The sequence below is a fragment of the Chiloscyllium punctatum genome, chromosome 17 (genome assembly GCF_047496795.1).
Source record: "Chiloscyllium punctatum isolate Juve2018m chromosome 17, sChiPun1.3, whole genome shotgun sequence".
NCBI lineage: Eukaryota > Metazoa > Chordata > Chondrichthyes > Orectolobiformes > Hemiscylliidae > Chiloscyllium > Chiloscyllium punctatum.
Genome location: NC_092755.1, coordinates 38,822,814 through 38,894,902, shown reverse-complemented (window position 1 = coordinate 38,894,902; position 72,089 = coordinate 38,822,814).

Genomic DNA, 72,089 nt, shown 5'->3' with positions numbered 1-72,089 from the left:
GAGTTGGAATTTAAAACATCCTTACATCTGTAGGTCAGCATCAATAAAGCCAGCACCGGAGGTGCCTATTCAGATGGACATCACTCTAGGGGAGAGACTCAATCATAAAGAATCCATCTAAAACAGTGAATGGCCACCTACCTGAATGGAAATGAACTGCTGGAATATGGGATACAGTCAGAGGAAAGGAGCTATCTTTCCTTTTGATCTACCCTTGCGGGATCTGTGCAGACCTGGTCAGGCCAGCATCTTATAGAGGTAAAAACAATGACTGCAGATGCTGGAAACCAGATTCTGGATTATATGTGCTGGAAGAGCACAGCAGTTCAGGCAGCATCCAAGTAGCTTTGAAATCTACGTTTCGGGCAAAAGCCCTTCATCTTATGCCGACCTTGAACTGAGTGGCTAGTTCCACAGGACAGAAAAGAATAAAATACAGTGCTGTGGGTTTACAGTCAGACAGAAACCTTAACAGGGAAGGATGACCAACTGCTTTCTCTAATGGGCATGAGGCAAGCCGATAACAACAGATTATTATTCTGTGGCTCTGGATTATGAACCAGTGATGTGACCAGCATACACTGTCATCCCATCTTTCAGTTTCTGTGCATAGAACAAGTTAAATATCTCAAGTGGAATTGTTTTGCAATGGACACGTGGTAGAAGGGATGTGAAACAGCTGTATCCGGAATTAACAAAGGCACAAACGAAGGTTTATTCAGGAATTGCATGAGGCTGAGGAGGACATTGGATTTCACAATGGCGGTACTGGAACGGATTGGTGAGAGGGGAAGATATGGAGATGTAAAGTGGGCAGGAGAAAATGAATCAAGGAGGTTGAGAACAGTCGGTTTCATCCTCGCATATTGGTGAGCAACTTGTATTGAGTAATTTGCTCGTTATAATTTCTAAGGAATGGAATCTTTGATTGAAAATGAAAACGTTGACTTGCACCTTTCCAAAATGTATATATAATGAGCATCAATTCAGTTCAGACCGTTTCACTAGACAGCTCGAGTGACTTACCAGGAGCACCAACTATCGCAAGGATAGGATAGTAACCAGCTTGAATAACCATCAGTACATCTTCAATCGGCGATACTAATGATATCCAAGGCTGGAAAAGTCAGTAAAGACTATAGGATAAACTCCTGTCCATTGTTGGAATATTCCAGTCTACTGCTATCAGTTTCTGATCTCTCCTCACCATCTCTCTGAAGCTGCGGATCCCTGTTACTGGTGTAAGTGATGCTCCTGACCATACGATGGGATAAAACACTGAAAGCATTACCTTATTGATAGAAGAGAGAACTTCTCGGGATGCATAGGATCCATGGAGACTGACATAATCACAATCGCTGAATAAACAGCTCAGTTAATCCCTTTCAATTCAATACTATTACATTAACATTCAAAATAAATTTGAACATTCATGCATTCTGGGTGTGATATGTGAGTGTGACTGAAGGAAGGAATGTTGAAGATGGAAGATTGATTGTGTGTAATCATTCAGTCTGCCTTGGATATGGAAATAATGCCAGAGGTTTAACACACCATAAACATGCTTCTCTGCTCATACATGGAGAAACAAATCCTGTAACTACAGATCAGTCATTGCCATATCAGTAAAACATTGAGAGAACATCTTTCATCCATGATCTGATGGCCAAATGTGCCTGAGACAATGTGGTTTTATAACAAACAAACGGCATGGATATGTTAACAGGGAATTGTACGTGACAAACACAATTCAGATTGTTATTCCAGAATCAGAGAGGGCAGGTGTGGGTCATGTTGTTGATGTTACCGATGCTAAAGAACTGTGATGAAGTATCATTTACTGGACTTCATTTACATTGTGATTATGACATTGGGGAAAAGAGAGAAGATGGCGAGGACTCGGGGACATGACTGTTCAGACTGGGCGGAAATACAGTTATGTTCCCCAATCACTAGCATTGGAACGTTACTCTTTATAACTCATATGAAGAACAGATTCAAGGGTACATCTACAATGAGGAATTAGCAGAGACAATATTAATGAAATGCATTTATGCAATAGAAAATACAGGGAAAATTGATTTTCTATACAGATGGAAATATGCAAACTACAAAGAGATACGGTTGTTAAAATGCACTCCTGATAAGGAGCTATATAAATTGAAATGCGGATTACAAAACTATGGAAGTGGTGTGTGATATTTATCAATTATGATTTGATCCACAGCTGAGATCCTGATTTCCCCTCTGTCAGTGTAATAGAAAAGAAACAAACTTAATATTTTCTGTGAAACCTGAAAGAGAATGCTATGCTAATTCTAAAACTTTTCTGAACGTTGCAAACACTTTGCTGAATTCTGCAGTCGAAGAGACAGCTTGACTTTGCTGAACTTTGCAAACATTCAACCTGGCCTGGCGAGCAGGCGAATTCAGCAGAAAAGCAAAAGAAAACATAAAGACAATTATGTCCACGGCAAAGGAGTGAGAAAGTAAGAACTTGAATGTTTCCCAGCCCATGTCCTTGAGCATGTGATAAGAAGGGCATAAAAGGAATACGTTAATTATGTTCAGGGCCCTTACACAAGATGTGTTTGCCAAGTTTATTGGTTCCCTGCAGTGGTTAAAAATAAAGCTTTTCCTTTGCTCTTGCTCACATCTGAGTCCAGTCAGATTAATTTCCACGACAGTCAGCGATCCACATGACTGAGATTCTCTGGACCAGTCTCTCACACAGTGGGGGTTTTTATCATTCCCTGCTGTTCCTGGCATAGTCTATTTTTTTTTAAACCCACCTTCTCCATGGTACTGATCTATTGGCCGAATGGATTTTGTTAGCTGTCAGTAACCTAGCTCTATGACATTATTGGGAATAAGTGATCTGGGCTGACAGCCAGTATCAGCACGATGCTCACAGTGTATGACACCCGGACAAGGGGTTTGCAGTCCAGAGGAATTTCTAAATAAAACTTCTTACTTCTGTTTGTCAATATCTATCCATCTCATTACAGCCTTGGTTCAAACAGAGAAAAAGGAGCTGAATTCCAGCCCTTGACATCATGCTACATTGTTTCAAATGTGACATCATGGAACCCGACCAAAAACGGTATTGCGGGCAAATACTCCATTATTAGAGTCATACCTGACAGATAGGAAGATGGTCATTGTTGTTGGAGGTCAGTCATCTCAGCTCCAGAACATTTCTGCAGTTGTCCCTCAGGATAATGTGCATGTGATTTTTCGATGAGCTGGAAGGTTCATTATCAGAGGTTTAATCACCATACTTCTTCAACATCTTCAGGGACTCTTCATCAATGACCTTCCCTCCATCATAAGTCAGACGTGGGGATATTTGACAATGACTGCACAATGTTCAGCACCATGCGTAAATGCTCAGATATGGCAGTAGTCCATGCCCAAATGCAACAAGATATGGACCCTCACCAGGCTTGGGCTGATAAGTGGCAAGTAACATTCACACCACACAGACGCCAGACAATGAACATCACCAATAAGAAACAATATAACAACTTGGTATTCAGCAGCATTATCATTACTAAATTCCCCACTTCCAATATCCTGGGAGTTGTCATTGACCATACTCTCAACTGAACTCGCCACATAAATATAAGAGCAAATCAGAGTCTCGGAATACTGTGCGAGTAACTCACCTCCTAACTAACCAAAGCCTGTAAATCATCTACTAGGCACAAGTCAGGAATGAGTTGGAATTCTCCCACTTGCCTGAATGAGTGCCGCCCCAACAACATCAAGAAGCTTCACACCATCCTGGACAAAACAGTCCATTTGATTGGCATCACATCCACAAGCATTCACTCCCTCCACCACCGTCTCTCAGTAGTGGAAGTGTGTACTATCTACTAGACACACTGCAGAAATTCCCCAAAGATCGTCAGACAGCACCTTCCAATGCCACGAACACTTACGTCTAGAATGACAAGGGCTGCAAACTTATGGGAATACCACCAGATACAAATTCTCTTCCAAACCAGTCAACATCCTGATGTAAAAATATATCGCCATTCCTTCACTGTTACTGGGAAAAGAAAACGCTGGAATTCCCTCCTTAATAGCAATGCGGGTCAACACACAGCAGGCGGACTGTAGCGGTTCAAGAAGGCAGCTCAGTACCATTTTCACAAGGGGACAACGAGGGACGGACAAGAAATGGTGGGCCCATCCAGCAATGCCCGCATCCAAAAACAGATTTTTAAAAACAATTTCCAAGTTGAACATCTTAATGGAATAGGTTATCTGATTTGAACATGAATAGGAAAGCAGTGTTTCTTATATAGAACATTGTACACTTTTCGTTATTAGAAGGGTTTTCAGTGTTCGATGACTTATTGTTGCTGTGTGCTGTGATAAATTGCATCTGTTTTGTTTAATTCAACAACACTGGCGTAACAGGATCAATCCTTCGAAAATACCAGACTGAAAATGACAATCATCGGAGAGACAATGTACTCCCGCCAGATGAGACTCACAGATCGCTGTTTATATTCAACGTTTAATGGACTACTGTCTGACACTAAATCCTCCCACCCTCCATATCACAGGGGTTACTATTGAACAGAACGTGAAGTAAAATCAACATACAAATACAAGGGTTATAAGAGCAGGTCAGAGACTTACAATTCTGCACTGACTAATAGATCCTACTACCTAAAGAGCATGAGATATAGCAATAGATTTAGGCCATTCAGCCCATTCCTTCACTCTGAAAATGCCATTTTTTCATTGTCTGCTTGACTAGTGGAACTATCTTCTGCACACTGACTGTGTCAATATTTACAGTGATCAATCAGTTTCTATTGGATATCTCACCTCCCATTCTTCTAAATTCCATCGAGTACACACACTGCCGTACATATGAAAAATCACCTTACCCAGGATGGATCACCTCCAACACCAGCAGATCTTTCCCCAGAGATCGTGCCTAAAACTACTCCCAATATTCCAAATGCCGTCTGAACATTGCCCATTACATTCTCAGCAGTATGTCTCCTCTCTGGTATTCTAGATCCCTTGAAATGAATGCTAACATTGCATTTGCTTTTCTAACTGTCAACTGAACCTGCACATTAACCATAAGAGAGGATGAGTGTTTCAAAATCCTTTTGTGCTTCAGATTCAATGGATCCTATTCCAACATAGTGTCTGCCTCTACTCCACTAATCAAAGTGCATAATCTCACACGATTCCATATTGTGTTCCATCAGCCACGTGTTTGCCCACAGCCCTAAACTGTCCAAGCTTTAATGCAGCTTCCCCACTTCATGAATATCACCTGCCCATCCAACCATCACTGTATCATCTCCAAACTTAGCAAAACTGCCCTCAGGTCCTTTGTTCAGGTGGTTCATGTAAATGGCACTTCCTGACTCCCTAAGAACTGTCCACTATTGAAAAGACAAAGCACTCAAGGTATTTGACTCCATTCAGGTTAAAGCAGTGAGTTGACTGGAATTATACCTGTAAAATCTTCACTCCCTGCACCACTGACACCCAGTAGGAGCACACCCTGCCCCCGCTTGGTTGTGAAATTACTCCGTTATGGTTACACAGGACTTGATGGCGCACAATCCCAATCTAATGATGTCACTCTGTCTCAACATTAACTGTGTGTTGCTCATAGCAACCAATGTCACTGTGTTGATGATGATGGAGAGAGCTGGGGGAGGGAATGTCTATGATGAATGACTGTGTGACTGCCAGCGTGAAACCTGCCCTGACAGCATCGGATGTACCTGTGCCCGCTATCACCACGGCAGACATGGTCAGTCTTCCTGCAGGTCAAATCAAGGAAAGTGACAGGCCTGCAGAGTATTCCTGGCTGAGCACTCAGATCCTGTGAGGACCAACTGGCAGAGGTATTTAAAAACAACTTCAACTTCTCCCTCCTGAAGCCGAAATCCCAACCCACTTCAAGAAGAACACCATCATCCTTGTAAGTGATAAATCACATGCAACGTTCCTTGATGACTACCGCCCAGTGGCTCTAACTTCAATAAACATGAAGTACCTTGAGACGCTGGTTATGGCCCACACCACCTTCAGTCTCCCAGCCTGACCTGCTGTCCTATAATGTGCCGATTGATGTAACGGGTCCACAACAGATGCCATATACCTGCCCTGCCCTCATCCATGGAACATCTGGACAACAAGGATGCATACACCAGATTCCTGGTCATTGACTACAGCTCCACCTTCAACATCATTATCCCCTCCAGACTTATCTCAATACTCTGTGACCTTGATCACGGCTCCACCCGCTGCAACTGGATACCCTGGTTTCTGACACACAGACCACAATCTGTGAAGATAGGTATCTGCACATTCTCCACAATAAAACTCAACACTGGAACCCCTGGAGGATGTGTTCTCAGTCCCCTATTGTACTCTCCGTGCACCTACAGCAGTGTCCTCAGCCCCCTACTGTACTCCCTGTACACCCACGGCTGTGCCCTCAGCCTCTACTGTACTCCCTATACTCCCATGGTTGTGCCCTCAGCCCCCTACTGTAGTCCCCCCACTCCCATGGCTGTGTCCTCATCCCCATACTCTACTCCCTCTACTCCCAAGGTTGTGTCCTCAGCGCCATACCCTACTCCCTGTCCTTCCATATAGCTGTCTTCACCCCTTACTGTATGCCCTGTACACACACGGCTGTGTTGTCAATTTCCAAACAACGCCAGATACAAGTTCGCTGATGACATCACCAAATCAGGAGGGATATCAAACAATGATGAGTCAGAATACGGAAAGGAGATTGAGGGCTTCGTGGCATGGTGGAATGATAATAACCTCTCTCTCCAATTTGGCAATAGTCAGGAACTGATCATTGAGTTCAGAAAGAAACGAGAGGAACACGCCATCATCGATATCAATGGTTGAGGCAGAGCAGAGCATCGACTCCCTCAGAGTGACGCTAACTGACAACCTACCCTGGTCTTCTTGCATAGGTGTGACAGTCAAGAAGGTTCAATAACGCCTCTTCTTCCTCAGGAGGATCAGGAAATTCAGCATGTACTGCTTCGACAGATACACCATTGAGAGCATACTGTCTGGGTGTGTCACGGCTTCATACAGCAACGCTCTGCCCAGGACCCGCAAGAAACTACAGAAGGTTGGGTGCACAGCCAATCTCCCAACCATTGACTCTATTTACACGGCTCGTTGCCACAGAAAGGCTGCCAAAATCTAGAACAAAGAACATAGAACATAGAACAGTACAGCACAGAACAGGCCCTTCAGCCCAAGATGCTGTGCCGACCATTGATCCTCATGTATGGACCCTCAAATATCTGTGACCATATGCATGTCCAGCAGTCTCTTAAATGTCCCCAATGACCTTGCTTCCACAACTGCTGCTGGCAACGCATTCCATGCTCTCAAAACTCTCGGTGTAAAGAACTCGCCTCTGACATCCCCTCTATAGTTTCCTCCTACCAGCTTAAAACTATGACCTCTCGGGGTAGCCATCTCTGCCTTGGGAAATAGTCTCTGGCTATCCACTCTATCTATGCATCTCATTATCTTGTATAATCAGTCAGGTCCCATCTCCTCCTCCTTTTCTCCAATGAAAAAAGTCCGAGCTCAGTCAACCTCTCTTCATATGATAAGCCCTCCAGTCCAGGCAGGATCCTGGTAAACCTCCTCTGAACCCTCTCCAAAACACCAACATTTTTCCTATAATGGGGCGACCAGAACTGCACGCAGTATTCCAAGTGCGGTCTAACCAAATTTTTATAGAGCTGTAACAAGATCTCAGGAGTCTTAAACTCAATCCCCCTATTAATGAAAGCCAAAACACCATATGCTTTCAAAACAACCCTGTCCACTTCGGTGGCCATGATAAGGGATCTCTGTACCTGCACACCACCTCTGTTTCTCCACACGGCCAAGAATCCTATCCTTAATCCTGTACTCAGTTTTCAAATTCGACCTTCCAAAATGCATCACCTCACATTTTTCCAGGTTGACCTCCATCTGCCACCTCTCAGCCCGTCTCTGCATCCTGTCAATGTCCAGCTGCAGCCTAGAACAGCCCTCTATGCTGTCAACGACACCTCCAACCTTTGTGTAATCGGCAAACTTGCTGACCCATCCTTCAATCACCTCACCCAAGTCATTAATAAAAATTACAAACAGTAGAGGCCCAAGGTCAGAGCCCTGTGGAACACCACTCACCACAGACTTCCAGGCAGAATATTTTCTTTCTACTACCACTCACTGTCTTCTGTTGGCCAGCCAATTCTGTATCCAGACAGCTAAGTTCCCCTGTATCCCATTCCACCGGACCTTCTGAATGAGCCTACCATGGGGAACCTTATCAAATGCTTTGCTGAAGTCGATATACACCACATCCACAGCTCGACCGTCATCAACGTTTCTAGTCACACCCTCAATGAACTCCATAAGTTTTGTGAGGCATGACCTGCCCCTTACAAAGCCATGTTGACTGCATTTAATCAAGCCATGCTCTTCCAGATGGTCATAAATCCTATCCCTCAGAATCCTTTCTAACACCTTGCAGACGACAGACGTGAGACTTACTGGTCTGTAATTGCCGGGGATTTCCCTATTTCCTTTCTTGAAGAGAGGAATTACATTTGCCTCCCTCCAGTCGTCAGGTACGACTCCAGTAGAGAGTGAGGATGCAAAGATCTTCGCAAGTGGTGAAGCAATTGCATTTCTCATTTCCCAAAGCAGCCGAGGACAAATCCGGACCTGGCGACCTTTCAATCTTAATGTTTGACAACATTTTCAGCACATCAGCTTCCTCTATCTCTATCCATTCCAGCATGCACACCTGCTCTTAAACGTTTTCATTTACTACAAAGATAGTTTCTTTCGTAAAGACAGAGGCAAAAAACACATTTAGGGCTTCCCCTACCTCCTCAGACTCCACACAGAAGTTCACTATGCTATCCCTGATCGGCGCCACTCTTTCTTTGACCATCTCTTATTCCTCACGTAAATGTAAAATGCCTTTGTGTTCTCCCTAATCCGTTCTGCCTAGCCTTTCTCGTGACCCCTCCTGGCTCTCCTAAGACCATTTTTGAGATCCTTCCTCGCCTACCTGTAATCCTCTAGAGCTGAGCTTGACCATCGCTTCCTCCAACTTATGTAAGCTACCTTCTTCCTTTTGGCGAGAAGCTCCACTGCTATCGCAGATTACTGAGGAAAGGGAGACAGGAAATAACTGGGGCATTAATAGATATCTGTGTAGCATCCTTGAACACAACTGATGTCCCGGAGGACTGGAAAGTTGTTGTTTAAGAAGGGTAGCACGAATAATCCAGTTAATTATAGACCAGTGAGCCTGTCATCAGGGGTAGGGGAGCTGCTAGAGAAGATAATGAGGGATAGGGTTTTTTTCTCATTTGGATGAAGATGGTCTTATCAGTGATAGGCAAGATGGTTATTTGCAGGGAATTTCATGTCTTACCAACTTAATAGAATTCTTTAAGGAAGTGACAAAGTTGCTTGAATGAGGGAGGGACTGTAGATGTCATGTACATGGACTTCAGGAAGGCGTTTTGTAAGTTTTTCCATTGTCGGGTTATGGACAAAGTGAAGTGACATGGTGTCAGGGGTGTTCTAGCTACATGGATAAAGAACTGGCTGGGCAACAGGGTACAGAGCATAGTAGAGAAAGACAGTTTCTCAAAATGGAGAACTGTGACCAGTGGTGCTCCTTTTAAGATGTTTCCAGAAAGATGCATGAATGGGCAGGGAGCAAAGGGATACAGACCCTTAGAAAATTGGCGATGATTTAGATAGAGGATCTGGATCAGCGCAGGATTTGACTGATGAATAGCCTGTTTCCTTAGTTCTAACATGACCAAAGACCCATCATATACCTGTGAAGATCTCCCACAACCTTTTCCATCAGCCTAAAAGATACAGAAGCTTGAAAACACAGATCAACTGGTTCAGTAACGGCTTCTTCCTGGCTGTTATTAGACTGATAAATAGACTCTCTAATCTCAGATACTGCTGATCTTGTTCATGTTGATCTCACCTAGCGCATGCTCTGTGCACCGTAGCTTATATGCCTCTCAGACAAGTTTTAGAGCCATAGTTCTGTCCATTCTTGATTACTATGATCTGCCTGGACATCTTGGTACAGGTCAAAATAAATCCTCACCTCTTCCCCCCCCCTCCCCACAGCTCCCTCCAGTGCTCACTCCCAGCTCTCTCCGGTCCTCACCCCCAGCTTCTCCCATACCCACCAGCTCCCTGTGACCCCATCCCCAGCTCCCCGTGTCGTTTGTCTCTTCCTGTGTCTCTCTCCCTGTCTGTTTCCCTGTGTTTTCCTTTTCCCTGCCTTCTGTTTCTTTCCATGAACTTATTATCTTCCCCGCTCCTTGTCCATGTGACTGTTTGTTTCCTTGTTTTGTTTTCTTTCTCTCTTCGACTGACTCTCCATCTGTTTCCCTCGCTGTGTTCTCTCTCTCCTTCCCTTCGTGTCTGTGTGTTTCTCCTTCATTGTGATGGTGATGGCTTCTCTATTCGTTTGAAGCCGGTGATGGCTCATTGGTTCGATGCTGGCAATACAACTAACTCAACTGAGTTTTGATATCGAAGACATAATTTTAAATTATCGGTTAAATTTCAAATGTTGTCAAAACAGCACCAGAACATGGGTATCCATTTCATAGCCAATTATTACATCTAAATATTTTAGAACAACCCGTCTTCCAATGTTCCGTATACTGGCAATTGAAGACATTCTAGGCACGTGCATAATGGTCTGACATGGTAACTGCTCTGCCCAGGACCATAAGAAACTACAGACGGTTGTGTGCACAGCCCAGCTCATCACGGAAGACCACCTTCCATCATTTATAATTGTCATTGTCGCAGAAAGGCTGGCAACATCAAAGATCTCTCCCAAACCGGTAATGATCTCCTACAACCTCTTCCAAGTGGGAGGAGACACAGAGGCTTGAAAACATGGACCAGCATACTCATTAACACTTCCTTCCTTAGTTTCATTAGACTGACGAATTGACATCTCTAACTTTTCAAATCATAGTAATCTTGCTAATATCGATTTTGTTTTGCTCACCTTTTATGAATCTGTAACCATGTATGCCTCACTGTGTGTAAGTACCCCACGATCTCTCTTTTCTTGTTTACTATCATGTGCCTCCACTACTCGCAAAACAAATCGTTCCATTGTACATTTGACTAAAATAAATCAAATCAAATCAGATCAATCACATGGACTGCATTGGCTCAAGGTCTTCTCAAGGGCAACTGTGAAAGTGAACTAATGCTGGCCCAGTGAGAGATACCCACATCCCGTTAACAAATGTAAGAAGATGACCACGCTCAGAGAATACTGACAGGGGGAATCAAATCGCTTAATACATGATCTTAGACAAACACAAGTTTCCCTTGCTATCTGACCGAAACCATCCACCAGCTGATATGGTGTAAATTGCAGTAGCACTAATTTATATGGGAAAAGCTTCGCCTTTCTTCGTAAAAGTGAAAATCCTCTTCGCATTTCTTTTGGTTAGCGAAACAAGGCGCTAATGTAGGTCATTCGGGAAGAGAAGTGGCGAAAAGCGAACTTTTGAAAAGCGGGGAATACCTGTATGTACATGGGCATGATATTCAGGAAGATGGGAATGGCGAAAAATAAATGAGGTGAATCTCACATTTTATTTCCAGCCCAGCTAATCATCATTCTCTTTGTTTCCTCTTTTTCTTCTATATCCCTCTTTCTCTATTGATTCCTCCTTCTCTTCAAAGCAGACTTCCTGGTCAACGGTATTAATCACACTCTTTTCTAGCTGCTTTCAGTTCAGGAAAGTTCCCCAGCACTTTCTGTTCGTTTCCTTGCATTGCCTTGATTAATTTCAGATTATCAGCATCTTCCTTTATTTGATTTCACCTTCAATTTTGTTATTTCGTGGGATGTTGGCATATCGGCCAAGGCCAGCATTTGGTGACCATCACTAATTGCCCTGACTCTGAGGCCATTCCACAAGCCAATATAAAGTAAAGCGCATTGTCATGGGGCAGAAGTCACACTTAACCCAGACTGGGTAATAACATTAGTTTTCTTTACCGAAGGTGATCAGTGAAACAGGAAGGTTTTCAGACAAAACATTGCTTTTATGGTTGACTTTGTGAAATTCACTTTTATTCAAATTCTTATCAGTTTTATTGAAGTTCTGTCATCAGCTGTGGTGGAATTGAAACAAATTACTTGAAACAAAGTTTTTCGTTTAATAAGTGTTGCTTTTGAATTACATTCAGCGACATTCCTATATTCATCTATTGTCCTAATCATGAAGTAACGTCCGAAACAAGAACATTTTTATGATTGAAATATTTGTAATCGGAAAAGTGGTCAGATGAGAGCTTGAAACATTAAGTCTGAATTTTACCAACATGTAGGCAATGGATTGTTCAGCAATAGCACTGACGCAGAGATGAAAATTGGGGGTATTAGGAGCTGGGAGTGGACAGGTTTGGTGACAGAGAGAACAGAAGACATAAATCAGTTCAGGGCAAACAGAGATCTCGAGGTTGTGCACAGTTTTGTTCTCAGATGTTTGTGAGGGAGTGGTCTGCAATTCATGGCTAATGAATGGAGACTGCAATTGAAACTGAGAACAATACTTTCTTTCTCTGACAAATATAGATAACAGAAGTTGCAATGAAATTCAAACTTGTTTATGGGATTAATGAATGGACAGAGGTAGAGAACACCAACAATAGCGAGAATAGGTGAGTAGCGCACTGTCCACCCCGCCCAGAATAATCATCAGCACTGCTGATATCCGATATGGTAGGAATTCCCAGCAGGGGGAAATCTTGAAATGACTCAAGGGAAACCTCCTCTCCATTGTTGTAATGTTCCAGTCCGCTATTCTCAGATTCAGATCTGTCCTCTCTCTGTCTTCGCAGCTGTTGATCTCTGTTACTGTTGGAATTGATGCATCTGCTCCTACGCTGGGATAGCGCACTGAATGAAGCCTTTCACCAATAGGAGAGGGAAACCCTCCAGTGACACAGTTGCATTGCATGGACACTGACATTAATCATAGTCACTGAGCAACCAGTCCCAGCTTTCAATACAGTACATTCAGTTCACAATATAACTGGACTGGTCTACATGTTGACATTGCTGGCGATTGGTCAAATCTCCCATTTCCAAGTGCTCCAGTGAAGTCAGTATTCAGAGAGAATGATTGATGTTAACTTTTCGTAGGCGAGATGATTCTGCTCTGTTTTCCTTTTACTATGCTGTAACCTTCTCTCCCCAAATCCCTCCACCCCCCCAAAAAAAACACAACCAGGATATTCTTACTGTGCTGATCTCCACGGGAACAAACGCCAGCCAACACACTATCACTGGGCACAGTTGCCCTGAACATATACAGGAAGTGTGTACTTCTCTGAATGTTCCTCTCACTGCTGTAATAAGGCAACTTTGGATCTTCCATAGAGAATATGTTTCAGTAATTTATTTATACAAGTTGACAAACTTCTAAATGCAGTTTTATGTGCAGTAAAACCTTATTTTTTACGCATTTTGGCCTCAGTTCAAAACTAATAATGATTAGTACAATGAACTTATTCATTAAGACTTATGAATCAATGAGTCAGGTTCGAATGAACGTGACATTGGCTGGGAGATGGGACAGAATGAGGATAGTGGATGTGGAGACTGCATGGGGAGTACAATGATATTCCCCAGTCATCATCACTCTTTCTGACAGACAGAATTAAATCTAATGCACAACAAGGAAGCAGCCAACATTTGGGAGATGCAATGCTGAATGACAATGAGAACTAAACAGGATAATTTTAAATATGATAAAGTGAACGATATTTTACTTAGAGACCATTTAATCATTGGGAAGACAGATTGAGTAGAATCACTGGACCAGAACATTAACTTTGATTTCTCTTCACAGATACTGCCAGACCTGCTGAGCTTGCCCTCTAATTTCTGTTTTTTTATTGTTTGAGTTTGATCATATTGTTCATATCTGGCAGGATACTTAAAATTAAAAGCAGACACTAATAACAAAATGTGAGGCTATGGGGACAGTACAGCAGACTAAAGTAGAGATACAGTCGTTCCAAGCTGGAAGAGAAAATGGGCTGAGTTGCCCACACTTTTGCTGTAAATAATTCTGTGACATGTAAACAAAGCCTTTGGAGAGGGGGTAGACAAGTTAGTTCAACGAAGGAGACAGAGTACACCACCATCAATAATTTACTCATGTTATCTCATGAAATTTCAGCTGCCCCTGAAATGTCTTTTCAAACAAAGTGGAGTTCCTGAGATTTACAGGATATTTTTTCCTTTGAATCTTAAAGAAGAAACAAATTTCGGCCGTAACACAGGTGTCACAGACACACCTACTATAATAGAAACAGGAAAGGACTCCATTGTTCGTATACAATCAAATTCAGCATGGAACCCTATCAAGAAACATGAAATATAGTGATACAGAAGCATGGAACACAAATAAAAATGACGGAGAAGCTCAACAGATGAGGAAGTAACTGCAGAGAGAAACAGAGTTAACATATCGAATATGATGCGAAACTGTTCTGAAAAAGTCATATTTGAATCAAAGGTTAATTCTGTGTATCTCTGCTCAGAGAGTGCCAGACCTGCTGAGTTTCCCTCTATCGATTTTTATCATTCTGAACTGTGAAAAATTGACTGATCTGAGCGATATAAGCAAAGCTGCTATCTCAGTTGAATCTCGAGTAATTTGTAAGCAAAAGAGAAAGTGCTGGAAAATCTCAGCAGGTCTGACAGCATCTGTAAGGAGAGAAAACAGCCGACGTTTTCAGTCTAACTGCCTCTGTGCAGAGAAATCAGAATTAAAGTTTCTAGTTCAGCGGCCCTTCCTCAGAATGTAAAGTAGCCCTGAAAATGTTGATTTATATACAGAAGACGCTGAATAGCTGTTAATGGACACTGTAAGGAGCTAACAATAGGGGGTGAGTAATGGAAAGCTAAGTGAGTACTAGGCCTGGTTGCATGGGTAGGAGGCATTGAGGAGTTCAGTCCCTAAAAGTATTGACAATTATTTTGAGTCTGAAGGGCGACAGGGTCCGCCCGCGGAAAATGAGGTGTTGTTCTTCCAGCTTGCGTTGAAATGTCCTGGAACACTGCAGCAAGTCTGACGCAGAGATATTGGTCATGGAACAGGATGGGGTATTAAACTGGCAGGTAACTGGAAATCGGAGTCTTTGGCATAGGTACAGCTTGGATATACTGTGAAGTGTTCACCCAGTCTACCTTTAGTTTCCCCAATGTAGAGCAGACCACAATATGAGCAGCGAAAGTCGTAGACCGGATTGTGGGAAATGTTGATAGAATGCTGCTTCACCTGGGAGGTATGTTTGGTCCTTGGATAGTGAGGAGAGGCGAGGTAAATGGGAAAGTGTAATACCTCCAACAGGAGAAAGTGTATTAGACCCGTGGAGGGGGGTAGGGGATGTGGGGGGTGGGGGGGGGAGGTGTGGGCAGTGAATAACGAGCGTACCAGGGTGTCCTGGAGGAAATGGTCACTTCAGAAAGCGGTAAAAGGGAGAGGAGGCAAATATGTGTCTGGTGGTGACATCTCGCTGGAGGTGGGGAAATGCAGACTGATGACCTTATGCATGTGAATGCTGGTGGGATGGTAGGTAACGACAGGGAGAACTCTAACGCTGTTGCAGGAGGGAGGAGAGAGGGTGAGGGTAGAATTGCAGGAGTTGGCTCAGAAATGGTTAAGAGCCCTGTCAACACACGTGCTGTGGAATTCTCGGTTGAGGAAGAAGGTGGACATTTCAGAGGAAACATTTTTGAAGTTGACATCATCAGAAGCAATGCGGTTGAGACGGAGGAACTGGGAGAATGGAATGGAGTCTTTGCAGGAAACAGGGTGTGAGGGTGTATACTCCAGGTAACTGTGGCAGTCGGTGGCTTAATAGTGAATATCAGTGACCCGCCTACCCCCAGAAATAGAAGCTGAGATGTCAAGGAAACAAAAGGAGGACTCGGAGATAAAAAAGGTGAAAGTGAGGGAGGAGTGCAAATTGGAAACGATGAACTTTTCCAATTCTGGACAAGAGACAGGAGGAGCAGCTCTGGTATCATCTATGTATCGGATAAACAGTTGTGGATGGGGGCTGGAATAGAACTGGAACAATGAATGGTATACGTACCCCTTGAAGGAACAGGCAAAACGTGGACCCACGTGTGTATCCATTCACCCCCTCTGTATGGCAGGAGCAAGCCCAGGCAGTTCTGTTTGTGGATTTTCAGGAGGAGATAAAAGCGAGTTCTGCTTTCAGTGGGCCATCAGCTTCGGGACTGTTATGTGGGGGCGAGTGGGATGGAATCTCCAGATGAAATGTTGTCAGATTTAGTTAATACAATGGCCTGATGTGCCATGGCAGGGTTATGGAGGAGCAGGAGATATGTGGAGGTATCTGAGGGCTGGCACTCAGCCTCTGAAATGGAGAGGTGAGTCCACCAGATTACAGCAGCACGACCCTTATCAGTACAGGCTGAATAACACAGTCTGGGTTGGATCAAAGCATACAGCTACAGTCTGTTTAGAGAGTGATAGGTGGGATAGGGTGACGGGGATGCAGAGAAATTAAAACAACCAGTGTCACATTGAAAATTCTCAAAGAACAGATTGAGTCCAAGTAAACGCCAGAGGAATGGATCTATGTGGAGGGAGAGTGTTGGAGCTGGGGGAAGGGTCTTTGGGATTGGGAATTGACTCTTGCCCAAAGAAATGGACACTGAGGAGAAGATGGTGGAAGACGAGTTCAACATAATGTCATTCCTGAAATTCAATAAAGTGGGGGCACAGATGGATAAAGCTGAGATCTTTGCTGAGTACAGAACATTCAGCATTAGAGCGTGGAAGTTTCAGGAGGGCTAGTGAATACACGTCAGGAGGTGGGCTTTGGGGAGGCGATGGACTCAGAGCGCAGGGCATGGGTGGGATGGTAGGTGCCAGAGGCTCATAGGCATCTCTAAGTTATTCCATCTTGTGGGCCTCATGTATCTGGCGATCACGGCGAATGAGCTGGAGAATGAAGTAGAATTGGGGAATGGTGCAGCCTTGAGCCAATGTGATGAGATGCTATTGGACAGAGAAAAGGTTGATATCAGTGGCACTGACATCGCACGATCAGTCCTCAGAAAGTAATTGAATTTTGAATTTTTTAACAGGATGTATTTGCTTCGAATTCAATGTAGACATGAGAATATGATTTGATCTCATGAAGTTTGTCCATAAGATAGAATTTAATTGAGTATTTATCCTCGCATTTACTGATTCAAGCAATGAGTCAGTGGCCATCCTGCAGATGAAAAAAATCTTCAGCACTGACAGTTGTTACGACAAACAGTGCCACACAAAAGGTTCCAGTGCCAAACCCTAGTTCATCCTAAATTAGGTACACGCTTTATGAATGAGACATGCTGAGTGGTAGAGTGTAAAAGGTGAATTCAACTCTGTATCGAAAATGCTATTTGCAGCTCCCTCAAAATAGGTGTTAACTGCATCACTCTGTAAATTCCCCAAAATAACAAAAGCAAGAGACTGGAATTCTTAATTCCTCTTCTGTGAATAACATCTGGAGAACAGGAAAGAAATCAAGGTTTGTTTGTGATATTCATAAATGATGATGGTGAGAATGTGGAAGATGGACGGCAGTGGAATGATAACTAATGGTGGGGATGACACAAAGATTAAATGGGTGGTTCACAGTGAGGAGGAAATGGATAGCCTAAGGACGATATTAACAGATGATTTGTATACCCAGATTAATGGCCGATGAAGTTTAACACTGATAAATGTGAGATAATGCACATCTGAATTAACAAGACAAGTGAGTACTCAAACTGTGAATTGCAAGGGCTAAATTTGCTCCTTTATTCATTGCAGCAGGGAAGGTTGAGGAGGGAACCTGGTACAGGTGTACAAGAGCATAAGGGGAATGGAGAGGTTGAACAGACGGCAGCTGCTTACCTTACTCGAAGGGTCAAAAACAAAGGAATGCATACTTAAAGTGAAAGGCAGGGGATTGACAGAGGATTTGTGAGTCAGTTTTGAACTGAGAGGGTGGCACAGACATGGAATATAAAATTCATACAGTGTGAAAATAGGCTCTTCCGCCCAACAAATCCACACTGACCCTCCAAAGAATAACCCAAGCAAACACGTTCCTCGTATATTTACCCCTGACTAATGCACCCAACCTCCACATCCCTGAACACTATGGGAAATTAAGCATGGCCAATTCACATAACCTGCACATCTTTGGATTGTGGGAGGAAACCGGAGTACCTAGCGGAAACCACGCAGACACGGGGAGAATGTGGAAAATCCATACAGGCAGTCACCCGAGGCTGGAATCAATCCTGGGTCCCCGTGCACTAAGGCAGGAGTTCGAACCACTGAGCCATCGTTCTGCCCCTAGTGACATGTGTCTGGAATGCAATCTCTCGGCGGGTGATTGAGCAGATAACCTCACAAACTTTTAAAAAAGCCTTTGGATATGCATTTGGTGGTGCAGGCTCATATTTTCATTCAATGATTCTGTGTGGTGGCAGCCATGAACACTGATATATTCTGAAGCATTAGCTAATGGCAGTTCCTGGTTTGTTCCATTGACTGTGTCAGTAAGTGAGCCTCCAGTGAAGTGCTAGTGTTATCTCCCACTTTCTACTGAAGTGTTTCGGTTTCCTTGCGTTGGTAAAGTAATTATCTGTGTCGATTATCTCATTTCCGGCCCTTTTTCTCAGAGGGTGGTAGATGGAGTCAAAATTGATGAGTTTGTTGAAGGAGCTCCAGTTAGAATGCCATACATCTAGGAATTCTTGTGCTTGTCTCTGTTTGGCCTGTCCTAGAATGGATATGCAGACCTAGTCAAAGTGGTGTACTTCCTCATTAGTACGCAAGCAATTAGTGTTGGGGTCATGTATTTTGTGGCTAATTGATATTTATATATCCTGGGGATTAGTTGTCTGCTTGTGTTTCCATTGTTGTGTTTGTTACAGTTCTTGCAAGGTTTATTGTTCCTGGAACAGAACAGAGAAAGATATGAAGGTGCTCAAAAGTATGAATAAACTGTCAGAGTGAACAATAATGTTCTATAGTTGGCATTATAGCATCAAAGAATTCTAATTTCAAGTTTGTCAGTAAAAGAGCGAGGAGTGAAATAAGGAAAATTGTCTTTATTTAGAGAATTGTTAGGAATTGGAATTTACTGCCTGGGAAAGTTGTGAATGAAGATTCAAAGGAGAATTGGATATATATTTGGAAATAATGAAATTAACAGGCAACAGAGAGAGGGCTGGCAAATGGGAGATGTTTGGGGACGTGTTTGGAGCTGATTCATACATAATAGCCAATGGCTTCCACCTGTACTTTAAAGTTTTTTACTCTATCATGTGTCAGCTGTGAATAAAAGTCAGTATCCAATTATTTCACAGTGTAAATGCTCGCAAATATCTGATTACTTGGTGCAGCATAAGCATTTAAAATGCAAGTATTGCAAGGTCAGCTTCAATATAAGTCTAATTATTATTCAGAACATGAATACTTTACGTGTTGTATTCCAATTACTAAAACAAATATATCATTGCTTTGGCACAAAACCCTTTGGAAAGCTCTGACATTTCACTGACACGATATCATGTTCGTTGTTTTTTTTCACTCTCCACATTTCATATTAAATATCATTCATTCTAAAAATTGGAAGTTTTCACGTTATTGTTCACTGAAATTTGATAACACAAATAATTTATTTAGTATAATATTCATAATCCATGTTGAATTATTGCCATTTTAATATTACTGGTAAATAGCTGAAGATCGTACATTTCAGTGAGAAATTAAACTGATTGATATATATAAATGTATATGAACGCTAATTATATTTGTATGTTCAATCTTCTGCGAACTCTGAATATGCAATCGCTCAGAAGCCAACCACTTTAAAAATGTTGGAGTGGCAAAACATCGCTTTGAATCCTGACATTGAATATCTAATTCTGATAAGCACAAGAATTATGTTCTTCCTTCGATAAAATAAAGTGTGCATGCTTTATTCCTGAGTTAGAAAATCTTGACAGGAGTTTATGTTTTAGTTCCATAAATATAGAATCAACAGAATTGATTTCAGAGATTATCGTTCAGATGAATGGTTATCGTTCACATCTTATTGTTGCCCAATTCATGAAATATAGCAAACATCTGATTATTGTTCGGGTCAGTAAAGTCAACACCTTGCAATGAACTACGCTGAAAATTGCTTCCAATTTATCTGAAATCGTTTACAGAGTTATTGGACCTCACAGATGCCTGTGATATGGAGAGATTCAGTGGCCTTTTCCAAAATCTGTGCATAAAGCTTCTAACCTGGTTCAGGGCAGTCAGTCAAACATTACTTCAAAACAAATAATTTGGAATGCAGTTTGGGCAGGGGATAACCCGCCAACAGACTATCACTGGTCTCAGTGTAGGTACAAATATTGTCCAGGTTAAATACTGATGGCTGAACAGCAACCTGGTTTTGAAATTCATCTCAGTCAGAGCCTGTCCCGGAGAGCAGACGTGTTGACATGGAGAGCCAGAATCACACCATACAAGTTATCTATGGTGATGAAACCTGACCTGCCTCCCAGACTCCATACTTCTGCACCCCGGACCAGACATGGGTGAAGACGTTAACAAGTTGACAATCTATTGCAGTGCCTTGTGTCTCACAAAGAAACCTCTAAAGCCATATCCAATACATGTCACCTTCACATTCTCCAGTATCAAAGTAAAATTGTACATCTCTATAAATGTTCAGAGATTACTACATGGATCACACAGTAGAATTTTTGTGAAGTAACCAGCAGCAAACGACAAACCAAAAATCACATTAATAACTGAACTTGGCGGATTCTGTCTGGTCTAACTAACCACACATATTATACTGGCTTTCAGGTGACTGTAACAATGCACACCATAACTGGAGGTTTTGGCCTTACACCTCTCCAAAGCTTCCTGATCTCACACACATCACTCCCTCACACATTCAACAATTGATGAAAATCCACAAGCTGGGTGAAACTGGAAACATAGAACAGTGCAGCACTGTACAGGCCCCTCGACCTTTGACGCTCTGTTGACCTTTTATCCTACTCTAGGATCAGACTAACCTACATATCTTTCCTAATATTACCATTCATGTGCCTATCCATTTACATATCCATAATATAGCTGATTTTACTACAACTATTGGCTGTTCATTGCACACACCCACCACTGTCTGTGGAAAGAACCTACCTCTGATATCTCCCCTCAACCTTCCTCCAATTATCTTAAAATCATACCCCCTCGAGATAGCCATTTCCACCCTGGGAGAAAGTCTCTGGCTATCCCTCTATCTATGCCTCTCATCATCTTGTATACCGCTGTCAAGTCACGTTCCCTTCTTCTTCGTTACAGTGAGGAAAACACCCTAGCTCCCTCAAATTTTCTTTGCAAGACATGTCCTCCAGTCCAGGCAGCATCTTGATAAATTTCCTCAGGATTCTCATCAAAGCTTCCACATCTTTTCTATGACGAGGCAACCAGAACTGATCACAATATTATAAGTGTGGTCTCACCAGCGCTCCATATAGTTGGAGCATAACCTTCCAGCTCTTAAACTCAATCCCTCGGCTAATGAACACATCAAACACCATCTGAACAACCTTATAAACCTTGGTAGAAGCTTTGTGGTAGCTGTGCTATGGACCATATGATCCTCCATTCCTCCACAATGTAAGAATCCTGCTTCTAACCCTGTATTCTGCATTCAACTTCGACCTTCCAAAATGAATCGTATCGCACTTTCCATATCGAACACCATCTGCCACTTAGCAGCTGGGTTCTGCAACCTGTCAATATCCCGTTGCAAATTACAACAGCCCTCCACACTATCCATAATTCCACCAACCGGTGTTACATCATCAAACTTACCAACCTACCCTTCCACTTCGTCATCCAAGTCATTTATCAAAATCATAAACAGCAGAGGTACCAGAACCGATCCTTACAGAGCACCACTGGTCACCTGCTTCCACACTGAATACTTTCCATTTACCACCACCCTCTGTATTCTATGGGCTGGCCAATTCTGTATCCAGACAGATAGGACTCCCTGTATGCCATGCCTCCTTACCTTCTGAATGAAACTACCACGGGGAAGCTTATCAAACACCTTGTTAAAATCCATGCACTCCGCATTCACTGCTCTGCCTCATTCAGTGAGTTTAATCCCATCCTCAAAGAATCCAATAAGAGTTGTGAGGTATGACCCTGCCCCCCACAAAGCCATGCTGACTATTTCTAATCAAACTATGATTTTTCAGAATCCTCTCCAATACTTTGGCCAATACTGATGTAAGACTGACTGGTCTGTCAATCTCAGGACAATCCCTGTTCCCTTGCCTGAAAAAGGGAGTAACATTTGCCACCCTCCAATCAACCGACGCTACTCAAATGGAGAGTGAAGACGCAAAGACCATCGCCAAAAGCACAGAAATCTCTTTCCTCTCTTCCTGTAGTAACCTAGCGTGTTTCCTGTCTGGCTGAGGGATTTATCTATCCTTATGTTTCTACTTCAATCAATCTGTATTTCACCTCAACTTGTTTACTCCCTGTCCAACCAACTGATTGACTGCTTTCCATTTCAGGGCTCTGTACAGTGCTCCATTCCTGAGCAAGCATGGTTTCCAATATCCTGTGTATTATGCATTGGAAAACATGGGAATGCCTTTCTCATGAAGGACAGATGCCAAAACTTTCACCTTGCTGTTCTTCTGACGCTGCCCGAATGGCTGTGCTTTGCCAGCGCCACACATTTCAACTCTGATCACCAGGATCTGCAGTCCTCACATTCTCCATTACTGAGGGCTGTCCTCTCTGCACACTAAGCAGGCAATAAATCAGCAGAAACCCGTTGTATTTAGAGATGACCGTTCAGTTCTGGAAAGCTGCATTTGAGGAATACTTTCACGAAAACCGAAATCACAATTCAACAAATTTTCATTCAGTCCCAGAGTTACAGTTTTGGTTCATGAATTGGACAGCTTGATAACGAGCAGTGAATGACTGAAGAACTCCGAGGTGCAGAGTATTCCAGGTGATATATTCCAGGTCGGATGTGCTTTACCTTAATGCTGCTAATATTATCAGACAGACGAATATGACAAGGAAACGAGGTGATACGTGGAAGTGTGACAATTTTGCCATTACAGAGATGTGTTTGAGGGAGGTCATGGCTAACAACTCAATATTCTGTGGTACCAGAACTTTTTTCACGACAGGAGAGAGGGTAAAAGAGGAGGTAGTGGTGCCTTATTAATTATGGAGTCAGTTACTGGCCTAAGAAGGGACGATATCTTGAAAGAATCTTCTAATGAGGCTTGATGGTTAAAGGTCAGTCTCAAAACCATGACAGAAACACTGCTTGGGATATATTGTCGACCCCCAGATAAAGGAAAGTACGGGAGCAGGTATATAACCAAGTTACTGAGATGTGTAAAACAATAATAGGATCATTATATTCAGGCATTTCAATTCCAAACATTCATTACGGCAGTGATAACTTCTTAAGCAGGGGCAGGTGCTTTGAAATTAATACCAAAGAGCTTCTTATATCAACATAGAGCAGATACAACAATAGGCATGGCAGTGCTGGGCCTCACTGTGGGGAACGAAGCCAGTCAGCTGTTCCAGGCAGAAGTGGGAGAGCATTATAGCACCAGTGACCGTGATATCACACATTTTGACTTTGCTAAGGAAAAGACGCCAAAACTGTTTGAAACATAAAAGCTTTTTAGATTGGGTAGACAGATTTTGTGAAAAAAAAATGACAGGATCTGAGCAAAGTGCAGTTGCTTCTGGGTGAAACCGTAGCAGAACAAGGTGGGGCGGGGGTTGAATGATCATTTGATTAAAATGGAATTGATGACAGTGTCGGCCCAGCATGTTACACCGAAGATAAAATTTAGGAAAACAAGCCCAGAGAACCTCAGATGTCGACACAAATTCCGAACAGGATGAAAAAAGAAAGAGAAGCTTAAAGCAGATACCAAGTAAGCAGGCCAATGAAGGTCCTAAATGAATATAGCAAGTGGAGGGATAAACTTAAAAGGTCAGTGGAAGAGCAGAAGGAGGGTTGATAAAACTTTAGCAGGTAAGATTGACAAGAATCCAAAGTCATTTTTTGTTTTGGTTTATTAAGGGGAAGACGATAACGTGGGAAAGAATGAGAGTGTTAGGGTCTAAGGGAACAGCCTGTTCACAGAGCCAGAGAATATGTTAATTACATTCTACGAATCGGTCTTCAGTTTGGAGAAGCAGTTTCTGGATTCAGGGAGAGTGACCGTTTGACTACTGAGCAAATTGACACAGGAACTGAGGAAGAATTGGAAGTTTATGCAAGATAGAGTGGGCAAATCATCAGATTAAAGATCACCAAGTCTCACATCAGTGAGAGGGAAACAATTGTAGAAAATCCCGAGGGCTGTTGAGACTGGATCACTAAATATCTTCAAGGCTGAGACAGACAGACTTTTATACAAGTGTTACGGAAAGTCATAGGAAAGTGGAATGAGGAATAAATATAACCTAATCGAAGGAAAAGCAGACTCAGTGAGCGGATAGATATATTGTTTCCCCTTTGTCTAATGGAGTTCTTTTCCAATAGCTCTGTATTCACAAGAACATCAACCTCTCTTCCTATGGAGTGAGACACAGTTTGGAATGCAATCGAGGGATTCAAGGAATTCATTAACGCGAGACTATTGAATGAAAGTACGAGAAGACTGCAACAACACGGATTGCCTAAGGTAAAAACAATGACTGCAGATGCTGAAAATCAAATACTGGATTAGTGGTGCTGGAAGAGCACAGCAGTTCAGGCAGCATCCAGCGAGCAGCGAAATCAACGTTTCGGGCAAAAGCCCTTCCTCAGGAATAAAGGCAGTGAGCCTGCAGCATGGAGAGATAAGCTAGAGGAGGGTGGGGGTGGGGAGAGAGTAGCATAGAGTACAATGGGTGAGTGGGGGAGGAGATGAAGGTGATAGGTCAAAGAGAAGAGGGTGGAGTGGATAGGTGGAAAAGAAGATAGGCAGGTCGGACAAGTCAAGGAGACAGTAAGTGAGCTGGAAGTTTGAAACTAGGATGAGGTGGGGGAAGGGGAAATGAGGAAGCTGTTGAAGTCCACATTGATGCCCTGGGGTTGAAGTGTTCCGAGGCGGAAGATGAGGCGTTCTTCCTCCAGGCGTCTGGTGGTGAGGGAGCGGCGGTGAAGGAGGCCCAGGACCTCCATGTCCTCGGCAGAGTGGGAGGGGGAGTTGAAATGTTGGGCCACGGGGCGGTTTGGTTGATTGGTGCGGGTGTCTCGGAGATGTTCCCTAAAGCGCTCTGCTAGGAGGCGCCCAGTCTCCCCAATGTAGAGGAGACCACATCGGGAGCAACGGATACAATAAATGATATTGGTGGATGTGCAGGTGAAACTTTGATGGATGTGGAAGGCTCCTTTATGGCCTTGGATAGAGGTGAGGGAGGAGGTGTGGGCACAGGTTTTACAGTTCCTGCGGTGGCAGGGGAAAGTGCCAGAATGGGAGGGTGGGTCGTAGGGGGGTGTGGACCTGACCAGGTAGTCACGGAGGGAACAGTCTTTGCGGAAGGTGGAAAGGGGTGGGGAGGGAAATATATCCCTGGTGGTGGGTTCTTTTTGGAGGTGGCGGGAATGTCGGGGGATGATTTGGTTGATGCGAAGGTTTGTAGGGTGGAAGGTGAGCACCAGGGGCGTTCTGTCCTTGTTACAGTTGGAGGGGTGGGGTCTGAGGGCGGAGGTGCGGGATGTGGACGAGATGCGTTGGAGGGCATCTTTAACCACGTGGGAAGGGAAATTGCGGTCTCTAAAGAAGGAGGCCATCTGGTGTGTCCTATGGTGGAACTGGTCCTCCTGGGAGCAGATACGGCGGAGGCGGAGAAATTGGGAATACGGGATGGCATTTTTGCAAGAGATAGGGTGGGAAGAGGTGTAATCCAGGTAGCTATGGGAGTCAGTGGGTTTGTAAAAAATGTCAGTGTCAAGTCGGTCGTCACTAATGGAGATGGAGAGGTCCAGGAAGGGGAGCGAGGTGTCAGAGATAGTCCAATTAAATTTAAGGTCAGGGTGGAATGTGTTGGTGAAGTTGATGAATTGCTCAACCTCCTCGCGGGAGCATGAGGTGGCGCCAATGCAGTCATCAATGTAGCGGAGGAAGAGGTGGGGAGTGGTGCCGGTGTAATTACGGAAGATCAACTGTTCTACATAGCCAACAAAGAGACAGGCATAGCTGGGGCCCATACGTGTGCCCATGGCTACGCCTTCGGTCTGGAGGAAGTGGGAGGATTCAAAGGAGAAATTGTTAAGGGTGAGGACCAGTTCGGCCAAACGAATGAGAGTGTCAGTGGAAGGGTACTGTTGGGGACGTTTGGAGAGGAAAAAACGGAGGGCTTGGAGGCCCTGGTCATGGCGAATGGAGGTGTAGAGGGATTGGATATCCATGGTGAAGATAAGGCGTTGGGGGCCGGGGAAACGGAAGTCTTGGAGGAGGTGGAGGGCGTGGGTGGTGTCTCGAACGTATGTGGGGAGTTCCTGGACTAGGGGGGATAGGACAGTGTCAAGGTAGGTAGAGATGAGTTCAGTGGGGCAGGAGCATGCTGAGACAATGTGTCGGCCAGGGTGGTCAGGCTTGTGAATCTTGGAAAGGAGGTAGAACCGGGCAGTGCAGGGTTCCCGGACTATGAGGTTGGAAGCTGTGGGTGGGAGATCTCCTGAGGTGATGAGGTTCTGTATGGTCTGGGAGATGATGGTTTGGTGATGGGGGGTGGGGTCATGGTCGAGGGAGCAGTAGGAAGAGGTGTCCTCGAGTTGGCGTTTGGCTTCACGGATTGCCTGTCGGGGTGAAGATTTGCATTGATACAGCCACCACCACTAGAAGAAAGACCTCAGCAAGTCACCCTCCAAGGTCAAGCAGAGACCTGCACTTGGACCTGGTAGTCAGTGGCCATGTGTCAAGGAGTGGTGAACGCCGAAAGACTATATCACTATCGTGTCTGCTTCCTTCCTTCCCTGACCAAAGCTATGTGTGGAGGGGTACAGAGACATGCCGTTGTAGCGGAGTTAGCAGTAGCGCTTTGACACGAGGGGCTTCGGACAGCTCCAGCTCAGCAAAATGTACAGGGAAACTGAAATAAAGTCCTTTTAACTTTATTGCTACAGCAGTCGAAATGGCAGTTAGGGCAGTCGCACGTTTCTTGTGTGGGATGTGGGAGCTCACGGAGATTTCCACCGTCCCTGATGGCTACACGTATGGACTGTTCACCCAGATTCAGCTCCTGGGAGACCGTGTTAGGGAGCTGGAGCTGGGCGGCATGGTGGCTCAGTGGTTAGCACTGCTGCCTCACAGCACTAGGGACCAGCGTTCAAATCCTGGCTCGGGCAACTGTCTGCGTGGAGTTTGCACGTTCTGCCCGTGTCTGCATGTGTTTCCTCCCACAGTTCAAAGATGTGCAGGTTAGGTGAATTGGTCATGCTAAATTGCCAGTCGTGTTAGATGTAGGGGAGTGGGTCTGGGTGGGCTGCTCTTCAGTGGGTCGGTGTGGATTTATTGGGCCGAAGGGCCTGTTGACACACTGTAGGTAATCGAACTTAGGATACACTCAGAGTTATATGAGATGCTGAGAACTTCATATGTAAGTGCTTTAGTGTGGTGGCCACACCCAAGGCACGCCCCTAGTTATGTTCCTTGAATGACTGTAATATTCCAGTCCAATATTCATCGCCCTCAGTTCATTAGCTTTACCTGTCAGTCCTGTTGTATTTAAATAAACACACTTTAAGCCAACAGGCATACCTGGTTTCCTGTCATGTTCCAGTTAGAGAGTAGCTGTGTGACCACCAGTAATGGCAAAGGGAGTAGGCAGAGAGGACAGAAATCCCTTTTGGTCATTCCTCTCGATAACAAGTAGACCATTTTGGATTGTTGGGGGCGATGACCGCTCAGGGGAAAGCAGCAGTAGCCAGGCTGGTGGTACTACCACTGGCTCTGGGGCACAGCGAAAAAGGGTAAATGTAAACAAGACGGTAAAGATCGGAGGGTCAATTGTTATTGGGACAGAGCGGAGATTCTGTGGCCACAAACGGGAATCCAGGATATAGTCTTTAGGCCTTCAGCAATCCTTGACACATGGCCACTGACTACCAGGTCCCCGCTGCTAGGGTCCAAGATTCTCCAAGTGAATGCAGAACATTCTCAAGGGGTTGGGTGAGCATCCAGAAATCATTATGCACGTTAGCACAAATGATACCCGTAGCAACAGGGAGGAGTTCCTGCAGCATGATTGCAGAGCGCGAGGAGAAACATTTTCAAAAATAACCTTGATAGTGTTAATCTCACGAGAGGCAGATTGCCATCAGAGACTTGCATTGGAGGGGGCACCAATATCTTGGTAGCCAGTTTTGATAGTGTTACAACGGTGTGTTTAAACGAGATTGGCAGGGGGTGGTATCCTCAAGAGCAGGGATGCAAGTGCGAGGCTGGAAGGTGATACAGCGATCAGAAATAGTAAGATTAGGCTGGAAAACGACAGAGAAATGCATTTTGGATTAAATTGCATCTATGTCAATGCAAGAAAGCCTACAGGTAAGGCCGATGAACTCAGGGCTTGAATAGGGTAGGTGGGACTTCGATATTATAGCCATTACACAAACATGGCTAAGTTATGGAAAGGACTGACAGCTTAATGTGCCAGGGTACAGGTGCTTTAGGTGAGACAGAGATGTTGGAAGGAGGGGAGGGGAGTTGTATTATATTAAAGGGATACCACAGCAGTAATCAGATATAAAATAACTGATGGATCACCCAGTGAGGCTTTGTGGGTGGAGTTAAGAAATAGGAAGGGGTTCGTGAGGTGATTGGGGATGTATTATAGGCCCCCAAATATTCAACAGGAATGACAGTAACAAATATGCAGGAAGAGAGGGGAGACCTGCAGGAGCAATAGGATTATCATAATAGGAAATATTATTTTTTAAATACAGACTGGAATGGACAGAGCTAAGGGATTTGATGAGATAGAATCGGATAAAAGAGTCAGGGAAGTTTCCTCAAGCAGTATACAGATTGTCCTACTCGGGAAGGGGCAAAACTCGAAATTTTCTTAGGAAATAGGGCACGACAGGTGACCGAGTTAACAGTGGGGGAGCACTTTGTGACCAGTAAGCGTAGTTCTATTAATGTTCAAATAATTATGTAGAGGGGCAAAACTGGTCCACAGGTTCATGTTCGAACTTGGGGCGTGGCTCAGGTCCAGGCAGTTGGGATCAAGGTAATCCCTGGAGGTATATAAGAGATAACGGAGTTTACTGAAGAAGGAAATCATTAGGGTGAAAAGGGGGCAAGAAAGAGCCTTGGCTGAGCAGATTAAGATGAATCCAAAAAGCTACTTTAAATAGGTTTTAAAAAAAATCAATAACTGGACAGAAAATAGGACTCCTCAAAGACCAATGTGGACAAGTATGTGTGGAACTATAAGAGATGGGTGAAGTACTCAACGAATATTTCTACTCTATGTTTAACGTGGAGAAAGACATGTTCACTTGAGAAATTGAGGAAGTTCGTGGTGATATCTGAGGGACAATCCATTTCATAGTAGAGGAGATTTTGGACGTACTGGAATGTTTGAAAGTTGTTAAATCTCACGGTCCTTACCCGATATATCCATGAACACCTCAAGGGGCTCCAGAAGAATTTGCGGGGTCGCTGGCCTATAATGTTGATCATCATTGACCACAGTGACGTCCCGGAAGACTGGAGGAGAGCAAATGTTGTGCCCTTATTCAAGAAGAACTGAACACTAAAAGCCTTGGAACGAAAGACCAGTCAGGGTCTGAGGGATAAGATTTACTTGCATTTAGAAAGACAGGTTTTGATTAGGAATAATAAGTGTGGCTTTGTGTGAGGGAGTGTGTGCCTGAAAATTCTCTTAAAGTATTTGGATGATGTGACTAGGAAAATTGACTTATGTGGGGCAGTAGACTTCAAAACATGTGGTGTTGGAAAAGCACAGCAGTTCAGGCAGTATTCAGGAACGTCCAAAACATCGATTCTCCTGTTCCTCTGATGCTGCCTGACCTGCCGTGTTTTTCCAGTGCCACACCTTTCGACACTGATCTACAACTACTGTCGTGCTCACTTTCTCCATGGATGGTAGATTGAGTCAATATGGATTTCAATTACACCAGAAAAGAATGAGGCTTTTCACACCTGGATCCTGATGTACAATTACAGGAGGAGGCCAATAAGCCCGTCTGGCCTATAAAACTGTAACCAGATCATGCAGCACCAGTATCCAGTTGCACAGCAACAGGATCAATCTATTCAGCGACTTGAAATCAGTAACACAGGAAATGGAAGAGGCCACAAAGTGACTGGACTATGGGGTATACTGGAATAAAACCAGGTCACATAGCTGCTCAGACCTTCCCTTCCATTCAGTAAGTCAGGGCTGATTTGCACTCGGTCGCAATTTCTCTTTAATGCCCAATTTTTGTCGCCCTCGACTCACTGACGCGTCAAAACCCATTGAAACCCACTCGCACCCCCCAAACATTTCAGTGATGTAGCCTCCCCTAACTGTGTGGTCCCGACCATCACTACTCCCTGAGAGAAGGAAACACTCCCCACACATATACCTTGGCCTATTGACATGGATAGAAGATATGAACACAGCGTAAAGTGACTGGCCCTGATATCACGGCAGTATTTGATTGAGCAAGATGTCAAGGAGACTGAACAAAATTGAACTTGATGGGAATCAGTTGTAAACTCCTCACTGGTTGAATCATTCAGAGCACAATGGGGCTGGTGGACATCAATCCTCAGTCCCTGGATATCTCTGTGGGCAATCCTCAGGGTAGCTTCTTCGGCACAAACATCTTCAGCTGCTTCATCAATGTCTTTCGCTCTGTCACACAAGCAGAGATGGGGATGTTCTTTGAAGATTATACAATGTTCAGAACAATAAGTAACCTCCTAAGGTACTAAAGTATCAAATCTGGACAACATTCAAGCTTGTGCCGTTAATGTAAAGCTAACATTAATCAAAAGCACTGATGGACACGAAATATTTCCACTGTTAAAAGAAAGAGGAACCCCTTCAGCAACTCTAACTGGTTTCTCATTAATATAAAAAAGCCATTTAGCCCATCAGATCTATTCGATAACAAGAGACGCAATGCATTCACTCCCTCCTGCCTATTATAGAAGAAGACAATTTAAAATTAAAGCAGGTGTTGGAATTCAAAATACACACGCAGGAAGCTGGAAGAACCGAATAAGCAAGGCAGCATGAAGACTTTTAGAAGTGAACGCCTTGGATATAACCCTTCGTCAGGACTGTGGATGGGAGTAAGGGGGTCTATAGATAAAGGTGTGGGTGAGGAAGGAGGAGGCAGAGTGGCGAGGTGGGGGATAAGTGAACACAGGTAAAGGGTATCAGCTGGTCGTTGATGGGAGGGCTGAATCCAGTTTAGCAGGACAAAAGGTTTTTCAGAGGAATGGAAGGCAGGGGAGGGCTTGGGAAGGGAGTCGGGTGATTGGAAGGGAGGTTAATTGAAATTGGAGAATTCAATGCTGCATCTCCGAGGTGTGGGCTGCACAGGTGAGAGATGAGATCTTGTTCCTCCAGATTATGGTTTGGTTCATTGTGGCAATGGAGGAGGCCAAGGATGGCGATGTCGGAAAGGGATTGGGAAAGAGAATTGACATAGGAAGTGACTGGGATGTCTTCCATTCCACCTAACGACCCTCGCTTTCAGCTCCCAACGGGATTCATCCCCCCATCGCCCAACCAGGCTGTACCCACCACTTGTGTACACATAGCCGTAAGTCACCATCCCCCTGATCTCCCCACCCCAACCACGACCTTTCCTCTTTATCTGCAGCTCCCCCTACCGCCGCAACCCAATTCTTAAGGACATTTATACCTGAAATGTTGACTCTCTCAGCTCATGATGCTGCCTGGCTTGCTGTGTTCTTCCAGCCTTCTGTTTGTCTCCTATAACTCAGGAAGATAGAGTCTAGTCAGCACAACGTGCTGGTCGGCAGAAACCATGGATTGCCCACTGAAGTCCTTGAACCTCAGCCTTCGGGCCAGGAGGAAGACATTCAGTTCCTCGAGACACTGACACATGAACAGAAGAGGCCATTCAGCCCCTCCAAACTGTTAGACTTAAATAGGAGGATGTCATTGTTGCTGCAACACGACAAACCAATGAGGCATAGACTGCACAGACAGACTGCTACATGTTGTTCCTCCTGGCTCCATTGCTAATGGTATACACGTGCGATGTTAACGTGGTTTGCCGATCATGAGGAGGGAAAGTGAATGGTTTGTGCCAAGTCTCAAGGATGCATCCTCCATCTCCGAGATGTTATGGACCAGGCGAGACCACTCAAAACACTTTTAAGCTGGCAGCTCAGCGCATACCTTTGCAATTTGTTTCGGTAAGTGTACAATGAAAATTAGTCAGAGTAATTTAGCTAGGTTGACTACTAGATTTTAAAACAGACATAAACTTTATTCATAAAATTACGCAGTGAAACACAAAGAACAGAATAAAGAATTACGACAGATTTCAACCTATTCAGCTAGACTTAATTATGCTATTCCGAATATACACAACTGTCCCAATAGGCAAACTCCCAATAAAAACCAGTATAAATGGAACACAAACTTCCAGATTGAAGTTGAAGTTCAGAAAAGAGAGAGAGTTTGCACACAGCTCCCAGTTGAACCTTCCAGTTCAAGACTCAACTGAACACTGCTCAGGTAAGCTATTTCAAATAAATTAGCTCACCACTCTCCGTTCATTATACTGGTCACTTATGAAGCATGACCACTTTGGCCTGAAGTCTCATCTGTTTCCATGTAAACAAAAGGCCTCTGAAAATCCTTTTCATTTCTGTACCAAACCAGACTGATCAGAGCTTAGCCCCGTTTTATTGTACCTCTGAAAAAAAAACAAGGGCAGAGTCTCCTTGAGCTAAGGAACAGCTTTTATACAAAAAATGGAGTTGCTTTGTGACATGACTCTCCCACCCCTTAAAAAAGAGGACCACCAATGCTAAAAGGTGGCTGCATTTTTAACCCTTCCAAACCCAGTTAGTAGTCTCAAAACTGACAGATACTCTAGACTAATTGGAAATATTCAAACATGCACAAATCCATGCAAATTCAGGCCGCAGTATACCCTCCATCGAACAGCTCCGTATATCATTCGAGTCTCAATAACTCATCACCTTTCACGTTTTCGCGACCAGCCACATGCACAATTGTCAGATCGAATGTCTGCAACAACAAGCTCCATGTAAACAGTCTGACATTTTTGCCTTTAGATTTTTCCACAAATGTCAATGGGTTATGATCAATGTATACGATTGTCTCAGATGCATTGCTGGCAATATGAACACAGTTATGCTGTAATGCCAACAACAAGTTTAAAGTCTTTTTCTCCACCGTTGAACATTTCTGTTGATGAACGTTCGACTTCCCAGAAAAACACCCGATGGGTCTTTCTATTCCCTCATCATCTTCCTGCAGCAACACCGGACGACACCCACATCACTGGCATCGAAAGCCACCTTGACAGGCTTCGTGTAACCTCGTGTAGCTAATACTGGGGGCAGCGGTTAATACAGTTTTTAGGCTGCAAAATGCCCTTTGACAGTCCTCTGCCCACTGAGAGTTCTTGCCCTGGACAATTCGGTGAGTGGAGCAGCCACACGGCTTAAAGTTCGGCACAAATTTTCAGTAAAATCCAGTCAATCCCAGAAACCCGTAGTATTGCATATTTCTTCTGGTCGACGGTGTGGAACATTCCCCAACTACTTTAGTTTTTGTATCTCATGGGGCCATTGGTCCATGTCCAATACTGTGACCCAGGAACGTGTCTTGGGCTTCTTCAAATTCACTTTTATCTAGGTTTACCACCAAGCCTGCCTGCTGAAGCCAATCAAACAAGTCCGATAAATGCTGTAAATGTTCCTTTCATGAGTGACTAAAAATAACCAGGTCATCAATGTACATCACATAGTTGGGTAATCCGGCAATGACCTTATTATCAGTCTCTGAAATGTGGCTGGATCGTTTTACATACCAAATGCAACAACTTTGAACTGGTATAGTCCATTTGGCGTTATTAACGCCGTAATTGCCTTTGCTCTCTCTGTCAGAGGTCCTTGCCAGGAGCCTCTGAGCAAGTCCAACTTAGAAATGTAAGTAGCTTCTCCCACTTTTTCGACACAGTTCTCCAAACATGGAATTGGACATGCATCAGTCTTTGTAACGAAGTTGACTTTGTGAAAGTCCACACATGACCGCTGGGTAACATCTGGCTTTGGCACCATGACTATATATGAGCTCCACTCACTGTAAGTCACTTCGATTATGCCATCGTGGAGCGTGTGCTCTATCTCCGTCTGAACCTGTGCCAACTTTAGAGGGTAATGCCTTTAAGGATGTTGCTTAATCAAAACAACATCTCCTGTGTCTACATCATACACAATTATGTTCGTACTTCCCAGTTTATTTTAGCATATCTCTCCACGATATTGCAATACCTCTTTCAGGTTACTATGTTTTCTTGAGGAAGGCAACTCAATAATTTATCCCAAGTTTTGACAGTTTTCTCATTGTTCAATTTGATTTGAGGAATGTCCAATTCAGAATCCTCCGAACTTGGTTCTTCTTTCTGTGCTGTAATCATTAAAACCTTCTCCTCTTGCTTTCCTTCCCTATCAAAATACCTGTTGAGCATATTGACATGGCGCACTCTGTGAGATTTCTGCCTGTCTGGAGTCCGTACCAAGCAGTTCACCTCATTCAATTTCTTCTCAATTTGATAAGGTACACTAAAACTTGCTTCCACAGGCTCAACTGTTACTGGAAGTAACACCAATACCGTATTCCCAATTGCAAAATTGCAAATTTGTGATTTCTGATCCACTTCCTGTTTCATTGTATGCTGCAATACTTTTAAATGCTGTCTACCCAACTCTCCAGCACAATTTTAGCTGCATTTCGGAATGGCAGGCAGTGTCCAGTGGGGTACCACAGGGATCCTTGCTGCGACCGCAGCTTTTTACAATATATGTTAATGATATAGAAGATGGTATCAGCGATAACATTAGCAAATTTGCTGATGATACAAAGCTGGGTGGCAGAGTGAAATGTGATGAGGATGTTTGGAGATTACAAGGTGAACTGGACAAGTTAGGTGAGTCGGCAGATGCATGGCAGATGCAGTTCAATGTGGATAAATGTATGGTTATCCACTTTGGTGGCAAAACAGGTAGGCAGATTACTACCTCAATGGAATCAATTTAGGTAAAGGGGCAATTCAGAGAGATCTGGGTGTTCTTGTACACCAGTCAATGAAGGTAAGCATGCAGGTACAGCAGGTAGTGAAGAAGGCTAATCGCATGCTGGCCTTCATAACAAGAGGAATTGAGTATAGAAGCAAAGAGTGCTTCTGTAGCTGTACAGGGCCCAGGTGAGACCACACCTGGAGTACTGTGTGCAGTTCTGGTCTCTAAATTTGAGGAAAGACATTTCGGCTATTGATGCAGTGCAGCGTAGGTTCACCAGGATTATGAAAGGATTGGACACTCTGGATGCAGGAAACATGTTTCCGCTGATGGGTGAGTGCCGAACCAGAGGACAGTTTAAAGATACGGGGTAGACCATTTAGGACAGAGATGAAGAGAAACTTCTTTACCCAGTGAGTGGTGGCTCTGTGGAATGTTCTGCCCCAGATGGCAGTGGAGGCCCAGTTTCAGGATTCATTTAAGAAAGAGTTGGATAGAGCTCTCAAAGATAATGGAATCAAGGGTTATGGAGATAAGCCAGTAAGAGGATACTGATTAGGAATGATCAGCCATGATCATATTGAATGGCGGTGCAGGCTCGAGGGCAGAATGGCCTACTCCTGCACCTATTGTCTATTGTCTATTTAATCGTTCCCTAAAATTTGACACATCGTCCAATTGTGTGGTCTCTAAATTCTGACTTATTAATCTTTCCTTAACCAATGCTAACAGTCCTTATACTTCATGCCCACAAATTAATTCAAATGGTCTGAATTTGGTTGATTCATTTCGTGCGTCTCTGATCACAAATAGTTCAAAAGGAATTTCCTTATCGCAATCATTTGTATTATCCTGACCATAAACCCTCAACATGGTCTTCACTGTTTGATACCATCTCGCTCATGCTCACTGTGATTCCGAATACTACATAGTAGATTTGAATTGCTTTATTCCCAAGTAATCAATCATCTGCTTGAATAGTTCGTATGTGAGACTTGATCTGTCTGGATCTCTATTTGTAGTCCATACCTAGTTAAAAATATTTTTTTTCTACAACTCTTTTAGCTGTGATGCTGCATCATAGGTCTGCCTCTGGAAATGTAGTCGACATATGCATTATTGTTAATAAATACTTATTCCCACTTTTTGTTTGAGATAGGGGACCTATGAAATCTGTCAAGACTCTTGTGTAAGGTTCCTCAAGTTCTGGAATAGGTATTCAAGTTGTAGGTTTTATTAATGCCCGTGTGACATATTTGAGACGTATGGCAATATTCAACTACATCTTCATGTAGTCCAGGCCAGTGAAAATATCTTTGTATTTCAGCCCGTAATGTCCTCACCCCGAAATAATCTCCAAGTGGTAGCTCATGCTCCACTCGCAGCACCACCTTTCTATACACAACAGGCAAAACAATTTGATGAATTTCTGTCCACGCCTGATCTGCTTCAATGTGTGCTGATCTCCATATCCGCATTAAGACATCATTTGTTAAGTAAGACAGGAATGCATTCATTCTCTTTCTTGCGAAATATCTTTTGATATAAATTTTGTAACTACTCATCTTTCAGCTGTAACTCAATCAGCTTAGTAGAGCTAAAACTATGTTCATGTTTTCCTACTTGCTCCTTCTCTGTTCCACTTATCTGATCAGAAAGAAACTTTCGGATAACTCTAAGTCAGCTTCCTTATCTGTGCCTTTATCCTGCGTAGACCTGTGCATCTGTGATCTTCTTGTCGGTTGGGACCATTGCTGTTTGTCATTTTTATAAATGACCTGAAGGAGGGGCTTGAAGGCTGGGTGAGCAAGTTTGCGGATGACAGGAAATTCGGTGGAGTGGTGGACAGCGAAGAAGGATGTGGCAGGTTACAGCAGGATATAGATAAGTTGCAGAGCTGGGCAGTAAGGTGGCAATTGGAATTCACTGTAGCTAAGTATGAAGTCATTCACTTTGATAGGAGTAACAAGAAGATGGATTACTGGGCTAATGATAGACAACTTGGTAGTGTGGATGAGCAGTGGGATCTTAGAGTCCATATACACAGATCTTTGAAAGTTGCCACCCATTTAAATAGTGCTGTGAAGAAGGCAAATGGTGTGCTGGGCTTTATTGGTAGAGGAATTGAGTTCCGGAGTCCTGAGGTCATGTTGCAGTTGTATAAGACTCTGGTGCGGCCACATCTGGAGTATTGTGTGCAGTTTTGGTCGCCATACTGTAGGAAGGATGTGGAGGCATTGGAACGAGTGCAGAGGAGGTTTACCAGGATGTTGCCTGGCATGGTAGGAAGATCGTATGAGGAAAGGCTGAGGCACTTGGGGCTTTTCTCATTGGAGAAAAGAAGGTTTAGGGGAGATTTGATAGAGGTGTACAAGGTGATTAGGGGATTCGATAGGGTTGACAGTGAGAACCTTTTTCCGCTCATGAAGTCAGCTGTTACTAGGGGACACAGCTTTAAATAAAGGGGTGGTAGGTATCCGTCAGATATTAGGGGTAGAGTTTTTACTCAGCGGGTTGTGAGTTCATGGAATGCCCTGCCAGTAGCAGTGGTGGACTCTCCCTCTTTAAGGTCATTTAAGCGGGCATTGGACAAGCATATGGAGGTTATTGGGCTAGTGTAGGTTAGGTACGCTTCGGTCGGCGCAACATAGAGGGCCGAAGGGCCTGTACTGCGCTGTATTTATCTATGTTTCTATGTTTCTATGCAATCAGGGGAAATTTCTGAATAAACATTCTCCACGGCTTCAGTTGCCTGCATCTCCACTGGCTTTTCAACTAGAATAGGCAAAACGCCTACCAGTGAATCAGCTATATTATTTGCAAGGACAAATTTTATTCCTGGAGCTGAGAGTTAGGGGTCCAGTACTCCTCCCACACATTATCCACTCCTCTCTGGACTCTCTTGCCTCACTTTACATAACTGAGCACTTTTTGCCTCACTATGAATTTCTGTTACCAGCACATTTTCTGACAATAGTCTCACAAGAGTGCATAAAGACTCACCCCTCAGCATTACAGAACTGAAAAGATCCTGTGTCAATTAATATCGGAACCTCCTTACCAATTACTCCTGGCTTATGTGAATAAATTTTCCCTTTCATGTAAGTTTTTATGCAGATTTGACACGTCCATTGATCATCTTGTACACACTGAGGCAGTTGCCTAACTCCCCCTATGCTTATGTTCCGAGTCCAACAAAACTTCCAGGCTTGTCTGTTATCCTACAGCTGGTTTTCTCCCAGCCCACCAACACTGTGATTTTGTGTGGCCCACTTTATTACAATGAAAACACCAGAGTATTTAAACTTCTTTGTCCCCTTCAAGGTTTTCTTTATTACTGTCGTAAATTATCCTTATGGTCTACATTTCCCTTTGCACGTGAGGATATCTGTTTGCTCCAATTTCTGTCCCTCAGACACCAGAACTGGTTCTGGAAGCCAAACCAAGTTTATGGACCAGTTCATAATCATCAGCCATTTCAGGAGCTAACCTTGCTGTTTACACTCTCTGCTCTTCCACCTGAGTTTGCACTACTTCAGGTAGTAATTTTTTGAATTCCTCCAACTACTAACCTCTCTAAGGGCATGATAGCTGTGTTTGAATTTTCAAGCTCATATCCAACTATCGAAATTAGTCTGTGTGATCCTTAAAAACTCAGTGGTTTGACCAGGATCCCTCATTAGATTCCTGAAAGCTCGCCTATACAGACAAAATGTTTTCTGTAACCTGCTTATACTCCCCAGATACCTCCTCTGATAGGGATGTGTATACCTCACCAGTCCTATCTACAACTTTCGTTTGGATCAACAAAACCCACATTGCCTCTGGCCACTGCATTTGTTTCGCCAACTTTTCAAATGAGATGAAAAGGGCATCACTTTCTTCTCATCAAATTGAGACAACGCTTGAACATACTCAAACAAATTCTCACTAGGCTTCTGACTACCAGGGGCTTGCTCATCCTCACTCTCTTCCTTACTAAGCGCACCCTCAGACGTTATCTCCAGTCTTTTATACTTTCTTCCCTTTTTAAGAGTCAGTTTTTGCTATTCAAAAGTTCTCTCTTTCTCTCTCCCCTGTTGCTCTCTCTTTTGCCATTCTTTATTTTTAATCTCTGTTCTTCTGCTCTCTCTTTTCCCCCCTCTTCTGCATTTTATCAAGAGTCAAATGTTTCATTTTGGCTGCCCTTTCCCTACCTCTCGATGTTAACTCACGATGTGTCATTTGCAACTGAATTCTTACCAGCTCTGATTCTGATGGTTTCTCCAGCAAGTTTAATTGACGAGCTACTGCTGTAATTATCTCTCCTTTCCTCACAGAAGCAGTTAGTTCCAATTCCAGCTTCTCTGCTAATTCTTGCAACTTGGTCTTAGTCACTTTTCGTAAAAAATCCAAAGTCACTGCATGCACACCCAGGAAACGTTTGGCAACTGAAATAGCCATTACTATTCTAAGCTTTGTCAACCCAATCAAGCTAATACCCGAAATAAAGACACTATCATCTCCCACTCGCTGTTAAAAATCCAGCAATGAGCCCCCCGTCTGTTATGGGCGAGGCTAGACCACTCAAAACATTGAATAACTTTTCAATTTATGTTTTGGTAATTATCCAATGAAAATTACCCGGAGTAATTTAGCTAGGGTGACTACTAGATTCTAAATCAGAGAAAAACGTTATTCACAAAGTTACACAATGAAACACAAAGAATAGAATAAAGAACCCCTACAGAATTCAACCTGTCCAGCAAGACTTAATTGTGCTATTCCAAATACACACAATCGTCTTAATAATCAAACTCCCTTGTAAAAAACGTTATAATGGAATGCATGCTTCCAGGTTGAAGCTGAAGGGCAGAAAAGAGAGAAAGTTTCCACACAGCTCCCAGTTGAACTACCCAGTTCAAGACTCAACTGAAAACTGCTCAGCTCAGCTCAACTCAGGTAGCTAAGCTAAAAGAGCTGACGACTCCCCGTTCATTATCCAGGTAACTTCTAAAGCATGACAACTTTGCCATGTAGTTTAATCTGTTTACGTAAAAATAAAAGGCCTCTGGAAGTCCGTTTCACGTCTGTATCTCACCAGACTGATCGTAGCCTGGCCCCGTTTTATTGACCCTCTGAAAAACATCAAGGACAGAGTCTACTTAAGGCAATGAACAGCTTTTAGCAAGAAAGAAGGATTGTTTGTGACAGAGAAGACAGGTTAGTTTTCTGTATGGACGTCAGAAGCTGGTGGGAATGACGAATACTATCAGAGTGTGGCTGATGACAGATTTGTAAACAATATGACGTTCAATGCAGGGTTACACACCAACTGTACATCCAGACGCTGAGAGTTGATTCAGAACCTGGAGCTCTCTCTCAAACAATATGGGGGCTTCATAGAGCTTTGTAAACTATCATAGCGTCATAGAATCCTATAGCACAGAGACTGGACCATTAGCACAAACTGGTTCATGCTGATCAAAATGTCCATCCATGCTAACCCCATTTCCCTGCGCTTGCTCCATATCCTTCTAAACCTTTCCTATCTATATATTGTCCAAATGTGAAGACACGTATCATGGAAAACATGTTATATCTAATGTTATCCGTGTTTTGTTTTGGAAATAATGAGTGTTGATTCATAACACTCCAGTGTTAATGCAATCACTTTTTTTTTCTCTTTGTAGCGTGACAGATTAAACACTCATTTCCTTCGCACTCTCCTCATGGTACCATCACCGCAAGGATTAGTCTGCTGAAACTCCATTACACCATCTCTTTTTAGCAAGGAGATCATTGTTTATAAATGAAAGAAAATACTGTCTCAAGTACACTCCACAACTGCAGGACGGTGTCTTCACTCTTATACTTTAATCAATTTGTCATGAAAAAATGCTACTCATTTATTGTGCTGATTACTTGTTGAGTCATAGAGTCATAGAGATGCACAGCATGGAAACAGATCCTTTGGTCCGACCCGTCCATGCCGACTAGATATCCCAACCCAATCTAGTCCCACCTGCCAGTACCCGACAGCTCTGTAGGAATTCTGTTAGTGCCTCATGATCAAGGACATCCAGCTCCTTTTCACCAAGAGAAATTCCCATCTTCTCGCCTTCTCATAAATACAAAATGAGAAGGATGGCATTTTTTGCCAATCATTTATTTGCCTTATGAAGCAAAGTCACACCAACAACAACATCACTATTGTCATTGGAATTGATTGGAGATACTGAGGAGGCGATGATCTAGATGTATTATCTCTGAATATGAATCCAGGGAATCAGGTAATGATCAAGGCACCGAATCCTAATCCCACAATAGCAAATGTTGGAAATTGAATTCAATAAAATATCAGTTATTATGAATCAATGAAACCATTGTTGATTGTACTACCTGCCACCCTCATGGCCTTCAGGAAAGGAAATCTACTATCATCAGCTGGTCGGGCTTACATGTAACTCCAGACCCTCATCAATGTGGTTAACTCTCAGTTGCGGATTGAAATAGCCAAGCCAGCCACTCAGTTATATCAGTCACTTCAAAATCTTAAAGAAAAGAAACCGCATGGACCTTAGCACTGACTACTTACAGCCCACAGACTGCAGTGGGTCAGAAAGGCAGCTCACCAACACCTTCTCAAGGACGATGAGGAAAGACAATTAAATGTTGGCCCAGCATCCCATTAATGAATAATGATCCCACTCAGGGAAGAGAGAAAAACAGACATAAATAACTTTAAACAGGGACTTTGACATATACCTTACATGGTCATGATTATCAATAATATGGGAACAGGAGAAACATGAGCAAGGTTTAATTTTATTTTTTTATTTCCATCACAGCTGATTATCAAAAATCCCTTTGTTTGCTTCTTTCTCTCTATCTCTCTCTTTCTCCATCTATTCAACTCTGTCCTTCTCTCCGTCATAACAGATGTCGGTGTCACCAACATCAATCACACTATTTCCTAACTGTGTTCAGTTCTGATGTATGGTCATTAGAATCGAATTGCCAATTCTATTTTTTCTCTCGACGCGAGCGGGCTGCCATATCTGCTCAGTTTGTCTGGCACTTTCTCGTTCTTTATTGTTTCTGATCTGTTGCATCATTCTTTGCTTTATTTAACCTTGAATTTTATTATTACTTGGAATGTCTGCATCGCTGACAGCGGCAGCATTCGTTGACCTAACCAAATGTCATTTACTGCGAGTTCATTCTTTCAGGCAGTACAGAACCAAGCATATTGCTGTTGGTCTCACATCAATCTTAAGCCAGACCAGAGAGTAACACAAGATCTATTTACCAAAGGACATCAGTGAAATAGATAAACGTATAGACAAAATGCTGGAAATGTTATGGTTGTTCTTTCCAATTCCTGTCTTTGTATTTACTTTCTGACATCGTCTGTGGTAGGATGTGGAACAGTCTCTTTCTGTGTAATAACCTGTGCATCTGAATTACATTTCTTCCGACATTACTGCTCTGAGAGAATGTTCATGTCATTAAGTTATTTTAGAGACAAGAGCAAAGTTGTGATCGAAATATTTGCAACTGAAAGAGTGCTTAGAGGAGGGGTGGAACCATAACGTCAGAATTTTACCAAAGCATAGATAATGATTTATTAAGCGTCAGCATTGAAGCCAAGATGGTGACTGGGCATATAGTCGAGCTGGTAGTGGGTTGGTTTGGTGATGGACAGAATACCGAGACATAAATGGATGTTATTTATTTAAATTCGGTTTTGTGAACAGTCTCGTTCTCAGATGTTTGTGAGGGCGGGGGTGTGGGTGGTTCTGAAATTTGTGGGTAATTAATGGAATTTGCATTTGAAACTGAAGACAATAGTTTCCGTCTTTGTCAAATATAGATAACAGGAATAGCTCAGAAGTTCGCCATGGTTGAACAGATTAATAAATGGATAGAGATGAAGAAACTTACCAGGAACACCAACAATAGCGAGGATAGGATAGTAACCCGCCTGGATAATCATCAGTGCACCCGTTATCCGATGTGGTAATGTTGACCAAGACCAGGAAAAATAGATAAGACCCCAGTATAAACTCCTGTCCATTGTTGCAGCATTCCAGTCTAATGTTCTCAGATTCTGATCCATTAATGGATCATTCCAGAATATTTTCAGATGTTTAAGTCTCCTTTTTCTGTCTCTGCAGCTGCTAATCCCTTTGAGCGCAGGAGTTGATGCATTTGCTGCTACAATGGCATAAACCATTGCAAGAGGCCCCTTACTAATATGAGACGGAAAACATCCAGTCACACAACTCGGATCCATGGAGACAGGCATCAATCACAGTCACTGAACAAACAGCTCCATTTAACCCTTTTCAATATGGTTCCTTCAGTTCACAAAAACTACTGGACTGGATTGAATGTTGGCACCGTTGGCTATTGATCACATCTCCCATCACCCATTGCCCTCGTGAAGTTAGTAGTGAGGGAGAATGATGCATGTTTTCTTATCGCAGGCTAGATGATTCTGCTGCGTTGTCAGTTTGCAATACTGTAACCAGCCGAACCTCCCACCACCACTACCCTCAAAAACAACAATCTACATGCTGTTACCGTGCAGATCTCTCCTCGACTAGAACAGGCATGAGCAATATATTTACAGTGGATATACTTGCACTCCAATACATAGGAAATGTGAATTTGCCTGGGCATTCCATTAATTGATCTAATAAGGCAATTTTGTATCTTCAACACACAATGAGCTTCAACATTTTTAAAATATAAACTCACAAACACCTTAACACACTTTAGTAAGCACAAGTTTCTTCACTTTCTCCTCATGGTAGCATCATGCCAGGGTTTAGTCTGGTGAAACCCCTTTGGACTGAATCGCTGACAAGATCATGATTTATAAAGCTCATTCAAACTGTACACAATACCCCTAACCGTCTCTCAACAAAACGCTATCATTGAGAAAGATACATTTACTCTGGTACTTTAATCATTTTGCATGAAGAGCCACATATCATTTACTTCTTGCTGCGTAAAAATTCTGTTTGTTACTTATGACCAAGCACATCCAGGTCTGATTCAACAACAGCACTTCCCAACCTCTCACTATTTAATGAACATAAATGTGAATGATGATATTTGTTCTTCAGATCTGAAGTACTTTATATCTTGCGAAGAGCTATTGCACAAATACTGATCCTTCACTCCAGATAATTATACTGCTCTCTTCATTCTCTCGATTATCCAACTTTTAATACATTCGGTGTATTCCACCCCTACCTACCCATGGACTCTGACATTCCCCACTCATCTGTATTCAACCATGTCAAACATCTACTGAAAATTCAAATACTTCATCCCCACTGGTTATTAATTATCGATGTCACAATGGACAATCTCCACAAAATCCAGCAGATTTATCAAAGATCAAGTTCCTTTCCCCTTCCTGAATCTAGATTGACACTACGGAATCATGTCATTATTTTCCAAGTGTCTAGTTGTCACATTCCTCACAAAAGGTTCCAATATTTTTCTCACAGCTTACATCAAGCTAACCACTGCTTAGTTTGCTGTTTGCTCTCTCCGTCCTGTTTTAAATATTTAGGTTTCCAATAGCTGTTTTCAAGTCTGGAGGATCCTTTCCAGAATCTAACCAACTTTGAAGAATAATCAGTAATTCTTTCACTCGCTCTACTGCCACCTCCTCAATATCCGGGGATGTAGCTCATCAGATGCAGCAATATACCAACCTTAAATTAAATGAGATTTTGGAAGACGTACCTTTTATTAATTCTAATTTCCTGCTGTTCCGCATTTTCACCAGTCACTCTGTTCCCTTGTATTTCTGGAAGTTTCTTTCTGTATCTTTCTCAGGGAGATGGGCACAATATATTGCTCTCAGCGGACAGTTGGGTTCTGTCATCCAGTGAATATATCGGAGGACTGCACTCCAGTGATGATGGATATGTTACTCACCCCTGTCTGGAAAGTTCCAGAATTAATCCAGTTTAATTCATGGTGAGCATCAGCACAGTCCTGTCACTGATGTGACGCTACACAGTACACTGAAGGAGGGGACACAGCTCCATGAACACCTCAATTTTAAAAACAAACTGGTTTCATACCTGACACCTGGTCCAGCTTAGACAAATATACCGGGAAATCCCAGGAAAGATAATGTACTGTCCTGCACCTCCCTATTTATAGAGCTTCCCTTCTGTGGAGCCTCATATCTATTTGTTTACTCTGGACCCAGATACTCTGTAAATGCAGTGTATAGAGTGGGGTCAGCAGACCCAGCAGCTGACGATACAAACCCGAGATAATCATCCACAGAAACTCCACTGATTTTCCAATGACAGGAGCAAGTCAATTACTCACATGGAACGTGAATGCGATCCGTGTTGAAAACTATTTCCGCTCCTGAGTTTCTCTTCCTCGCTGAGAAAGCCATTGCATTTCTGCACACTCCCACAGTAACTGTTTCTCTCTCCAAAGAAGCAGTTGACAATGTAACATTACCTTTCTCTGTATCTCAGCAACTATAAGGCAGCACCAGCATTGCTCATGGATTTCATCATCACACTCACAGAATAGAGATAAAGGGAACCTAACTCACATTAATCAGGGACAAATCTAAATCGACGTGATATTCAGGAATATGGGAAAATGAGGAAATGTGAGAATAACTTGCCATTTTGTTTTCTTTTCAGTTCATCATCAGCAATCCCTTTGCTCACTTTTCATTTCTTTTCCTCTCTTTTTCGGCAATTTCTCCATCCATTCAATTTAAACCTGGCCCCCACCTCTCTCTCCACCCCAACCATCCATGATACCAGGATAAATAATATTATTTCCCAGATTGCTTTCAGTTGTAAAGCAGGGTCACTGGACTCAAACCGTTATTTGCATTTCTCCTAATAGAGGCTGCCATACCTGAAAGATTCTTCAACACTTACAGACACTGGAGAATTTTATTTTTGATCTCTAGCACCCACCCTTCCTTGGTTTATTTCACCTTTAATGTTGTTGTTTCACGGGATGCCAGCATCACTGGCAAGGGCAGCATTTGTTGTCCATCACTAATTGTCCTTGACAACGTGGCCATTTGTCAAGACAAAATGGAGCCAACAATGTTGTTGTGGGTCTGAAGTCACACTGAACTCAGACTGGGTAATAATGTTAAGTTTCTTTAGCAAAGACTATCAGTGAAATAACAATAAATCTTAACGATTTCTGGTTTCCATGAGTGAAATTAAGTTTAATTCCAATTTTTGTCATTCGAACTTCAGCCCTGTCATCGGCTGTGGTAGGGTTTTAAACACTGCCTTGGAGACACAGCCCGTGCCTCCGAATTACCAACCAGTTACATGATCACTCTGATACAGAGTCCTCATTGTCTAGTCCATATTCCCTAGTTCCTGCCAGAGAGAGATGACGGAGAAATCAGTTTAACTACCAACAATCAAAAGGTTTTTGGGGAAAAAAGCGAAAGGGAGATTGAGAGACAATTTCATGTAAGATCACGGGTTTCAGAATGCTGAAATGAAGGCATTTCGACAGCATCCTACAACATGAGCCAGTATTCCCAGGATGATAGGTGAAGGGGATATTGGCGTCAATAAAGATGAGGGAGAGTGTTAGATGAACATTTGTTCTGCAACTTTGTAACTGGGTGTGGGGTCAGCAGAGTCTTCGACTCATTGGGCTGAATCTAACAATAGTTTGTCTCAGTGACATTTTTATTGAGTGTGACAAAGGGTTTATCTGTGCGACACTGAACTCGTTTCATGGTGCTATCTTATCGAACTCACCAGATTAACTACCCACTCAATCTCATCGTGTTACTCGCAATCAATGCCACCCCAATTCTCCAACCCGACATGGCTGGAGGGACTCACCATCGCCCTGATGCCCCTGGCTATTCTATGATCACTGACACTGGTGCCATCTTTCAAAGGCCAATGGGCACACTGTTGCACTTCCTCAGTTTGAAGCCATTCTGCACAATTGACGCCGAGCATGGCAAGTAAAGGGAACTAACACCACGGTTTTTATCAGAGGCACAGAGGTCCTAGTGGATGGGCTAGTACAGGGGGGGGGGCATTTTCTTCCCAGAGGAGGCCTCACCACCAGCCCCACCGAGCATGGTCTGAGCTCACCACCCAGCTCAGTGAAGAATCTGCAGTCTCTCTCTCTCTCTCTCTCTCTCTCTCTCTCTCTCTCTCTCTCTCTCTCTCTCTCTCTCTCACACACACACACACACACACACACACACACACATTGAATATGGAATATTCCAGATAGTGTTCCAAAGAATTCCCATTTTCAGGTATAGGAACTTTCAGTCATTCAACCCCATGGGTTCCTGCATAAATATGGACTTAGTTTTATATCCAATCACAGTTAGTAATTCTGGCTATTTCACTTTGTCTCACTTTATTGTATTCAGCCAAACACGGCTTGTCAACACTTGTCGCGTTATGAAATACAATTTTGAGCAGAGAACATGTTATCCTCAGCTGTAATCTTGACCGTTATCCGGATTGTACCATTTTCTTTGTTATGAAAGTTTCTCTTGCCCTTTGCCTGTGACTGTTTCTGTCTGTAACAGTTAAACTGTCTCGCACTCAGTTGGCTGGGCGGCTGGTTTGTGATGCAGAGAGAGGCCAGCAGCGCAGGTTAAGATCCCCCACACTGACAGAGGTTACCATGAAGGGGACGCTCTCTGAACAATGGGCAATCGAGCATGGCAAATCCACTTTAAGCTGCACATCTTTGTACTCTGGAGCATTGCGAGGGAACCCACACAGGTACGTGGGGAATGTTCAAACTCACCTGACATTGGAATTGCACCCAGCTCCTTGGTGATGTGTGGCCGCAGTGCTAAGCACATATCCATCATACTCCTCAGTTAGTTCTGTTAATTACTTGTCGGTGACTGAAGAAATCCAACTGGCTTGTTCTTATAACAGACCCTGACCCAGTATTAGACCTTTATCATCGGCCATATTGCCAACCTGGTTACATTTAAAATTTGTTGTGAGCAGTGGAGGAGTGGGACTAGAAATGGAAACAGTGACACCCTCCAACCTCTGTCAGAACCGGAATTAGAAGACATTAACAAAGTGTGAATTCATTCAAGTGGGAATTCTCTCGCCCAGAAGATTGGGAGGGCTGAATTTTCATATTATATCGAGGCTGACTTTGTCTGATTTTCCATAGACAGGTGAATCAGGAATCATTGTGAAATCAGAGAAAAGTGCAGCTGGGAACACAATGAGAAGGACCATGACCTTATTGACTGGTGAAATAGTGTCAAAGTTCCGAATGGCCCAGTCATATCCGTTCCATCCAGTGCTTCGGTCCTGCTGTTCAGGAGCAGATTGAGACCACTCTGATGGTTTGGTGTTGTTTGGCAAATGTATAGAAAAATCCAGGCTGGGTCAGGCATTGACACCCATCCGCCAATCCCTCTTTTCAGGCTTCTCCTCTCTGTAACTTCTGCTCCTGATGTAGGTCATGTTACAGGCCCAGATTCACATTGAATACAGCCCCCATGCCCCACACAAAGTCATATCAGACAAATCCTCTGCTGTCTCTGAATGCAACATTTTACATCATGACTTCCAGGAAAATAATCAAGTATTTTCCAAAAACATAAATAGGAACCTGCACTGCCATTCACTAAGAACATGGCTGATCTACTGCACGGATCAACTCCACTTTCCTGCTAACCCCTTGCATCCCTCAACTCGCTGAAATGTCACAAACCATTCCACCTGTCTGTAAATACAATCAGTGACCCAAGCTCCACAACTCTCGGGGTTAGGAAATTCTAGCCATTCATTACATTCACTACATTCTGAAAGAAGACATTTCTTTGCATCTCAGTCTGAAATCGGTATTCCTTATTCTGTATCTACATATCTGACTTCGAGACTCTGCTCTGGTGTTCAACACCGACCTTGTCAAGCCCCCTCTGTATCTTATCTGTTTCAGTAATGACACTCTCATTCATTTAAACCACAATGAATAATCACCTCAGCATTTTTAATGTATTCTATAATTCAATCCTTTCATCCCAGGAACCAGTCCAATGAACCAATATTTCTGCATCAACATGCTGACGTTATGTTTCATACAGAAACACGCCACTCCGTTGTACTGTTCCTTTTTTGGGAGTCCTCTCCATTTAATAACAGCCTGCCTTTTGGTTGTCAGTGTCATCCTCAAATTCGAATGTAAATTGCACTCAGCTCCCATCGTCAGGATCCGAATGCAGCTGTTGTAAGCAGCTCTTGCCGTCGGACTGATATTTGTGGTACTCCAATAGATACATTTTTTTTCATAAAGATCGATGAATCCTGACTCTCCGATTTGTAAGTGTTTACCAAGTGCCATCCCATGCTAATGCATTACCCGTCAGACTATGAGCTTCTGTCTTGTGTAAGAACCTTTACTTTGTGATACCTTGTGGAAAATCTCTGGAAAGCCTCTTGTCTACCAGTCCCCCTTTATCAAGGCTACTTGTTACATTCTCATGGATTTCCAGAAAAACTTTGCATGATTTTACAGGCGAAATGTAGTTCTCCATTAACAAGACCATGCTGACTCTGTGTGAAGCTTTACTTAATGCTCTGCATTTCCTTCCTTAATAACAGACTCTCACAGATTCCCAGCAATAATGGTTAGGCTAAGTGTTTCATGCTTTCAATTCTTGAAGACAGGCGCCACATTGGAGGGTCTCCAGTTTCCCTGGATCACTCCTTTAATCCAGAGAGTTATGGAATATTTCACACAGTGCCACCAGCCACTCTGTGACCACTTCTTTTAAAAATAGCTATGAATTGTTGATGACCTGTTTACCCTTGGACTAATCTGTTTGAGAATTGCCTTGTTCCTTCTGTTAGAGACAGCTCAATATTTTCCCTGCTGTTACCACTTTGCTTATACCATTGAAATATTTACAGCACCTTTACCTGTGAGAAATGATGTAAAATACAGGTGTAAATTATCTGTCTGTTCCCTGTATCCAGTTCCCCAGTGACACCCTCCAAATATCCTCAATATATTTTCCTGGCTTCCTTTTTATCAAAGATCACACACACACACACACACACCCCTCTTTAACTCTTCTTACGTACATGGAAAAGCTCGTACTGCTTGTTTTTGTATTTCTTGCCAATTTACTGATATCACATATTTTCTTCCCTTTTCTTCGCTTTCTATATTCATACAGCCTTATCACATACAAACACAATCTTTGGTCCAACTTGTTGATGCCGGCCAGGTTTTCCAAACTAAACTATTCCGATCTTCTTGCATTTTGCCCATATTCCTCTAAACGGTCCCCATTCACATGTTCGTCCAAATGTCTTTTAAATGTTGGAGGTGTACTTGCATCTGACAGTCTTCCTCTGGCAGCTCATTCCATAAACACGTCACCCTCTGTGCAAATAACAGTTCCTTCTTCGTCCATTTTAAATCTTCCCTCTACCACCATAAACATATGGCTCTATGAGTTACTTTACCTATGCTGTGGAAAAGACCTCGGCTTTTCACCCTGCCCAAGTCTCCCCTGATTTTGTAAATTACTACAATGTCACCCGTCAACCTCTTATACTCCATCTGATACTAACTTCAAGAACAAGCACTTAAAGATCAGCACGGTAAATTTGAAACAATGTTAAAAGTGACAGGTAAACAACGCTCAGCCCAAACTTCATACTGTTATTTGTTTTCTTCTTTATGTTACAATACTAAGGCAGCATGAAATTCTTACTAGTGCCAATAAGCCGTCAAGCACCTGAATTCTTTTGCCTGACGGATCTCTACAGTGAAACTGTATCTCTGGACAGATCTATATAATACCACATGTTCAACATTCTCCCTCCTGGCCTCTGTATGACCTTATGTGATTGTGTCTTCTTTCTCTTGCACTCAATAGAGAGAACCCCTTTCCCCCATTCACATCTTAATTTAATCTCATTTTATATCATCTTCTCTTTTCACCACTGCTAAAAGCCTGTTTATCTGTTGTCACACCCTCTTTTCCCTGTTACCTACCACCCACCTCTGGCAAGGAACTAAAATGCCCAGTTTCCAATCCTTTTCAGTTCTGAAGAAGGATCACACTGGACTTGAAACGCTAACTCTGTTTCTCTGTCTCTGCAGATGCTGCCAGACCTGCTAAGTTTCTCCAGAAATGAATAGGCACAGCACAAATTTTCAATTAAACAAATTACTATGAATACTAGAAATAAAAATGCACAAATTGCTGTAGGAAGTGGGAGCTTTGTCGAAGGGTTGCTGGACACGAAAGATGAACTCAGCTTTCGCCTCACAAGATGCAGCCAGACCTCCTTAGTTTCTACAGCAGTTTCTGTTTTTGAACATTTTCCAAAGACATGTGTTGAGTCTGCTCCAACACCCTATCCAGCAGAGAGCACTGTACATTGGGAAGTGAACAAAACGCAAAGTGCACAAATTCACTGTCTCTGAAACGAAAAAGGCTGGCATCACTGACACGACTGAGGTCTTAATCATGATCAGGGAGAAAAACAGAGGAAAAAACATTCACTTCAAACATAGAAGATGTTATAAGACCATAAGACCATAAGACATAGGAGTGGAAGTAAGGCCATTCGGCCCATCGAGTCCACTCCGCCATTCAATCATGGCTGATGCGCATTTCAGCTCCACTTACCAGCATTCTCCCCGTAGCCCTTAATTCCTCTAGACAACAAGAACCTATCAATCTCGGCCTTGAAGACAATTAGCGTCCCGGCTTCCACTGCACTCCGTGGCAATGAATTCCACAGGCCCACCACTCTCTGGCTGAAGAAATGTCTCCGCATTTCTGTTCTGAAATGACCCCCTCTAATTCTAAGGCTGTGTCCACGGGTCCTAGTCTCCTCGCCTAACAGAAACAATTTCCTAGCATCCACCTTTTCAAAGCCATGTATTATTTTGTACGTCTCTATTAGATCTCCCCTTAATCTTCTAAACTCCAACGAATACAATCCCAGTATCCTCAGCCGTTCCTCATATGCTAGACCTGTCATTCCAGGGATCATTCGTGTGAATCTCCGCTGGACACGTTCAGTGCCAGTATGTCCTTCCTGAGGTGTGGGGATCAGAACTGGACACAGTACTCCAAATGGGGCCTAACCAGAGCTTTATAAAGTCTTAGTAGTACATCTCTGCTTTTATATTCCAACCCTCTTGAGATAAGAGTTATGATGGGAAAGAAAATGATTCCGATTAATATGTTAAAGTAACATAACAAATTGGAGGCATCACATCAGGGAGAGAACCTCAGCAGAATGAGAATATGAAACTGGATGTGTTTGCACATCAGAAACCAGGTTAGGTGACTGAGTACAGGGCTGATGGACGAATGAGTATGGGTGTGAACTGGGGGAAAGTCAGTAAAATTGATTTGTTGTGCAAATATCACTGGATTACTGATCCAGACCAGGATAATTCTCTGGCAGCTGGAGGAAGTTCAAAACAATAAACAAAATATCGAGGCATAAAATCTGGTGCCAGTAATATTGACCTTGAATCTAATGCCCATTGTTAGCATCATTCCCTTCCCCAATGTACTTTCAGGAAGTGAATCTCCCGTGCTTCCTGGTCTGGTCTACAAGTGTCTCCAGACACACCGACATGTGCGAAACTCTATTCTGGTCTCTGAAACGGCCAAGCAACGCACTCAATTGTATCAAATTGCTCTGAGTTCTTAAAGGATAAAACCAGACAGAACACCGGCAACGATCTTTGGAAAAGGGAACAGGAAACACAGTCCTTTCAACCAGACAGATACTGCCCTGCTAATGTTTAAGAGCTTGTGAAAACAATGATAGGGCTTTCCCACAGACTCCACAGAAACATCAGGAAGGGAGCAGGGCATTAGACACGTATAGCTTCCCTGTTCTCGCACATGGAGACAAGTTTACTTTTATAACCCTGGTTAATACATTCTTCAGAAACTCATCAATTCCTGTCTTATGCTGCTCAATGATTGACCGTCTTTCCCATACAATCACAGAAGCACTGGCTCTGTACTGTCAGAAATACAGCACGATCTATATTAGTCCCACTTTCCTATAAGAGGCCCATAGCCATGTATGTTATGGCACTTCAAGGGCACGACCATGTATTTATTAACGGTTGTGAGGTTATCTGTGCCAACTGCCCTCTCAGGAAGTGCATTCCTGACCCCAACAGCCTCTGGATGAAAAACAACCCTCAAATCCTCACTAAACATCAAGCCCTTCACTTTAAAATGATACTCCCTTCTTCTTCGCCCTTTGACTGAAAGGAGCAGCTGCTGTCTATCCATCCTGTCCATGGTCCTGGTAATCTTATCCTTCTGAAGCACGTCCCTCTCAGCCTTCTCTGCTTCAAAGTAAACAACCCGATCTGATCAACTCCATCCAAGGGAACATCCTGGTGAATCTCCACTGCACTCACATACTTCATGTAATGTGACTCCCAGAACTGTACATAGTATTCCATTTGGCCTAACCAAAGTTACATATAGCTCTTATAATCTGTGCCTCCATGAATACAGTCTATGTTTATGGTCGCCATGATTTGTCAACTTGTGCATTAAGCTGTTTAATCACATTCACGGGTATTAGATTGGATTACGTACAGTGTGGAAACAGGCACTTCGGCCCAACAAGTCCACACTGATCCACCGAAGCGCAACCTACCCATTCCCCTACATTCACCCCTTTACCTATCACTACGGGCAATTTAGCATGGCCAATTCACCTGATCTGCACATCTTTGGACAGTGGGATGAAACCAGCGCACCCAGAGGAAATCTCCTCAGACGCGGGGGGAATGTGCAAGTTCCACAAAATCAGTCGACTGAGGCGGGAATTGAACCCGGGTCTCTGACGCTGTGAGGTAGCAGTGCTAACCACAATGCCACCGTGCCACCCATTATGTGGCGTAGCACCCTCTGATCTTCCTCGTGTGCTGCTATTCTTTGAGTCCTCCCCTGTCTGGTTTCTTCTTCCAAAGTACATCAACTCATGTTTATCAGGGTTACATTACATCGGCCATTGATTCACCCATTTCATCATTCCATCTGTATCTTCCTGTAATATAAGGCCTTCCTCCTCACTGCCAACCAACCAGCCAAACTTTGTGTCAAACGCAAACTGATTTATCACACTCACCCCAATCCCTTCCATATTCATAGCTGCATCATTTATGAATATGATAAATAATAAGGTTAAAAATCATAAAATATCAGTTTATAATCCAACAGTTTTATTCCGACGCACTAGCTTTCGCAGCGCTGCTTCGTCATCACGTGATTATGCTCTTCGAAAGATCGTGCCTTCAAATAAACTGTTGGAATATCATCTAGTGTTTGTTACTTTTTTTAACTTTGCCCAAGCCAGTCCAACACTGGCATCTCCGAATCACAAATAATTTGGGACACAGCACTGATCCCTGTGGTATATAATTAGATACTGGTCTCCAGTCAAACAAACAGACTTCTACCAGCAGACCTTCTGTCTCCTGCCACTAAGTTGATTTGGAGGAAACTTGGCAAGTCAATTATGAGTGCTACCTGTTCCCTGGTTATTCTGTTCCACTTGACGTACCTGGAGAATATCTGGGGATTCTCCTTAATCTTGCCCTGCCAGCAGGTTTCCATGTCCCTGTGTTAGTCAGTCCCCTTCAAATGAAGAATTGCCTTCTTATTGCAGTCTGAAATGGTCCACCTTAATTAGTTACCTTAAATGTAGAGTAGACAGCCAGAGAAAAATCCTGTTAATTTCCACCTTGCCATATGTTTAGCAACTTTTCTAAATTTCACTATGATCTCCTCTCATTCTTTGAAACTCTAAAGAACACAGGCCGAGTTTCCACATCAGTCAATCTCACCATCTGGGGGATTAATCTGGAGACTGTCCATTGCACATCCTCCGTGGTCAGTATATTCTTTCTCAGAGTGGGTCACCAATACTGAACTCAATACTTTATGTACACTTTCATGAACAAGCTGTGAAACTGCTTCAACATGACCTTCCGACTCGACTATGTTCTGATTCATTTAAATGAAGGAGAACCTGACTTTAACTTTCCACTCCTATATATTTCTCCAATTACCATTTACATTACTTTATTTATGAATTCACTGCATGAGTTCTGAAAAAAAAATGCCTTCTGAAAATCGAAATATGCCATTTCTGTGTTGCAATCAACAAGTTCAAATCGTTCTGAAGTTTGTCAAATATGAACACTCTGTCAGACTCTGTCAGTGCATTCTGATTCTCTCCAATGTTGCTGTTAATTTCAATATATCCAATATCAGACCCTATATAATAAATTCCATCAATTTCCTTACAGATGTCAAGTTAATCGGTCTGCAGTTCTCCACACTATCTCTTGTTCCCTTTGCAGATGCTTGAATCCCTCTCATTCATCTACAAAACTTGGAACACATTTACTAACTTCCAGCCTCTGCAGAATGTACAGGATAATAAAAAAGTCATCGACAGCACAAATAATGCTTCTATTGCTGATTTATTTCTAATACTTTGATACGAAGTACAACTGGCTCATCAGACTTAGCAATGCTCAATCCAGCTGCAATACTACTATGCTCGCCTTCAACTATTACCTTGTTACTGATATGAATTGAGTTTATGTCTTTAGTTCCACAAGTTCCATGTGATCACTTAGTATTTCTCAGCGATTTTCCTCCGTGATGGCAGATGCAAAGTAACTGGCTGCTTTCTTCGTCATTTTCCTGTTCTCCACAATAACTGCTCCTCTCCCCATTACAAAATTCCACATTTGACCTTGCTTTTATTTTGTTTTCTTTGCAATACAGATTGTAGATTTATGTAGTTTTTGTGTTCTTCTTTCACAGAATCATTAAAAGCCTCCAGTGTGGAAAAGGCCCTTGGGCCCAACAAGTCCACCCTGCCCCTCCGAAGAGTAACCACCCAGACCCATTCCCGTCCGATTCTACATTTTGTTACTGATGCAGCAAAACTACACATCGCTGAACACTTTGGGCAAATAAGCATGTCCAATTCACCGAACGTGTAAATCTTTGGAATGTGGGAGGAAACCGGAGCACCCGGAGGAAACCCACGCAGACACGGGGAGAATATGCAAACTCCACACAAGCAAATCTGAGAATTCTCCGGTTTCCACCATGTCTAAAATTCTTCTGAAATCACTTCCTACGATTAATATAATCTTTAATTTATCACGTTAGCTTTCATTAAGTCACTTGCCCTTTCCTTGGTGATTCTATCTTAAAGAAATGGAAATTTTATTTCAAACATTACAGTATTTCTGCAGAGCTTCTGGTCTTGACCCCAGGTGTATCCAAGAACAGAGCAAAAGACGAGAGAAGTTATTGCAAGGGTCCTGGCTGATCTTTTTGCATCATCACTGGCCATGGTGGAGGTCCGTGGGTAGAGGGTAGAGAACGCTGTGCCCTTGTTCAAGGAGGGCTACGAAGAAGAACCTGTGAACTATAGACCAGTTAGCTTAACACCTGTAACAACTTGAGAAGGTTCTGAGAGATAACATATACATGCATTTAAAAAGACACGGATTCATAAGGAGCAGTCAGCACTGCTTTGTGCATAGGATATCATGGCTCACAATTCTTTAGCGTTCTTTTGAGGAAGTGACCTGGAATGTTGATGAGGTTAGGGTGGTAGACATAGTCTATCTAGATTTCAGAAAGGCCTTTGATAAGGTTCCACATGATAGGCTGCTCTGAATGGTTCGATAGCATGGAATCCAGGGGTCTCTGGCAAATTGAATACTCAATTGTCTTGATGGTAGAAAGCAGAGGCGAGTACTGGAAGGATGCTTGTTGGACTTGAGGCCTGAGACTAGTGGAGTGTCTCAGGGGTTGGTGCTGGGCTTATTACTGTTTGTTATGATTAGATTAGATTACTTTTAGATTACTTACAGTGTGGAAACAGGCCCTTCGGCCCAACAAGTCCACACTGCCCCGCCAAAGCGCAACCCACCCATACCCCTGCATCTACCCCTTACCTACACTACAGGCAATTTAGGATGGCCAATTCACCTGACCTGCACATCTTTGGACTGTGGGAGGAAACCGGAGCACCCGGAGGAAACCCACGCAGACACGGGGAGAACGTGCAACCTCCACACAGTCAGTCGCCTGAGTCGGGAATTGAACCCAGGTCTCTGGCGCTGTGAGGCAGCAGTGCTAACCACTGTGCCACCGTGCCGCCCATATCAATGATTTGGATGAGAATGTGCAAAGCATGATTAGTAATTAGGCTGGTGACAATAAAACAGGCAGAACTGTGAACAGTGAGGTTATCAGAAATTGCAGCAGGACCTTTATCAGCCTGGGAAGTGGGCCGAGAAATGGCAAATGGAGATTAATATGTGGGATGTTGCTTCTTGAAAAGTCAAATCCAGGTTCCAATTTCGTGGTGAATGTTAGACCCTGAAGAATTGTAGTGGAACAGGGGGACCTTGGTGCTCAGATCCGTGGTTCTCTGAAAGTAGTTGCACGGAGACAGGGCAGTGAAAAAGGCTTTTGGCACACTGGCCTTCATCAGTCAGGGCATTGAGTATAGACGTTTGAGAGTTATATTGCAGTTGGACAGGACGCTGGTGAGACATGCACTTGGAGTATTGTGTTCGGTTTTGTTCACTTGCCATAGGAAAGATGTGATTAAACTGGAAAGAGGACAGAAGAAATTTACAAGGATGTTGCCAGTACTCAATGGTCTGAGTTGTAGGGAGAGTTAGTAGAGGCATTTTCCTTTAAGTGGAAGAAACTGAGGGGAAATCGGATAGAAATGTATAAGATCATGAGATGCGTCAATAAGGTGAATGCACTCATTCTTTTTCCCAGTTTTTAGAATCAAAGACTAGAGGACATCGGGTTAGAGGTGAAAGAATAAAAATGATCCTGAGCGCCAAGTTTTTTACGCAGAGGTGAGTAGACATATGGAATTAGCACACAGCAGTTTGATTGAGGCACGTACATTCACAACATTCAAAAGGCTTTTAGACAAATACGCGGATATGAAAGATTTAGGAGAATAAGGGACAAAGGCAGGAAATGGAATTAGCATGGATGGACATTTTCGTCGGCACGGACCACTTTGGTCCAAAGGGCCTGTATCCAAGCTGCAGGACCCCATGATTCTCATATTCTAATGATCATTTCGTGTCTACCACTCTGTGTTCAAACATTCGAGATTGTATGCAGGTGCCGTGTAAAATGCAGTATATTGACCGCTCTAGTCCTCAGAGCAAGGTTATTGAGTCCTTCTGACCACACAACACCAAATCCAAAATAACCTGCTCTCTTGTTTGAGTCACAACATAATCTTCAAACAACCTGTTAAAGGCTTATGGAATTTACTTTTCACAACATTGGCAGTCACTTAGTTAACGCAGTTTAGATGCAATTTGAGATCATGCAATAATACAATATTTGCATCTCTAATTTACAGAGCATATAATACACCGAATTTGCCCGAGAACAAAAAATACACTAATACACAAATGCTTGCTTCTCCTTCCTATTTTTAAGATCCACGAAACTGATTCTGTGGAATCTGAGGGACAGGGTCTGTGGCGTTATTAGTGATAGACGTGAACAAGCCATTCTGGGAGGGTCACCTCGATGCTGACATGATCTGAAGAAATGACCAGCATCACAGGACAAGCATCAATATCATCCCCACTCTGCCAGGTTAACTTACACCATGCTGTCTCTGAGCCCTCACACTCACTACCTGTTATAGCAACTACCCCCTAACAAGGCTCATATTTTATCTCCAAATAAAGCTCAGGCACTACCACTCTCACTATTGAATTCAGCACCTACCATCAACCCCCCCCCGCCCCCCCCGGGACCCCGCGCACTCTCTCCCTCCACTATATTCCCAACACTAAAAACACTGCATGGACACAACACTGTGGACTGACTCCCGCCGGACACCTCACCATTCCCCCTCCCCTCCACCTACACCAGCATTAACAGCAGGGACACACACTCCCACCACCACTCCCTCCCCCCCTTTCTCCCATTTCCGCAGAAACGGACTGTAATAGGAGAGAAAGGGCCAAGCGAGATGGTGGAGCACCCGATATCTTATCCGACTCCACCACCCCCCCAACCATGTTGGGAGGACCCTGGTATGAGCCTGAGAGGACCGGGAGGTGTGTATGGAGATTCCGTGACATCCATGTCCCTCCAACTGAGTAAAAAACAATGTTCAGTGAAGGACAATTCGCACTTCAGCCATTCTGTCTGTTCTCACAATTTTCTCCCTCCCAAAACAACAAACAATTCATTACAGAACGATACAGACACAAAAATATTCAGAGACATATATAAACACGTTCATATACTGTCACTCACCGTACATACACGGAGATAGAACCGCACACAGGTATTGGCATACAGAGACACAGACATTCGCTCACAAATAGACACAAGCACAAGTAAAACGCACAGGCTCATACACAGATAAACTGATGTCAGCACATAAATACACAAACACACAGACACATGAACAAACACACACAAGTGCACATACAGACGAACAGAGACACAGACACTAGTGCTTATAGGACAGAGATAGATACGTTTTTGATGAATAAGCATGTCAAGAGTTACGGAGTGTAGTCAGGAGAATGATGTTGAGAAATCTCTAATCTCTCAGGCATTCAGAGTCGATGGGCCAGATATCCTAATTCTGCATTTTTAATGCTCGTGCATTGTCATGCTATCAGTTATTCTCTTCCTGGGACGGGAGCAGAGAATGAGTTTAATACATGATTGATTGAAAAGGGTCAGTGGTCCTATTGGACAGGTTTAGAGGGCTGAATGGTTTATATCTATGACTAATTATTCTGTCGTTGTGTTTCAAAAAAGGTGGCGTTTTCATGTTAGGTTAACACAGTTTAAAATAACAGGTTCCACACTGAAATAAGGTCGCCTCTTTCACTTTAGTGCTGTATTATCTGTAGGGTCCTCATCCTCAGGGAGCAGTGAAGACTCGGATTTTGAAGATATTCAAGGCTGAGCTCGACTGAGCTTTGCTGGACAGGAGAGTCAATATTTATTGGGAACAGACAGGAGACGGATGGTCAATCACAATCGGATCAGTCATGAGCATTCTGACTGGTGGCGCCGAATGGACAACTGCTGTCCCTACCCCATGTGTTGTTCCCTCAATCCACCCTCGAGGCTGTTACAGAGATATACTGTTGCCCTTACCCCATGTGTTGTTCCCTCAATCCACCCCTCGAGGCTGTTACAGAGGTATGCTGCTGTCCCTACCCCATGTGTTGTTCCCTCAATCCACCCTCGAGGCTGTTACAGATACATGCTGCTCTCCCTACATCATGTGTTGTTCTCGTAATCCACCCTCGATGCTGTTGCAGACATACTGCTGCCTCTACCACATGTGTCGTTCCCTCAAGCCATCCTCGAGGTTGTTAGAAAGATATACTGCTGCCCCTACCCCATGAATCGTTCCCTCAATCCACCATCGATGCTGTTACAGTTACATGCTACTGTCCCTCCGCCATGTGTTGTTCTCGTAATCCACGCTTGATGCTGTTGCAGAGACATACTGCTGCCCCTACCCCATGTGTCGTTCCCTGAAACCACCCTTCGATGCGGTTACAGAAATATACTGCTGGCCCTACCCAATGTGATGTTCCCTCAATCCACCCTCGATGCTGTTACAGGGAAATACTGCTGCCACTACCCTATGTATTGTGCCCTCCATCCACCCCTCGAAGCTGTGACAAAGATAGGGGGCCATCTCATTTAGCCAGTCATTATCCTTACCATGAGACTGGATGAGAATATTCTGCCTATTTAACAAGTTACAGAGGAAAATAGAACGAATCATTTTAGCTAATTGAGTACATTTTACTGCACAGGACGCCATGTAAACATCTGAGCTGTTACACAGGAAGCTGTTGCGAACAGGAAAGAGAGTAGCGATAAATGCTTATTTTCAAATTACAAAGCTGTAACTGGTGGAGTGCCTCAGAGATCACTATGGGATCATCAACAATCAGTACCTGGACCAAAGATCTGGAGGAAGGGTCTGAATATATCAAAGCCCAATTAGCTTAAACACCAAGCTGGTCATCCATTATGTCATCAAATACAGGTCGTGTGGGAACAATGTGATATAGGCAAAGGGAGATTAGTGAGCAAACCTTCACTAGATATAGCATAACGTGAGTTGTCTATTTTGGATGGAAGGATTAAACAATGGTAAACAATTTAAGTGTAGAGAGATTGCAGAACTCTGAGATACAGACGGTATGCATGATCCTGCTCCACGAATCAGATGTAGTTAGTCTGCACTTTGCTGTAAGTGATTTGGAAGCTAAGTGGAATGATTGTGTTTCTGGCAAAGGGTACCAGGTTTAATCAGGAATGTTTTACTGCATCTGTACCGGTAAAAGTGAGGAGTACAGATGCTGGAGATCAGAGTCGAACAGTGTGAGGCTTGAAAAGCACAGCCAAACAGGCAGCGTCCGAGGAGCAGGAAAATTGGCATCACGAGTATAAGTCTTTCATCAGGAATATGCCCGAAACATCGAGTCTCCTGTTCGTTGGTAGTGCCTGACCTGTTGTGGTTTTCCAGCATCACATTTTTCGAGTCTACATCTGTACAGGGCGTTGCTAAGACCACATCTGGCACATTATGTGCAGTTTTGATCCCTTAACCTAAAAACAGTTCTTGAAGCTTATGAACAATGTTTTGTTCACACTTTTCTGGACTGAAGGCCTTTTGTTTTGAAACATTATCAATTTTGGTCTTAGATGAGAAGTCCTTTAAAAGCATGCACGATTTTGAGAAAAATCAGCGGGATGCACATTTTCTCTTCTCAGGGAGACAAAAACTATGGAATAAATTTTAAGAATAAAATGCATTGATTTTAGCACAGATATTATGAAAACATCAGCCGATTTTTAAAAATTAAGCATATGCATACCAACAAATCATCAAATTATAAACAAGGAATTTTCTCTTTTGCTAATGAAAGGCACTGTGTATAAGAACAGCAATGATGCATTTGCATATCGTCCATTATGATCCATTCCAGAGAATGTTCACGACAAGCGCACACAGCCCAGTTTTGTGTTTAGTTAACATGATTGCATGTTTCAACACAGAGAGGGAGAACAATGTTCCCTGCCTGAGAAGCAGCAGCCAATTCATCCCTCGATCTTCTTTTGTTCCAACTGGCAACAGTAAATCTCTGACTCACCTCTACCTGATAAGTCGTAGAGTATTCCTGATGAGAGGTTCATTGGAATCTCTCTCTCTCATCTGAAGCAAAGGGAATTCAGCTAAATCCAACTATTCTGGGGAGAAGACACATCACAAGTAGTTGCCTGAGCAGAATGGGCGGGACGGCGGCTTCGTGGTTGGCACCACTACCTTCCAGCACCAGGGTCCTAGGTTTGATTGCAGCCTCGGGCGACTGTCTGTGTGGAGTTTGCGTATTCTCCCCGTGTCTGTGTGGATTTCGTCTGGGTGCTCCGGTTTATTCCCACTGGTCCAAAAATGTGCAGGTCATGTGAATTAGCCATGCTAAATTGCCCATAGTGTTCGGTGCATTAGCCAGAGGGAAATGGCACTGGGTCGGTTAATCTTGGGAGGGTCGGTGTGGACTTGTTGAGCTGAAGGGCCTGTTTCCACACTGTAGGGAATCTAAACTAATGACTTCAGTGGACCGAATAACATTTGGGGCAGTCTATCATCTATCCATTTGTAATGAGTTCAACTCTTATGAAACTCTGGAAAGCTTTCATTTTTCTGATTGTCTTAAGATCGGTGTGTGTGTGTGTGTGTTTCACATTATTCTAGAAGATGAGCCAGGCTGACATTTATATCATTAGCCATATCACTAAACTTTGAAATGTGTTGTAAAAAGTGGAGCAGTGTGACAGCAAAATGAAACACTGACCCTGCAATATTAATTGGACCACGAATGGCAAATTCTAAAAGGGCTGTTCAAGTGGGAGTTCTCTTCCCCAGAAGTTTGTGGTGCCTGGATGTTTAGATTTATTCAAAGTTGTGTCTGTTAAATACTTGATAGACAAGTGAATGTAGGAAAATGGTGCACGTGCAGAAGAAGTCCTGCTGAGACCACAATCAGATCAGCTATGATCTTAGTGCGTGGCAGAGCAAAGACAACGTGCCTAATGGCCCAATCCCACTCCTCAGTCCAATGTTCCTATATTCCATTCAGCCCCTCACAGCTCCTGCACAGGAGTAGACAGAGGCCAATTGCTCGAAATACCTGGTCCACAGTAACACAGGATCTCCTTCTGTCCCTCACAATTGTCACACAAATTTGGCGTGGGTTGAAAAATGTTAATTCAAAACCCAGGCTGGGCTCCAAAGACGCCTCTGGTCTATTAATAGAGTGTCTCCTCTCTGCAACTTGTGCTTCATTTGTTGGTCATGGTGCAGATCCAGATTCACTGTGAATACAGTCCCCATACCTCACCCTGAGATGACTCTTAAAATGATTTGCTCTCTGTAACTGTAACATCCAATAACGGAATGTTCAGGAAAATTACAACCATTAACTTCCTAATTACAGAATATGAGATCCTAAGGAACAGGATGGGATGGTAATTCAGATGGTCAGGCCTGCCGTGCCATTGTAAAAGATTATGGATGATCCACTGTTGTTATCAACTCTGCTTTATTTCCCAATTTTTCACATCCCTCAATTCCATGGAAGGTCAAAAACCCACCTACCTCATCTGTAAATACTTTCAGTGATGTAGCTCCCCGAACTCTCTAGACCAGATAATTTCTGACATTCACTATACTCTGTGAGAAGGTTATACGCCCCAAACATACACAATAACCTATTTGTATGTTCAAAAGATTGAACACAGCAGCTCATGTAAGAGTGATAGACCCAGATATCAAGGCAGGAGTTGACTCAGGATGGGATCAAGAAACGTTGACTAAATTTAATAAGAATTAGCCACAATCTCTCCACTGGGGGTCAGCCATCGCACAGAGGAAGATGCTCATGGTTGTGGACATCAATCCTTTCAGTCCTGGGACATCCCTGCAGGAGATCCTCAGGGTGGCTTCCTTGACACAATCATCTTCAGCTGCGTCATAAATGTCCTTCCCCATCATTACATCAGAAATGGGAATGATCACTGAAGATCACACAATGTTCAGAATATTTTCCCCCCTAAGCTCCTGAAGCAGTCTATGTCCATGTGCAGCAAGGCCCGGACAGCATTCCAGTTTGTGCTGTTAAAGTGTTGGTAAAATTTATGTAATAGCAGGGCCAGACATTGCACATTTCCATAGTTAAAAGAGGAGCTCATTCAGCATCTCAAGCTGGTTACACATGAATATGAGCTAGCATTCAGCCCATCAAATCTACTGAACAGGAAGAGTGGCAATACATTTAATACTCCTGCCTGTTACAGAGGAAGAGGAGGGGTCTGGTCAGCACATCGAACTGTTAAACAGGAACAGGTGGAGCCAAAACAGTCTCTCGAAACCGTTCCACGGGACCAGGAAGAGGCCATTCAGCCTCGCAAAGGCTTATACATGAACAGGAGGATGTCACTGATGCTCCAACATGACAAATCACAGGAGTAGATCTTGATGTTTATCGTGGCTCCATTGTCTGTGGAACAATTGCTACGTTAACGTGGTTTGCTGGCAGTGAGGAGGCAAGCAAGATGTTTTCTGTCAAGTCTAAAGGAGACATCTTCCATCTCTGAAAAGGCAGACGCATGTTCTCCGTGGGGATCAGAAGCTGGTGGGAATAGTTAACTGTTTTAGATTGAAGGTATTGTGGCTGATGTTGGGATTATGAATAACATAACATTCAGTGCAGGATCACTCAACAAATGCACTGCATTAATATGTGGAGTTTTTATTCAAAGTCTGGATATTCTGCTCTCTCAATGATATGGGGAGTGGGGGTGGTTGGGGGGAATGTTTTCAGAGGTACTAAAAGTATCTAGAATTTAATAAAGTTCGTAAAAAAAGAGGCCGTGGGATCTATCACCGTATCAATGTCTGTTTAGAACATCATGTGTGATTGTCAATCCCCCTGAACTTCCAACGCATCTTATTCTCTCACAGTGCGACAGATTAATCTTCACTCACTCCTCATGGTACCATCATCCCAGGGATTAGTTTGGTGGAACTCCTTGGAACTCTCTCTGTGGTAAGGAGATCATTCCTTTTTAAGGAGAGAAAATCTGTGGACAATGCCCCAAATACTGCCTCAACAAATCTCTCAGGGATGATCACATTAATTACTTTCCCTCACTTCGCCGTCTCCATTTCTTTCTCATTAGGTCAAAAAGCATCATTCTCTATATATTGCCACTGATGCGAAATTTACATCTTCCTTACATCTGTCTGTCAGTGTCAATAAAACCAGCACCAGAGGTGCCGATCGAGATGGACATCACTCTCGGGGACAGACTCAATGAGATGGAATACACCTAAAATAAGGAATAGTCGCCTCCCTGATGGAAATGAGCAGTAGCAATATGGGAAACAGGAAGTAGGAGGGAGTTATCTTTCATTTTCTTGTTTTTCACGAGGCATATGAAGCCCTGATCAGACCAGCATGTTATCCCTATCTTGAACTGAGTGGTTGGTTCAGCTCTTCAATTGGACAGTAAAAAGTAAACCACATTGCTGTGGGTTTGCAGTTGCACGGAAACCTGACCAAGGAAGGATAACGCATTGCCTTCTCGAAAGGACATGACACAAGCAGATGGGCTTCTGTTTATTACAGATAATGATGGTTTCTTTTAAATTACATCAACTTGCTTCATGAGACATCAACAGATCATTATTCTTTGCCTCTACATGAAGAGTCAATGACTTGAACACCACACACTATCTTCCTTTTTGACAGATTCTGTGGAGAGAACAAGTTGAACATCTCAAGTACAATTCTTTTCGCATGGACATGTGGTTAAAAGGAACTTGAAACAGATGAATCCAAATGTCATAGTGGCAAAAATAAAGAAGTTTATTCAGAAGTTATACTGAGGTTGACGATTAGACCGAGATATCATAATGGTGGTACTGGGCAGGATTGGTGAGTGGGGAGGATATGCAAATTTAGATCTGTGCAGGACTAGAAGGATTATGCAGTTTGAGAACAGTCTGATTCCTTCTAGCATATCAGTGAGCAATTTATAAATAGCAATTTGCTTTGTAGAATTCATCAGGAAAGGAATTTTTGATTGGAAGTGAAGACACTGATTTCCCCTTTTCCAAAATTTACCTAACATGAGCAGAAACAGAGTTCAGCCCGGTTTTATAGACAAAGAGAATGACTTACTAGGAACACCAAATATACCATTACCTCTGATTCTATCTTCTCCCTCTCAAATTGCAGAATAAATTCAATCATATTGTGATTACTGCTTCCTTTGTGTTCCTTCACTTTAAGTTCTCTTAAATAGTCTGCCTCATTGCACAACACTAAACCCAGTATTGCCTATTCCTGAGTGGGCTCCACTACAAGCTGCTCCAAGAAGCCCTATCGAAGATACTCCACAAATTATTTTTCTTGCAAACCACTACCACCCTGATTTTTCCAGTCCCCACTACCCCCCCCCCCAAGTGTATTAAAATCTCACATGACTACTGCAGTTTGCCTTTTATATGCATCTTTTCTATCTCCTGGTGTATATTGTGACGCAGCTCCTGACTACTTTTTGGAATCCTGAACATAACGCCATCTATGTGTCTTTATTCAACCTTTCGGGATATTCTATTCGACCAACACTGATTTTGTGCCATCTGACCCTACTTTATGTCATTCAGTCAGAACGTTATACAGTCAGAGAGATGTACAGCATGGAAACAGATCCTTCAGTCCAACTCGTCCATGCCGACCAGGTGACCCAACCCAATCTTGTCCCATTTCCCAGCACTTGCTCTATATCTTTCGTACCCCTCCGATTTACATACCCATCCAGATGCCTTTTAAATATTGGAATGGGACCAGTGTCCATCACTTCCTCCTACATTTGTTTCCATACACACACCAGTCTGTGCATGAAAAAACTCATCCACAGATTCAATTAATAAGCACATCGACCTGGACCCAATATACTAGCCGTTGCAACGGACAGCTGGAACTGACAACCGGAAGCGGCAGATTCAAACCACTATAAATGCCGGAGGAGATCACAGAAACGCTTCATAGGAGGATGAGGATGTCACCTAGACAGGGGACGAAACGCCTGCAAAACAGATTCCCAGCTCGGCGAACATAACCACAACAACGAACACACGAGCTATAAATCTTCTCACCGACTTTGAATATTCTCTGTGACCAAGATTGAGAGTCCTGAAGGTTGTGCTTCCTACCTGGTGCTTGCGTTTGGGATATGTCATCTGGGGTGCAGAAGCACTTGGAGTGGGAGGGAAATGAGTCAGTGGCTCGGGATCATGCAGGTACCAATGGCTGGGCAAGCAAATGACAATGAGAAGAGGACGGTAAATACAGAACTGAACTGTTATATCGGAATGCAAGGAAGAAATAATGTAAATAAGCTTGTGACTCATACACAAATTAGCATATCTGACGTGGAGGGCATCACAGTGACATTACTGAAAGAGGATCAGGAGTGGGAGCTGAATATTTAATGGTATTCATCCTGTCGAAATTATAGGCATGTGTGCAGAGAGACAGATTTGTCTCATTCGTAAGAAATGGAATTGAATCAAGTGGAAGAAATGAAATAATCTCAGATGGTGCAGAATCTGTGTCGGTAGAACTGGGGAATCAAAAAGCTGAAAAAATGCTGTTGCAGTTATATACAGGCCGCCATACAGTAGTCAGGAGCTGGGGTGCAAGATACACAGGAGATAGAAAGATCTGTAGGAAAGGCAATGTTACAGTGATCATGTGGGATTTCATTATGCAGGTGGACTGGGAATTCAGTTTGATCGTGGTTTGTAGGAAAGGGAATTTGTGGAATGTCTATGAGATGGCTTTTTGTAGCAGATTGAACAGGCAGACTAGATTAGGGGAGCTTTGGATAAAATAAATCATACGAGGCAGTGATCATAATATGATTGAACTTACTCTGCAATTTCAGGTGGAGAAGTTAGAATCAGAGGTAATGGTATTACAGCTGAATAAAGGCAATTACAGGGGCTTAAGAGAGGAGCTGTTAGAATTAACTGGGATACAGGCCCAGAAGGAAAGACCGTGGACAAGCAATGACAGGAGATTTTTGGAGTAATTCAGGATGCACCAGAGATTTATCTTGAGGAAAAAGAGCCATGATAGAGAGAGGATGAGGCAACCATAGCTGACTAGGGAAGTCATGGAGAGCATAGAAGCAAATGAGAACGCATATAATGTGGCGAGTGGCTGTTTAGGAAACCAGAGGATTGGAAAGCTTACAAAGACAAAACGGAGAGCAAACAAAATAAAATAAGGAAGAAGATTATTAATTATGGGGGTAAGCTAGCCACTAACATGAAGGAAGTCTGTACGAGCTGCTTTCAATATATAAAGTATAAAAGAGAGGCAAAAGTAGACATTGAACTGCTGTAAAATACGACTGGAGAGGTAGTAGTGGTGAACAAGAATAGGCTGAGGAACTGAAAAATTTGGTCACGGTGGAAGATACGAGTAATACCTTAACATTCAAGACAGTGAGGGGCCAGAGCTGAGTATGCTGGCCACCACCATGGAGAGCGTGCTAGAAAAAACTGAATGACCAGTAGATGGTTAATTATCCTGGACCGGATGGACTACATCCCAGAGATATAAAGAATATAGCTTCAGAAGTTGTAGGGGGACAGTGGTGATCTTTCAGCAATCACTAGAGTAAGGAACGATCCTAGAGCACTAGACACCCTTGAACGTGACACCCCATTGTAACAAGGGAGTGAGGAAAAAGACAAAAAATATCCACAATTAATGGCTTAACTTTGGTCTTGGGTATGATCCTGGAATCTATTGTGAAGGATGAGATTTCTGAATACTTGGAAGTGTTTGGTAAAATGGGACAAAATCTCTTCATCAAGGGAAGTTAATGCCTGACAAATCTATTGGAATTCTTTGAAGAGGAAATGAACAGGCTTGACCAAGCACAGCCAATGGATGTTATCCACCTGGAATTCAAGAAGGCCTTTGACAAGTTGTCACACAGGAGATGACTGAGTATAATAAGGGCCCGTGGTGTTAGAGGTAAAGTAGCGGCATGAAATACTTACGTGCCAAATAACAAAAGCAGCAAGGGACAGACAGAACTGAGCTATCGCACAACGAATGCATCAGATGTAAACAATGCAGTCCTCCGAGTCCGATCATGGATCGTGTTGGATGATTAAACAATTCACTTGAGTCTCCACAAATATTCCCATCCTCAATGATGGAAGAGCCCATCACATCAGTGCAAAAGGTAAGGCTGAAGCCTTCGCAGAAATTTTCAGTCAGACGTTTCGAGTGAATTGTCCATTTCGGCCTTCTCCCGTGGTCCCCATCATTACAGATAGCAGTATTCAGCAAATTCGATTGACTGATGTCAAGCAACGATTGAAGGTACTGGGTACTGCAAAGGCTATAACCCCTGATAACCTGCCGGCAATAGTTCTGAAGACGTGTACTCCAGAACTTTCCGCTTCCCGCGACAAGCTGTTCCAGTACAGTTACAAACCGACAATGAGAAAAAAAACTGTTCAAGTATGTTCTGTACATAAAACGCAGGACAAATTCAACCCGTCCCAATACCGCCTCATCAATGTACTCTCCATCATCAGTAAAGTGATGGAAGTTGTCATCAATCGTGTTATCAAGCAGCACCTGCTCAGCAATAACCTGCTCAGTGACGCCCCTTTTGGGTTTTGCCAGAGACACTCAGCTCCTGACCTAATCATAGCCTTGGTTCAGAGAAAAAGGAACTGAATTCCAGCCCTTGACATCAAGGCTGTATTCTTTCAAATGTGGCATCAAGGAACCCGAGCAAAAAGGGTATCGTGGGCCAACACATGTTATTGGAGTCATAACTGACAGAATGGAAAACGGTCATTGTTATAGGAGGTCAGTCATCTCAGTTCCAGAACATCTCTGCAGTAGTCCCTCAGGATAATGTTGATGCAGGTTTGCTCCATGAACTGGAATGTTCATTTACAGACGTTTCATCACCATTCTACGTAAAATCTTCAGTGGCCCTCCGGATGAAACCTAGGTCCAAACATCTTCAGTGGCTTCACCAATTACCTTTTTTCCATCATAAGGTCAGAATGTGGATATTTGATGATGACTGCACAATGTTCAGCACCATTAACAAATGCTCAGATACTGAAGCAGTCCGTGCCTAAATGCAACAAGATCTGGACAATCTCCAGACATGAGCTGACAAGTGGCAAGTAACATTCGCGTCACACAAATGTCACACAATGACCGTCACCAGTAAGAAACAATATAAACACTTGGCATTCAGCAGCATATTTGTCACTACATTCCCCACTCCACATCCCCTATTAATACACTTGGGGTTATCATTGACCAGAACTTCAACTGGACTCGCCACATAAATATAAGAGCCGATCAGAGGCTAGGAATACTTTTGAGTAACTCACCTCCTGTCTTCCCAAAGCATTTTCACCATCTACAAGACACAAGTCAGGAGTGAGATGGAATTCTCCCACTTGCCTGAATGAGTGCAGCCACAACGACACGAAAGAAGCTTGACACCATCCAGGACAAAGCAGCCCATTTGATTGGCACCACATCCACAAGCATTCACTGCATCCACGACCAATGCTTAGTAGCAGCAATGTGCATTATGTACAAGATGCACTGCAGAAATTCTTCAAAGGTCCTCAGACAGTACCTTCCAATCCGACAAGCACTTCCATCTAGAATGACAAGAGCAGCATGCTTTTGTGAACATCACCACATACAAACTCCCCTCCAAACCAGTCAACATCCTGAGTTGGAAATGTATCACAATTCTTTCACTGTTGCTTGGTCAAAACCCTGTAACTCCATCCCTCATAGCATTGTGGGTCAATGGACAGCAGGTGGACTGCAGCGGTACAAGAAGGCAGCTCAGCACCACCTTCTCAAGGGGACAACTAGGGACGGACAAGAAATGGGGGCCCCATCCAGCGATTCTCATATCTGAAAAAAAATGTAAAAAGTTCCAAGTTGAGCGCCTTGATGGGACAAGTAGTCTGATGTGCACATGTGGGCGGCCCGGTGCCACAGTGGTTAGCACTGCTGCCTCACAGCTCCAGAGACCCGGGTTCAATTCCCGACTCAGTCGACTGACTGTGTGGAGTTTGTGCATTCTCCCCGTGTCTGCGTGGGTTTCCTCCCACCGTCCAAAGATGTGCACTTAGGGTGAATTGGCCATGCTAAATTGCCCGTAGTGTTAGGTAAAGGGGTAAATGTAGGGGAATGGGTGGGATACTCTTCGGCGGGTCGGTGTGGACTTGTTGGGCCGAAGGGCCTTTTTCCACACTGTAAGTAATCTAATCTAACGAATAGAAAAGCAGTGTTTCTGATGATGAACATTTTAGACCATTCTGTTATTAGAAAGGTG